The sequence below is a fragment of the Urtica dioica genome, chromosome 9, assembly GCF_054948205.1.
Source record: "Urtica dioica subsp. dioica isolate 48M chromosome 9, U.dioica_male_clone48M_v1_H2, whole genome shotgun sequence".
Lineage (NCBI taxonomy): Eukaryota > Viridiplantae > Streptophyta > Magnoliopsida > Rosales > Urticaceae > Urtica > Urtica dioica.
The window spans coordinates 406,957-474,484 of NC_142764.1; the positions used below are offsets into that span (position 1 = coordinate 406,957).

Below are 67,528 nucleotides of genomic sequence, written 5' to 3' on the forward strand. Positions count from 1 at the left end.
GCCAAAAGAAAAAGAGGAAACAAATTTCCCACACAAGCATGGGGAATTTCGGCCAAGTAGAGTCAAGGCAAGGCAAGGAACAAAAAAGGAAACAAATCCAAGCCTTCTAGAAGGCTGCCTTGGCCGTGTGACTTAAGTGGGAAAGAGGCAATATTTGCTCATGAATATGTGATATTCTATAGAAGAGGAAACTACCTTATTGAAGGTAAAGCCTCTCCTATAAATAGGAGCCTCATTTCCTCACAATTCATTCATCCAAGTTTAAGAGATTTGAGAGACTCTCTCTCTAGAACTTGGCCGAAGTCCTCTTCTCTCTCTCTCTAGTTTATTTTCGGTTTTCTCTTGTCTTGGCACCTAGGTCCTCACTCGACCTAGTCTTTAGCTCTGCGACTTCGAGACTCGTTCTCAAGTCGTAGTGTTTAAAAGTGCCCACTCACTGATTCCTTCTTTTCGAGTGATTTAGTGATAGAAACTTTCGTGGTTGCTCGAGGTGCCGAGGAAAGAAAGAGAGACGTGCTGCGAGGGGAGACGAGCGTTGCAACTTTCCAAAAGCTTCTACAAGGTTCAAGCTTCAAGAAAGGTTAGTAACTTCCATAGCTCATATTAGTTTTTATTTACATGCATATGCTCTTGTCTAGGTTAGTAAAAACTAGTTTTACTTAAAAAGAAAATTTTTAAAATTCCGCCGCTTAACGAAGCGTTAAACTTTTTCTTAAACCCTAGATCGATTCCAACATGTTAGTGCATAAAGGCACAAGGTACATACTCGATCTTTTCCTATTTTCTATTTCGGGAAAGTGCGTGAGGGAAGTGTGAACTTCAACTCACTCGAACACTTGAAAGTTTGAGATTACACATTTTTTATTTTCGGCTTGTCTACAAGGAGACCTCCCACTCAAATTTTCAAGAGCATATAGATTTTGAACATATGTGATATAGATATAGTTTTGAAAATATTTTGAAAATTTATTTGATTTGGATGACAAAATATTTTTCAAGTTTGAAAGTTAAAACGATTTTTCAAAATTCAAACTAGTTTTGTAAAAAATCAATTTCAATTAAACTTTCAAAAATCAAAACATTTTAATCTTACACATCATGTTTATAATCTTATGAAAAGCATTTTTTCTCAAGAAATTTTTCTCATTAGAGTTCTATAACTCATGGTAGTGGGGCTGAAAATCCGGAATTCTAACAAACTGGAGTTTCGGAACAGCCGCGCACCTCGGAGTAAAATCGCCATAACTGGCGGCTCCGATGTCCTTTTGACTTGAAACTGGTGGCATTGGACAGAGGACAGACAGAGCTTTAATTTGATTTAAGACTCATTAAATTTAGATTTCTGAGCAGAGAGTTATGCCACTTTTACTGCGGGTTTACTCCAGTTCGGAGAAAAAGAAATAATTGAAGCTTGGTCCTTTTTAGGTGCGAAAAAGAATCGAGTGTAACGGAAGGTTTTAGGATGTTGTTAAAGCTTTTATTGGTGTTTTATTAGCAAGGTAATAACATGGTATAAAAGAAATAACAACATGCATAAAACGATTCAAGTAAATAAAAGAAACTAGCAAGACAATATAACTAGTCACAAAATTTACTCGAAAATTCTCAAACCTTTAAAACACGTTTTTCAATATAAAAAATTAAAAAAATTTAGAACTGATTCTAATGTGTTTTAATAACATCCCAAACTCATAGAAAATCAACATGATTTTTAATTTAAAGGCAAGAGCAATAACTTAAAAAAAAATCTAAGATAACAATTCTAACTTGTCACAAAATTAGTAAACTTTCGAAAACGATTTTCAAGCTCATATTTTTACATACATGTGCATGCTAATCTTTGACCATAGCTTTGATACCATTTGTTGGAATTGATCTAGGGTTTAATAAAAAGTTTAACGCTTCGTTAAGCGGCGGAATTTTAAAAATTTTCTTTTCAAGTAAAAACGGTTTTTACTAACCTAGACAAAGAGCAAGTACATATAAATAAAAACTATTATGAGCTAAGAAGTTTACTAACCTTTCTTGAAGCTTGAACTTTGAGAAGCTTTAGGAAAGTTTCCAACGCTCGTCTCCTCGCAGCACGTCTCTCTTTCTTTCCTCGGTAACTCGAGCAACCACGATAGTTTCTATCACTAAATCACTCGAAATAAAAGGAATCAGTGAGTGGGCACTTTTAAACACTACGACTTAAGAACGAGTCTTGAAGATGCAGAGCTAAACTCTAGGTCAAATGAGGACCTAGCCAAAACAATAAAACGAAATTGAAGAGAGAGGGAGAGAGAGGATCGGCCAAGTCTAGAGAGAGAAGCTCTCAATCTCTAAAACTTGGGATGAGAAAAATGAGAAGAATGAGGCTCCTATTTATAGGAGAGGTCTCACCTTCAATAAGGTAGTTTCCTCTTCTATAGAATATCACATATTCATGAGCCAATTTCCTTTTCTTCTCCTTCATTTGGGCGGCCAAGACTTGTCAAGCAAGTCCTTGGATTTGTTTCCTCTTTTATTTGGCTTCCCTTTTTCTCTACTTGGCCGAAATTTCCCATGCCTTGTATAGGAAATTTGTTTCCTCTTTTTCTTTTGGCAAGTATCTTGATACATTTATGCACAAAATATTCTCTCTTTCCTTGGATATGTTGGGCGCCCATATTGTCTCTAGAAGGAGCTTCTAGAAGCTTCTTCATTTGTTCATGAGAACATGAAAAAGGCCCATTAAGAATTTTCAATAAAACTCTTATGAAATGAAATTAATTCACAAGGCCCAATTAATCTTATTATGGCCGAGTGTTACGTGTCATCAAATGACCATGTCAAAAAATTTATTGACATTCATTTCATCCTATGTCTCAAAAGACAAAAATACCTTTTTGACAATTTTCGTTCTTGTTTTGACTTAGCTTCCAGTTTAACTATTCCTACTCGATGTGATTCGTGACAGTGACCTCATGGATCCAAATGAACAAAGCTTGAGCTAATATACTTGGACTCAAAAGTTCACAAACATTTTCCAAGTTTAGCTTAATGTCAACTGACTCCACTAAAGAGTTGACACTGAAAATCTCTCGGTTCAAATGAATTTATTTTCTACTCAAGAATTAAACCTAATTGTAATGAGCAGATCCACAGAATATTATCAGTGTTTACCCTTCATGAATATCATCAGCTAGTCGGGATTTAAAAAATTACCATTTTACCCTTCTAGCTGTTATTTCATCAACTCCTTTGTCGCTTGTGAATAAGTTAGAAACAATGTATTGACGAGGAGCTAACAAGTCACATTGTTTCATCCAAAAGAGTCAAGACTCAATTTGGACACTGGCCAGTTCATTTATTCACACTCCAAGGAACAAAGCATGAGGTGATATACATTGCATTTCAGCAATCTTGTACATGAATTCCATATCTATGAGAACTTCACAAAGTTACTCATGACATTCTCACGACTTAGTACTTCACCAATAGGCCTTGTTCGGAATCACATAGAGAGTCCGAACTCTGACTATCTCAAATGAGAATACTAAGGTGTGAAATGACATGTCTCATTTCAGGATTAAGGTAAGCACGATGCAATTCATACGTAGTGACTTCGAGACATAAGAGGTTAAATGGTTTGTTCTTTTCTTGTCTCTAGAAGTGCACTGGTCAATTCAGTACCTTCGGAAGATACCTAGAAGAACTATAGAGTCTCCAACTCTCAATGCCTCATAACCAGACATCATAGATTCGTCTAACAATCATACTGAGGTCAATAGTCCTTTGACCCTTAGATTGCGAATATATCGTTTTAAGCAAACTACGAAGAGTTTGTTCATGCAAATCTACATTTGTCTCTTCGTAAGTTGTTTAGTTTGTTTATGGACTAAAGACTACGGTTTTATCCTAAAGCTTCAAACAAGGAAGATTGAATGAATGTTTCAACTTTTTATTAATGAATAAGCAATTACAAGCAAGAGTCTTCATGAGACTTTAATACATCAAATGTAGAATATAAAGATTACAACTCTTCCTGTGGGCACCATTGACAACACGGACCGGGCCGGCTGGGCGGCATGGCACGTGCGAGGCATGACGCCGGCGGACCAGCGCGCGCGTGGCCGGCGCACGGGCCGGGCCCATCATGTGTGCGCAAGGGGGGGGGGGGGGGGAGGAGCAGGGTTTGCTCCTTCCTCTCCTATAAATAGGAGGGTCCCTCTCCTCTTTTCCTCACACTGGCAGCCTTTGGAGATTGGAAAATTCCTTTTGAGTTCGAAATTTCCTTTGGGCTTGCCGATTTTTACCCTTTAAATGGGGAGTGAGCTTTTTTTCCAAATTGATGGTCCCGAGGTTGACCTTTTCTGCCCTTCTCAAGATCTTGGGAGGGCGGCCAAGGGTCCCTTCGAAGAACTCGACGGGATTCCCATCTATGTTGAGGAAGACTCTCGCGTGGTCGATCAGTGGCTCGTGGAGTTGGAGACTGACGCCGCGGCGGTAGCCGAGCCGGCGGAGCCCGGGAGCGGCCCACCCACTAGGTTTGGCCCCAAAGGGGAGGACGAAGGGTCTAAAGACTCGCGTTCTTCATGCCTGGTGATAAATCTGGTCTCCCGCGAGGCGTCCTTTGACGCCCCCTCGTTCAAACAGCGGGACGAGGTGATCGAGTGCCCAGGGCTTCCCCGGGCATCTGACGTAGAGGCCTCGGGTGCCGAACTTGCGATAGTACCATCCAAATCGTTCTTGGATGAGATCTACTCTGACAACCCTCTAGGGTCGGGCTCAGAGGGCCCGGAGGCTTCCCCTGTGATGGGGAAGGTGGAGCGTAGCGGGAAAGTGCTGGAGATGGCCAGGGCGGCCTTTGTATCAGTGGAGTCTTCGGGCTACACTTACGCGAAGTCTTTGGAGAGGACTCGCCTGTACGGAAGTAGACGACTCTATTGCCCCCGAGTACTTAGACTGCAAGGGGGTCGATGCTGCGAGCACGCTTACCACCCGAGTCTTTAGCGCGCTCCGGGAGACGTACGACATCCCTTCCTCGGTGGGGTTGCTTAGGCCTGCCCTCGAGGACCGGCCATCCCACCCGAGGAACGGGTTTGTGGTCGTGACGGTTAGGAGCCTTATGTGCGGGCTACGCCTCCCGATTCTGCCGATTGTTCAACGGATTCTGACTCGATTAGGGGTCCATGCCTTCCAAATGAGCCCGATGTTCAATCGCTTATCGGCTATGTGTTTCATGGAGTTGCACTACCAGAAGCAGCGTGCCATGACCGTGGACGATTTTCGCAACCTGGTTGCTGTATTCTCGGCGCCGGGGCAGCCGGGCTTTCACATGGCCCGTGCTCGGGGCAACATGAGGCTAGTTGACGACAACAACCCACCTAGTCGTAGGTCATGTGTGTGGGTCTCGACAGACGCCCTCGGTGAAGCGCCTCTTTGCTTCGGTCGTCTGGCAAACTTCTCGACAGACGAGGGGGCGGCAGAGCTTCCCTACGTGAAGGAGATATCGGGGATGTCGGAGGCCCGCAAGGTGGGTGAGCGGTTCCGTTCTCCCGAGCTGATGACACTCACTGGGTGGTTACCGCCCTTTTCTCCTGGCACCGAGGAGGCGCACCGGGCGGGCAGGCCGCCAAGCCTCAAGGCTCAGCCAGTCGTCCCTGCTTCTCGAGGTAATTCTGAGATCTAAAATCCCTTTGTTAACGGAAATTTGACCTTTGTTGTTTTAGTTGGTGCAGCTGCTAAGAGGCGAGCTCGGAGGCTGGCTTCTCCTTCGTGGAACCCCGAGAGGATGGCGGAGATTCGCTCCAGGGTTACTGACCGCAGGGCGAGAGAAGATCGTGTTGAGACTACCTGCCTTGCTGAGCAAGAGCCTCGCGCCTCGTTTAAGAGGGCTTCGGCCTCAGTGCCTTCCGATGAGCGCTCCGAGCCCAAGAGGGAGAACTCAGCGGTGGAACTGGAGGCGATGGAGTCCCGAGGCGACTGTTTTCGACATCTCGAGGAGTCCCCCCTGTCTTGGTGGAAAGGCATGCTGTCAAAGAGTGACATCGCCTTCTTCCAGGCAGGGGTTACCGACGCTCAAAGGATTAGTATTTTTATTCATTATTTTATAAGCATAGGTCTATTTTTAACCCTTGCTTTTTGACGTTGCAGGCGTATGCGAGAGCCGTGCGGAATGACATGATTCTGCAAAAACTTCATCCGACGCCTGGGGGTCGCCCAAGAAGAGCTTGCTCGAGCGAAGTCTAGGCTGGCTCAGGTCGAGCGAGGTTCACACCCGGGGGCGGAACTTGAGACACTTCGAGACCAACTTCGCGAGGCAATGGTGGGATCAGTGCAATGGAGCCCAGATGTCGGTGGCCAAGATGGCGGGGGATTTGACCGAAGAACGTCGGGCTTGCGAGGTGGCATCACGATCGGCAGAGATTTTTCGTACCGAAGTTGCCGACCTTCGACGGCAGCTGGACGCTCGGTCTGATGCCTTGGAAACATCCCATCATCAGCTTACTTCAAGCAAACCAGCGCGAGCGCGACTCTCTAGCGGAGGAGAATGCTCGCCTCTCTTCCCAGCTTGCCGAGGCGGAACAACGGGCGTCCGACTTGGAAGATGACTACGACATAGGGACTGAGGAGGCCCGTCGAGCCGGAGCGATGGAGTGTCGGGAGGCGACCACGGCCGAGAACGAGGCCCGGGGGGTCACCTTTGACTTCTTCCACACCTTGTTTCCCTTACTTGACGAGGGTGCTTTGTGAGCCATGTGGCTCTTCTTTATTTATATAGCGCGTATGTTTAGCACTTTGCTTTTTTCTTTTTCAGGATTTTAGCGCATTTGCATTTAGCGCATGTGTTATTGGATTTAGAGCAGTGGCTCCTTATTCATGAGATATTTTGTTGCCTTCAAGTCGAATGCTATATCGTTTTGAGCGATTTCGCTCGCATATGCATTCTTTGTGTGCTACCGTGGCTCGAAGGACATGTGCCCTTGCCAATAGTTTTGGCAAGTTTGTGTCCCTAGTTGGGATTCAACCTCCGCTCGTTTAGCATTTGAGGCGGGAGGTGCTCGTGCCAGGCCAGGCGTTCTTCAGCGTTTGTTGATTGCATTTGTTGACCGACCTGTATTGAACGACGATATCGGTATGTCGGGTTAGGCCGACGGTTTAGCGTACCGAGAGTTGGCTGTGGCCCAACGACTTTGCTTCGTGCCATTTGTCGACCGAAGAAGTCGCGTCGGGTATGCCCCGGGGGCTCTGTGTTCGTGCCATAGGCGACTGAACGTATATGTTGCGCCGGGTTAGGCCGGCGACTTTGAGTTCATGCCATAGGCGATCGAACGTATGTGTTGCGTCTGGTTAGGCCGGTGACTTTGGGTTCGTGCCATAGGTGACCGAACGTATGTGTTGCGCCGGGTTAGGCCAGCGAATTTAGGTTCGTGCCATATGCGACCGAACGTATGTGTTGCACCGGGTTAGGCCGGCGGCTTTGAGTTCGTGCCATGGGCGACCGAACGTATATGTTGAAACCGGGTTAGGCCGGCGACTTTGAGTTCGTGCCATGGGCGACCGAACGTATATGGGTGGCGGAGGGAGTAGCCCTGCCGCCTTTACCTGCGCCTTTACGCGACTTATGGCACGCCGAGTTAGGCCGACGATTTTACTCAAACCCCGTGTGTTTCGTGCCATTGACGACCAAATGTGTATTGCTCAAATTTGGCCGTTTTTAGGGTTTGAGGAAGCCCCTTTACGCGACTTACATGCGTCTGGGGTGACGACTTTCACCTGCGCCTTTACGCGACTTACGGTATAATAAAATAAAATTTTGGCTATATTTTTAAAAAGGACGATGCTGCTAACTAGCAATTTTAAAGTATGGACTTGGCAAAATAGCCAATCTTTCAAAAGTTGAGGCAAAATTGCCAAATTTTAAAAAATCTCAAAAATACCCTTATACCCAAATAGTAAGACATCAAACCAGAATACCCAAACTATTGAATCGTCAAAATACCCTAAAAAATCGTGCCCAAAGATCGATCGAATAGCTTCGGAGACACCGGACCTTCGAAACTCGTTGAATAGGAAGTTGTAAATCTTCAGACGAGGAAGTGAAAGCACCGGCGTCGGAAAACCGCCAGCGAATCGGTTGTTGGAGAGATCGAGCTCTCTCGAAGGATTTTCAGACTCCACGAGAAGCTTCCGATCTCAGAGAATGCTTCTTGTTTGAAGCTTTTTTAGGGTTTCGACTCAACTAGGAGGCGTCCAAGGATAGTCGAGCCTCTTCCGGAGATTTGTCGACGCTGCTCGAATCTTCCGGCGAGAGCGACGGTCGGTGGTGGTGGTGGTGGTTCAATGATGGATTGACTTAGGGTTTGATTAAGATCGGATTTGATCAACAAATATGAGGACGAGAAGAGTGACTTGAAAGGCTTCGACTGACAATCGGAAAGTGGTTTCACTGTCGATCATCATCACCACCATCTTCTTCTTCTTCTTCTTCTTCTTCTTCTTCTTCTTCTTGGTTTATCGAACAATGGATTAAATATTTTGAAACCGGGAAAATGTTTTAACATGTTCTCGTTTTCTTCTTTTGGTTTATCGAACAGTGGTTTAAATTTTTTGAAAGCAGGATTAAATTTTTTGACATCATTTTTGTCTTTTTTTCTCTTCTTCTGATTTATCGAAGAGAGAGGGTTAAATTTTTTAAAAGAGGGATTAAAGTTTTTGACATCTTCTTCTTTTTCTTCTTATAGTTTATCGAAGAGTGGATTAATACTAAAGTGCACTAGATTAAAATTTTGAAAGCTTAGATTAATTATATATAAATAATTAAGGGTATATTAGTATTTGTACATTATAAGTGGTTAAAATGCATCAACTTGTGAAACCTTTGTCATTTTGCTAAACACTAAGTTTGAAATTGCTAGTTCATACAAAAAATCCTTTTAAAAAAGGAGGGTGGACTACAGACCTAATTACCTCTTTAAATTCTCACGTCTTAAGTGGTTGAGTTGCAGCAATTTCTCTTTATTAAATGACTAAGGAGTAGTCGCTTTTCTTTTTCTTTTTTTGCTAAGTAGATAAAAGGTTCAAATTTCAATTGGCTTAGCTATGAATTATCTACATGTCTGCTCTAAAATTATTTGACATTCTTCGAGAATTTCAAATCCATCACTCCCGCTTATAGTAGCCCACATTTATTTGCGACGCACCAATCTATTTTATTTTTATTTCACTTTTAATTTATTTTCCCACAGCAACAGGTATCCCAGTCAATGACCCGAACAATATTCTCAATATGCTTTTGGCTAAGCCTCCTAAAGTTTTTTGCCTGAAAAACAAATCGTTCGTCTTCATATTTAAAGCACAACTTGCTATCGTGATTTTCAAGCACAAGTTGTTTAAACGACTATAAGAAAGTGAAGCTCCTAGAATTTTAGCATATGTCACGCAAGATTTGATATCGAATTTCAGTCAGTGTGAAATCATGTCATGGTTAGATTGTGTGCGTGTGTGACTGTGATGAAATAGTGTAAGAAAATCCAAATCTCCGTAGACCAGGACCAATCACAATTCACGCAAGAAAATCAAGACAAACTAATACTTTGCTTTCCATTTACGTTATGAATGTCAACCCATGCACGGAAAACACACGTAAATTTGGGAGAAAGCTTGGACTGTGATTAATCTTCAAGCAATTTATCATTGGAAGTTAGCCACATTAGTTAGCAATATGCGGAAATAAAAAGAAAAATTGAAATAATTTTATTCAAATAAATATAACCGGTAAAACTAATCAAAAAAGCATGTAGACATGAAATGTTAATTATAATATAAATAAAATTAAAAATAACTTGATCAAACAAAAAATAAATATACGAAAGAGAATGAGAAACGTCGAAGCTCGTTTAATGATTTCCTTAAAGCGTTATTGCTATCACCAAGAGCTGAAAAATTATAAGCAATTGCCTCCAATGATACAACGGCGTACAAGACGAACAATGCACAATAGTGTTAAACGCTAACAAACGAGGACATGTACCAGAACAGTTAAAATAAGAACCACCTTCAGGCTTTTATAGACTCACCACGAACAGTTAAAATGTTCAACGTCAATGCTCGACAACGCCATAAGTGTGTGTTGAATTATGATGGCTATAAACTTTTGAAACATTCCATCAGGGGCACGGTTATGACTATTCATAATTTAATGGGAAAATTGTCTAAAAAAATGCACAAAATTTTTTAAGACATTACCACCACCTCTCCTAGCTCTTAGCTTCGCCCGCCCAACCAACCAAATAGATAGCCGCGGCGTGCACGCATGTGATTGTCGAGATGGGCGTTTGTTTGTTCTTTCTAGCCCCTCTACAAAACTTGGCCACTTTGAGCGGGTCAAACCCTTGTGCAAGACAAGTTTATATTTGCACTACAAAAATCTACATATTTCTTCTATCTGAGACTTGCATATTCATTCACATTCACAACACATCTATTTTATTTCAAATTTTTTATTATTATTTTAAATACACTTTGAACATCAATTTCTCATTTACCTTAGGGATTAGGAAAATAATAATCGAGCATATACCTCTCGCAACGACGAATAAGAATATGTTAAAACTTTTCAGTTTTGACATATCGTTCCCACTCAAATACTTTTCACAAAAACCGACATGAATGAAATTAAGAAGATCTACAAGCAGATAAGACTTGACTATGCTTCTACAGTTAATACTTGTATAGAATAGGTAGAGACAACATTTGAGCCTTCTCTTATTAAAATATGTAATGTTTACTAACTATTCAATAGACTCGATTTCGTTGAATTGTTAATCGTTATGTATAAATGATAAACATTATCTTCCTAACACATGTTATGTTCTCATGGATAGTTATGTTCATTTCATCCTTGAAGATTTTTCTGATTCTGCAAGAGTTACTAGAGAATTATGCTTGGTTATCGAAGCGGTCACACTTATCTCTCACAGATGTGATTCTTTACCAAAAGTAATTATGCATTACTTATTCTGAATCTAAATGATCTGATATCACTAAAACCTCAATGCTTAACCTCGCACAGGTTGTTGTCAATGGTGCGCACAAGAAGAGTAGTAGTGTCTATTTATGTACATTTGATGCCATATAGTCTTACGAAGACTCTTGCTCGTAACTACGCAATAATTAATAAAAGTTGAAACGTTCATTCATTATTCCTTGTCTATTTGAAGCTTTATGATAATCTATAGTCTTTAGTCCTTAAACAAACCTAACAATATATGAAGTGACAAATGTAGATTTGCATGAACAAACTCTTCATGGTTTGCTTAAAAAAATATATTCGCAATCTAAGGATCAAAGGACTATTGATCTCAGTACGATTGTTAGGAGAATCTATAATGTCTGGTTATGGGACATTGAGAGTTGGAGACTCTCTAGTTCTTCTTGGTATCTTCTGAAGGTACTGGATTGACCAATGCACTTCTAGAGACAGAATAAGAACAAACTATTTAACCTATTATGTCTCGAAGTCACTACGTATGAATTGCATCATGCTTACGTCAATCCTGAAATGAGACATGTCACTTCATAGCTTACGTATTCTCATTTGAGAAAGTCAAAGTTCGGACTCACTATGTTATTCTTAACAGGACCTATTGGTGAAGTACTAAGTTATGAAGATGTCATGAGTAACTTTGTGAAGATTTCGTAGATATGGAATTCATGTACAAGATTGCTGAAATGCAATGTATATTACATTATGCTTTGTTCTTTGGAATGTGAATAAATGAACTAGCTAGTGTCCAAATTGAGTCATAACTCTTTTGGATGAATCAATGTGACTTGTTAGCTCCTCGTCAATACATTGTTTCTAACTTATTCACAAGCGACAAAGGAGTTGAGGAAATAACAGCTAGAAGGTTAAATGGTAATTTTGTAAATCCCGACTAGCTGATGATATTCATGAAGGGTAAACATAGATAATATTCAGTGGATCCACTCATCACAATTAAGTTGAATTCTTGAGTAGAAAATAAATTCATTTGAACCGACAAAGGATCAAACTTTCTGATTCCTCCGATCTAACAAACTCAACATATCTCTGGCACTTAAGACTTGGTCATATTAGTCTAGACAGGATTAAGAGACTTGTGAGGGACGGTTCTCTACAAGCCTCTGCAATAGGTTCACTATCTACTTGTGAATCTTGCATAGAAGGAAAAATGACTAAGCGACCTTTCTTCGATTAGGGTCGAAGAGCCACTTGTTGTCAATGGTGTCCACAAGAAGAGTTGTAGTCTTTATTTTGAACATTTGATGTAATAAAGTCTCATGAAGACTCTTGCTTGTAATTGCCTATTCATTCATTAATAAAGTTGAAACGTTCATTCAATCTTCCTTGTCTGAAGCTTTATGATAAAACCATAGTCTTTTAGTCCATAAACAAACTTAACAACTTACGAAGAGACAAATGTAGATTTGCATGAACAAACTCTTCGTAGTTTGCTTAAAACGATATATTCGCAATCTTAGGGTCAAAGGACTATTGACCTCAGTATGATTGTTAGAAGAATCTATGATGTCTGGTTATGAGGCATTGAGAGTTTGGGACTCTATAGTTCTTCTAGGTATCTTCCGAAGATACTGAATTGACCAGTGCACTTCTAGAGACAAGAAAAGAACAAACCATTTAACCTCTTATGTCTCGAAGTCACTATGTATGAATTGCATCATGCTTACCTTAATCCTGAAATGAGACATGCCATTTCACACCTTAGTATTCTCATTTGAGAAAGTCAAAGTTCGGACTCACTATGTGATTCCGAACAAGGCCTATTGGTGAAGTACTAAGTTGTGAGTCTGTCATGAGTAACTTTGTGAAGTTCTCATAGATATGGAATTCATGTACAAGATTGCTGAAATGCAATGTATGTCACCTCATGCTTTGTTCCTTGGAGTGTGAATAAATGAACTGGCCAGTGTCCAAATTGAGTCCTGACTCTTTTGGATGAAACAATGTGACTTGTTAGCTCCTCGTCAATACGTTGTTTCTAACTTATTCACAAGCGACAAAGGAGTTGAGGAAATAACAGCTAGAAGGGTAAAATGGTAATTTAGTAAATCCCGACTAGCTGATGACATTCATGAAGGGTAGCATAGATAATATTCAGTGGATCCGCTCATCATAATTAGGTCGAATTCTTGAGTAGAAAATAAATTCATTTGAACCGAGAGATTTTCAGTGTCAGCTCTTTAGTGGAGTCAGTTGGCATTAAGCTAAACTTGGAAAAGGTTTGTGACCTTTTGAGTCCAAGTGTTTAGCTAAAGCTTTGTTCATTTGGGTCCATGAGGTCACTGTCACGAATCACATCGATAGGAATAGTTAAACTGGAAGCTAAGTCAAAACAAGAACGAAAATAGTGAAAAGGGTATTTTTGTCTTTTGAGACAAACGATGAAATGAATGTCAATAAATTTTTGACAAGGTCATTTTATGACATGTTTCACTCGGCCATGACTTGATCATTGGGCCTTGTGAATTAATTTCATTTCATAAGAATTTTATTGAAAACTCTTATTGGGCCTTTTTCATGTTGTCATGAACAAATGGAAAAGCTTCTAGAAGCCCATTCTAGAAGGACATAGGCGCTCAACATACCCAACCAAGAGAGAATATTTTGTGCATAAATGTATCAAGATACTTGCCAAAAGAAAAAGAGGAAACAAATTTGCATGAGGATGCTATATGGAATTCGGCCAAGAGAGAGACAAGGCAAGGCATGGAACAAAATAGGAAACTATTCCAAGACTTAATGAAGTCTATTTTGGCCGAGCTCCTCAAGGAAAAGAAAGAGGAAATTGGCTCATTTTATAGAAGAGGAAACTACCTTATTGAAGGTGAGACCTCTCCTATAAATAGGAGCCTCATTCTTCTCATTTTCAATTCATCCAAGTTTAAGAGATTTGAGAGACTCTCTCTCTAGAACTTTGGCCGAAAATCCTCTCTCTCTCTCTCTAGTTTATTTTCGATTATTTCTTGTCTTGGCACCTAGGTCCTCACTCGACCTAGTGTTTAGCTCTGCGACTTCGAGACTCGTTCTCAAGTCGAAGTGTTTAAAAGTGCCCACTCACTGATTCCTTCTTTTCGAGTGATTTAGTGATAGAAACTTTCGTGGTTGCTCGAGGTGCCGAGGAAAGAAAGAGAGACGTGCTGCGAGGGGAGACGAGCGTTGCGACTTTCCAAAAGCTTCTACAAGGTTCAAGCTTCAAGAAAGGTTAGTAACTTTAATAGCTCATATTAGTTTTTATTTACATGTACATGCTCTTGTCTAGGTTAGTAAAAACTAGTTTTACTTAAAAAGAAAATTTTTAAAATTCCGCCGCTTAACGAAGCGTTAAACTTTTTCTTAAACCCTAGATCGATTCCAACAAATGGTATCAGAGCTATGGTCAAAGGAATGCATGTGCATGTTTTTAAATTATGAGCTTGAAAATCGTTTTCGAAAGTTTACTAATTTTGTGACAAGTTAGAATTGTAATCTTAGATTTTTTTTTAATTTATTGCTCATGCCTTTAAATTAAAAACCATGTTGATTTTCTATGAGTTTGGGATGATGTTAAAACACATTAGAATCAGTTCTAAAAGTTTTTAATTTTTTATATTGAAAAACGTGTTTTAAAGGTTTGAGAATTTTCGAGTAAAATTTTGTGACTAGTTTTGTTATCTTGCTAGTTTCTTATTTTTACTTGAATCGTTTTATGCATGTTGTTATTTCTTTTATCCTATGTTATTACCCTGCTAATAAAACACAAATAAAAGCTTTAAACAACATCTTAAAACGTTCCGTTACACTTAATTCTTTTTCGCACCTAAGTAGGACCAAGCTTTAATTTATTTCTTTTTCTTCGAGCTGGAGTAAACCCGCATTAAAAGTGGCATAACTCTCTGCTCAGAAATCTAAATTTAATGATTCTTGAATCAAATTAAATCTCTGTCTGTCCTCTGTCCAATGCCACCGGTTTCGGCTCAAAAGGACATCGGAGCCGCCAGATATGGCGATTTTACTCCGAGGTGCGCGGCTGTCTGAAAGTCCAGTTTTTTAGAAATCCGGATTTTCAAACCCCACTACCATGAGTTATAGAACTCTAATGAAAAAATTTTCTTGAGCAAAAATGTTTTTCATATGATTATAAACATGATGTGTAAAGATTAAAAGTTTTGATTTTTGAAAGATTAATTGAAATTGAATTTTTACAAAACTAGTTTGAATTTTGAAAAACCGTTTTCACTTTCAAACTTGAAAATATTTTGTCATCCAAATCAAATAAGTTTTCAAAATGTTTTCAAAACTATATCTATATCACATATGTTCAAAATCTATATGCTCTTGAAAATTTGAGTGGGAGGTCTCCTTGTAGACAAGCCGAAAAATAAAAAGATGTGTAATCTCAAACTTTCAAGTGTTCGAGTGAGTTGAAGTTCACACTTCCCTCACGCACTTTCCCGAAATAGAAAATAGGAAAAGATCGAGTATGTACCTTGTGCCTTTATGCACTAATACTGCTCTGAACATGTCGATCTAGGATTCTCTTCTAGTTGTCCGCTCTGTCGCTCTCTAACTAGGAAATTTGTTTCGAACTTATAAGAGTCGATGAACCAACTCCAAAAACTAAGTGGGAGGGTTATATTCGTTGTTTGTAACCCGCGATCCCCAACACTAGTGAAAGATGCAATAACGTGGGACTAAGAGCCGCTCTTGCGACCCTCACTTAAATGTGAGTACTCCAAGGCGTTATTGCTTCGATCATTGCTCAATGAACTACGTCTGAGAGTGATGCAATGATGGCAAGGCCTCCCCTTGGGGGATTGTTTTTCAAAGCTGATCTTTTGGACTAAGTGGTTGGTTGCACACTTAGGCTCAATCCCTAGTATCCTCCCTTGAGACTCTGCGAAAGGATGTGAGTGATCAAACCAATTTACAAGGTGGCTAGTCAAAATGATGTACTGACATCTTGGCTTAGCATTAATGATGTGTCATTTACTTATAAATGGAGATTTTTTGCGGCCTTCTCTTGAGGGAGTAAATTATCGTTTAGTTTATAACACCTTTGGATTTTACAAAAGTCTTAATGAAACTTAAATCCTAAACCAAAGACTAATCATAAACTTGTTTCAACTTTTATAGGCAATATGTCTCTCAACCCTCTCTCTACAATTCTTTCCTCGAATAAACTCGAAGGCGACAATTACGTCGACTGGAAACGTAACCTCGACATAGTCCTTACTGTCGACAAGCACAAATGGGTTCTCACCACCCCCTGTCCTCAAACGAATGATGATTCGACGCAAGAGGAGAAAGACGTTCTGGCGGCCTGGCTTCGATCCGATGAGATTGCGAGATGCTACATTTTGGCATCGATGAACAATGTGTTGCAACAACAACATCGTGATTATGAAACTGCCACCGATATGCTCTACAATCTCCATGAGATGTTTGGAGGGCAAGGACGTCAAGCTAGGCAACAAGCGGTCCGACAATTCATGAACTGTCGTATGAAGGCTGGAACTCCCGTTAGAGATCATATGATGCTGATCATTAGCTATCTCAACGAGATGGAGATTCTTGGATCTGAGATTGATGGGGAGACTAAAATAGATATGATCTTGGAAACTCTCCCCGAAACCTTTGATACCTTCAAATTGAATTATTCCATGAACAAGCTAGAGTACACTGTTACCGAGCTCATGAAGGAACTCCAAACCGCTGAGGTACTCACTAAGAAAAAGAGGGCTCAAGGAGAAGTACATGCTACTGCCTCCACCTCTGGATCTAAGAAGAGACCTCGCAACGCCGAGAAGAAGAACCAACCTAAGGTTCAAACGAAGAAGAAGGCGCCAAAGGCTCCGAAGGTGGACAAGTCTAAAGACAAGTGCCACCACTGCAATGAGCCTGGTCACTGGCGTAGGAACTGTCCCGCCTACCTCAAAACCAAAGCAAAAGTTATTGTACTTGTTACTGAAGCCTGTTTAGTAGCTGATAATGTATCATCGTGGATTATTGACTCCGCTGCTACTAACCATATTTGCTGCTCCTTGACTGGTTTTAGGAAAAGCAAAAGCTTAGAGGATGGCGACTTCTGCTTCAAGTGGGGTGATGGGAGCGAGGTGTCTGCGAAGGCTGTGGGATCCGTGACGCTATCTTTTGAAGATCGCACTTTAAATTTGAATAATGTTTATTATGTTCCTTCCTTTGGGAAAAACTTAATATCTGTTGCTCAACTTTTAGAGCAAGATTATTATTTAAAGTTTATAAAGAATAGAATTCGTATTTCTTTTTCTAATTCTTTTGTCACTGATGCATGTATGAAGAATGGTCTTTTTTACATTTATCCCACTCAACCTTCCATTTTAGACACCGAAATAGGTAATGATCTAATTAGGGAGCCAAAGAGGATCAAACTTTCTGAATCCTCCGATCTAACAAAATCAACACACCTATGGCACTTAAGACTTGGTCATATCAGTCTAGATAGGATTAAGAGACTTGTGAGGGACGGTCCACTCCAAGCCTCTGCACTAGGTACACTACCTACTTGTGAATCCTGCATAGAAGGAAAAATGACTAAGCGACCTTTCTCCGATAAGGGTCAAAGAGCCACTGAGTTGCTGGAACTAATACATTCTGATGTATGTGGTCCGCTCAGCCAACAGGCACGTGGAGGATACGAATACTTCGTTACCTTCACCGATGATTACTCGCGATATGGATTTGTCTATTTGCTTAAACACAAATCCGAGACCTTTAACGTATTTAAGGTCTTTAGGGCTTTAATGGAAAAGCAAACTGGCAAAGTGATCAAAACCCTTCGATCTGATCGAGGTGGTGAGTATATGTCTGGAGAGTTCGATGACTTTCTTAAAGAAGAAGGTATCGCTTCTCAGCTTACCGCACCTGGCACACCTCAACAAAACGGAGTGTCAGAGAGAAGAAACCGAACTCTTATGGAGATGGTTAGATCAATGATGAGTTACTCATCACTCCCGCTTTCCTTTTGGGGATATGCCCTCGAAACAGCCGCCTACATTCTGAACCAAGTTCCGTCCAAAACGGTTCCTGGTACTCCTTATGAACGATGGACTGGCCGTAAAGTGAATCTTGGCCGCATCCGAATTTGGGGTTGCCCTGCACACGTGCTGAGGCAAAAGACTAGCAAGTTGGCTAGTAGGTCAGAATTGTGTCTGTTTGTAGGATATCCGAAGGAAACCAAAGGTTTTACTTTCTATAGTCCCGAGGACGATAAGACTTTCGTTAGCACGAATGCTCGTTTCCTTGAGGAGGACTTTATGAAGGATGCGAAACCTAGAAGCAAAATTGTGCTTGAAGAAAAGTTGGGTGAGGAAGCTTCTACCTCATCTGTAAGAACTGTTCTTACCCCAACTGAAACACAACCTAACTCATCAGAATCTCGTCAAGTAATACTTAGACGTAGTGGGAGGGCTACTCAAAAGCCTGACAGGTACATGTCTTATGGAGACTCTCTTGTAGCCGTCTCCGACATGGATGACCCTGTTTCCTATAGCCAAGCGATGGCTTGTTCTGAATCAAACCTTTGGCTTGACGCCATGAAAGTTGAAATGCACTCGATGTATGTCAACAAAGTCTGGAAACTTGTAGACCTTCCTGAAGGGATTAAACCCGTAGGGTGTAAGTGGATATACAAGAAGAAAAGGGGTCCTGATGGGAACGTCGAGACGTTCAAAGCACGACTTGTGGCAAAGGGTTATACCCAACAAGAAGGGATTGACTACGAAGAAACCTTCTCGCCAGTCGCGATGCTTAAATCCATCCGCATACTCCTATCCATAGTTGCAGCTCTCGACTATGAGATCTGGCAAATGGATGTCAAGACAGCCTTTCTGAATGGCAATCTTGACGAGCGCATTTACATGGCTCAACCAGACGGTTTCGTGGATAAAGGTCAAGAGACCAAGGTTTGTGAGTTGCTTAAATCCATTTATGGACTAAAGCAAGCATCTAGGTCATGGAATATTAGATTCGATGAAACTGTAAAGAGCTTCGGCTTTGAACAGTCAATAGATGAGCCTTGTGTTTACAAGTTAATACACGAAGGCAAAGTTGTGTTTCTGGTACTATATGTCGATGATATACTACTCATTGGTAATGACGTGGGTAAGTTATCTGAGGTTAAGGTCTGGCTAGCAAAGCAATTCGATATGAAGGATCTAGGAGAAGCCGCGTACATTCTGGGGATCCAAATCTTTCGAGATAGGAAAAACCGGACCCTGTCGCTCTCTCAAGCATCTTATATTGATAAGGTGATGGATCGTTTCTCGATGCAAGACTGCAAGAGGGGTCAAACACCCTTTAGGCATGGAGTTTCACTCTCTAAGGACCAGTCTCCCAAGACTGCACAAGAGATTGAAGACATGAGGAAAATTCCTTACGCCTCTGCCGTAGGAAGCCTTATGTATGCTATGCTTTGCACTAGACCTGACATCTGTTTCGCCGTTGGCGTAGTTAGCCGTTTCCAATCCAACCCTGGACCCGAGCACTGGATTGCTGTTAAGCATGTTCTTAAGTATCTTCGAAGAACTAGGAACTTGATGCTTACATACTCAGGTACTGACCTGACTATGACGGGATATACCGACTCCGATTTTCAAGCGGATAAGGATTCCAGGAAATCCACTTCGGGATCTGTGTTCATCCTTAATGGTGGAGCTGTTGTGTGGAGAAGTATTAAGCAATCTTGCATTGCTGACTCCACAATGGAAGCAGAATATGTGGCTGCTTGTGAAGCATCCAAAGAGGCTGTATGGCTTAGAAAGTTCCTTAAGTATTTGGAAATTGTTCCAAACGTCGACGAGCCCATGACCCTTTATTGTGATAATAGTGGGGCCGTCGCTAACTCAAAGGAACCAAGAAGCCATAAGCGCTCTAAGCATATTGAGAGGAAATACCATTTGATTCGAGAGATCGTGCAGCGCGGAGACGTGGAAGTGAAGAAGATCTCAACGGTGGACAACCTCGCAGATCCATTCACCAAGGCCCTAGCGAACAAGGTCTTCGACCAACATCGTGAGGGATTAGGCATGAAGGACTACACACACCTTCTTTGAGTCAAGTGGGAGTGTGTTGTCAATGGTGCCCACAAGAAGAGTTGTAGTCTTTATTTTGAACATTTGATGTAATAAAGTCTCATGAAGACTCTTGCTTGTAATTGCCTATTCATTCATTAATAAAGTTGAAACGTTCATTCAATCTTCCTTGTCTGAAGCTTTATGATAAAACCATAGTCTTTTAGTCCATAAACAAACTTAACAACTTACGAAGAGACAAATGTAGATTTGCATGAACAAACTCTTCGTAGTTTGCTTAAAACGATATATTCGCAATCTTAGGGTCAAAGGACTATTGACCTCAGTATGATTGTTAGAAGAATCTATGATGTCTGGTTATGAGGCATTGAGAGTTTGGGACTCTATAGTTCTTCTAGGTATCTTCCGAAGATACTGAATTGACCAGTGCACTTCTAGAGACAATATAAGAACAAACCATTTAACCTCTTATGTCTCGAAGTCACTATGTATGAATTGCATCATGCTTACCTTAATCCTGAAATGAGACATGCCATTTCACACCTTAGTATTCTCATTTGAGAAAGTCAAAGTTCGGACTCACTATGTGATTCCGAACAAGGCCTATTGGTGAAGTACTAAGTTGTGAGTCTGTCATGAGTAACTTTGTGAAGTTCTCATAGATATGGAATTCATGTACAAGATTGCTGAAATGCAATGTATGTCACCTCATGCTTTGTTCCTTGGAGTGTGAATAAATGAACTGGCCAGTGTCCAAATTGAGTCCTGACTCTTTTGGATGAAACAATGTGACTTGTTAGCTCCTCGTCAATACATTGTTTCTAACTTATTCACAAGCGACAAAGGAGTTGAGGAAATAACAGCTAGAAGGGTAAAATGGTAATTTAGTAAATCCCGACTAGCTGATGACATTCATGAAGGGTAGCATAGATAATATTCAGTGGATCCGCTCATCATAATTAGGTCGAATTCTTGAGTAGAAAATAAATTCATTTGAACCGAGAGATTTTCAGTGTCAGCTCTTTAGTGGAGTCAGTTGGCATTAAGCTAAACTTGGAAAAGGCTTGTGAAATTTTGAGTCCAAGTGTTTAGCTAAAGCTTTGTTCATTTGGGTCCATGAGGTCACTGTCACGAATCACATCGATAGGAATAGTTAAACTGGAAGCTAAGTCAAAACAAGAACGAAAATAGTGAAAAGGGTATTTTTGTCTTTTGAGACAAACGATGAAATGAATGTCAATAAATTTTTGACAAGGTCATTTTATGACATGTTTCACTCGGCCATGACTTGATCATTGGGCCTTGTGAATTAATTTCATTTCATAAGAATTTTATTGAAAACTCTTATTGGGCCTTTTTCATGTTGTCATGAACAAATGGAAAAGCTTCTAGAAGCCCATTCTAGAAGGACATAGGCGCCCAACATACCCAACCAAGAGAGAATATTTTGTGCATAAATGTATCAAGATACTTGCCAAAAGAAAAAGAGGAAACAAATTTGCATGAGGATGCTATATGGAATTCGGCCAAGAGAGAGACAAGGCAAGGCATGGAACAAAATAGGAAACTATTCCAAGACTTAATGAAGTCTATTTTGGCCGAGCTCCTCAAGGAAAAGAAAGAGGAAATTGGCTCATTTTATAGAAGAGGAAACTACCTTATTGAAGGTGAGACCTCTCCTATAAATAGGAGCCTCATTCTTCTCATTTTCAATTCATCCAAGTTTAAGAGATTTGAGAGACTCTCTCTCTAGAACTTTGGCCGAAAATCCTCTCTCTCTCTCTCTAGTTTATTTTCGATTATTTCTTGTCTTGGCACCTAGGTCCTCACTCGACCTAGTGTTTAGCTCTGCGACTTCGAGACTCGTTCTCAAGTCGAAGTGTTTAAAAGTGCCCACTCACTGATTCCTTCTTTTCGAGTGATTTAGTGATAGAAACTTTCGTGGTTGCTCGAGGTGCCGAGGAAAGAAAGAGAGACGTGCTGCGAGGGGAGACGAGCGTTGCGACTTTCCAAAAGCTTCTACAAGGTTCAAGCTTCAAGAAAGGTTAGTAACTTTAATAGCTCATATTAGTTTTTATTTACATGTACATGCTCTTGTCTAGGTTAGTAAAAACTAGTTTTACTTAAAAAGAAAATTTTTAAAATTCCGCCGCTTAACGAAGCGTTAAACTTTTTCTTAAACCCTAGATCGATTCCAACACCACTAAGTTGCTGGAACTAGTACATTCTGATGTATGTGGTCTGCTCAGTACACAGGCACGGGGAGGATACGATCTAGGATTCCTTTCTAGAAGTCCACTCTATCGCTCTATAACTAGGAAATTTGTTTCCGAACTTACAAGAGACGATGTGCCAACTCTAAAAATTAAGTAGGAGGGTTATACTTGTTGTTTGCAACCCACGATCTCCAACACTAATGAAAGAAGCAATTAAACGTTAGACTAAGAGTCACTCTTGTGGCCCTCTCTTCAATGAGAGTACTCTATTGTAATATACAAACTTTTGTAACGCTCAACTTATGAATTTGAATAAAATAAACGAGTTTTATTTTGAATCAAATTCTTGTTACACATGAGACGTCCTTAAATTTAAATATCTTGAAAAAAAAATAATAATAAATATACTTAAGGTTGACGAAATTTCGGAATAAGGATATTCGAGTAAACTCGATATTATTTTCCGAATAAAATTATTCGGAACATACTCGGAGATTGGAAATCTCAAGAGTGAAAATAAATTCCGAAATCCCTTAAATATATTTAAAATAACGGGAATTAATAAGAATTTCTCGGTTATTTTTCAAGATTATTTTTTTTTATTCATTAAGGACAAGTTTGAGAGGATTTATTTGGAAAGGACTTAAGTGCAACAAAGTGAGGGACGAGAGTGAAAGAAAAAGATTTAAGAGGGGTTGTTTCAAGAGGCATGTGGCCCAATGGAGTGTCGCCACGTGGAGATCTTATCTCTTTTTCTCTCCACTCTCATTCGGCCACCTCACCCCATTTTCTCTTTCTTTTTTCCTTCTTCTTCGATCTTCTTTCTTCTTCCCCATCTCCACGCGCGATTTTCTGCAAAGAGTAACAAAGAAAAAAAAATATATAATCTCCTCCAAGCTAGGTCTCTCGGACATCATCATCATCATCTCTCTTCGCCATCTTCTTCTTCCTCGCCTTCGTCTCCTTGTCTCCCACGCGTCTCACAGTGACCGCGCGCGCGCTCCGGCGAGGAGAACGGCAGCCGCGAGCTCACCCAGGGCCACCGACCGAGGAAGGACACCGAGAATCCAGAGTGAGTGTGCCGAGGAGTAGCAAGCGGGGTGAGAAATTTTCTCCTCTGAAATCAATTTCAAAGTTAGGGTTTTTGATAAATTGATTTGGGGGTTTTGGTTCCGGGTTGGAATCGGTGGATTTGGCTGTGTTTAAATGATGTTGGAGTTCGATTATTGATGGTTATGACTTGAATTTGTCCTTTGATTTCAGATTTCTTGGCTGGGTTAAATTTTTGGACGATTTGGTTGATTTTGGTCACTTGGCCGTGAGCTTGGTTTACTTGTATTGGCCATGAGTTTTTCTGGGTGTTTGTTAGGATATGTAAGCTGTTTGTGTGAAGCTTGGATGTTGAAATGGTTTGGTTTGAAATTTGTTTCGGCCGTGTGTTGAGTTGATATGGAATTGGGTTTGATTTGTGACGTGATTCTGAAATTGTTTGATGAATTTGTTTCTGAAAGTGTACTTTGGCCGTGTGATTTTGGTGCTGGCTGAATATGATTTTGTTCATTGAATTTGAGATTTGGTGTGGTTTGATTTGGAAGATGTTGTGGCCGTGTGACTCACTTGGTCGTGTGTTACTTGGTCGTGAGACTTGTTTTGGGTATGTGATTCATTTTGATTATCGTGTGGAATGATTTTGAGCCTCGAGTTGAAATTTGTGATTTGTTGAGGTTGTGATTTGGATTTGAAATTAAATTTGGAAATGGATTTGAATTGGTCCGGATTTTGAATCGAGTATGTTTCCGGGCTCGTTGAATTGTCTCGAGAAATTTGGTATTGATTTGATAAAATGGATTCGAATTGAATGATTCAAGAGTTGAATTTTGAAATCGATGAGTAATGTTTGAGATTGATTGTTCGTTCGGGCTCGGGTTTTTTGAAATTTGAATTTTATGACGAGTCTAAAATTTTTAAGACAAGTCTAGAAAAATTTTATGACAAGTCTAAAGTTTTTATGACAAGTCTAGAAATTTTTATGACAAGTCTAAAGATTTTGTGACAAGTTGGTTGGATTCGTGTTTGGTTGTGTGACTTGTTTGGGTTCGGGTTTTTGAGTCGAGATGTCGGATTTGAAATTTTGGAAATTGATAAGAGTTTGGATTTAAGGAATTAACTCGATGTCGGATTTCTGCGGTTTGATGACAGATTTGGACAGACGAGCGGGAACCGGACGAGTCAAAGGCGACGAAGCCAGATTTTGAAGTTTTCAAAGAAAAAGAGTTATCGAAATTAAATCTCAACTAACTCGTGAGTTTTTTTTAATCGCTTATTGTGTTTAAATACTCTTAGTTGGTTATTTCCATGTATTTCATTTATTTAAATAAATAATTTATGATTATTTATTTAATAACGTTCGAGAATTTAATTTAATTATTCATTTTAGAATTCTCGGTTATTTTAATTTCGGATTAATTAACTTATTTAAGACTCATAATTATTATTGAATTTTATTTCGTATCATTCTCGATACAAAAGTATACGAGTCTTGAATAAGTTTAACTTCCGAAAAATCGGAGAATAATAAATTAAATTCTCGAATACCGAACTGACTCGATCCTAATCTCGACAACGAACCCTATCTTTTTCAAGTAATCTCGAATCCAATAACTAACGGACTTCCAACCTCGGATGTTAGTTCTTTTGACGTTTCTACAAGTGTCAAGTGTCACGGAGAGCGTGAAATCAAGACATCGCCGGAAGTCGTCGAACTTTCTGTCGAGCTATCCAGGTAAGTGTGGAGATATAAGTCAACTACTTACCAAGGGAATAATCATGTTTACGTGCATTTACGTGTTAATAATAAAATAGAGTAGGAAAAGCCTTAAAAGACACAAACACCAAAGATTAAGGCTTCGGCCACACTTTTTGGAAAATTTAGTTGGGTTTATACCCATAGGTTCAAATGCTAACTTGAACCAGCCGCATTGCTACTTTGTTGTAGTTAGATCCCTCTGCTAACCGTAGAGTTTAGCTAGATCTGAGGTGACAGGAGAGCATGTTGGACTCTCGAATTCGAGCCGAGGGTAGAAGGACCGGGAGTCATATCCCGAGTCTTCAACTTAAAACACTAACGAGCATAAAAGGGAAATGATAATTCTTTCGGGATTTAACTCGAGTCGCTCTCCTGTAAGTAGCATAAGTGTGTACTCTGAGTGCTGTAGAGTACCCGAACCCTAAAGAATTGATGTGTCGATGGTACCAAAAGGAAATGAACCCTGACGGGCTATGAGGGCCTGGGGGATGGCGCTGAGTACTCATCTCGGGGAGTCGACCAAGAGTCGTACCCGACTTTGTTGCCAGGCTATGAAGGCCTGAAGAATGCACCATGACGGGCTATGAGGGCCTGGGGGTGGCGCCGACGTCGAATGAAGTTGGTACCATTAGTGGATCCCAGACAGACGTTAAAACTCTTAGGCCGCCGGACGACTGCTGCTCGAAGTCTAAGGCTGGTCTCTTGTCGTTCTGAAGGTTATAGCAGGGGATGTGTGTAACCTTAAAGACAAAAAGTACTAGTTAGAGTGTGTACACACGAGTCATGCTCAAGAACTTGTTAGATTTGCATCCTTGCATTCTTATGTGCATGTTTGCATGTCACATGTTATCACATGGCATTAGTCGCTTTATTTTCTAAGTTAGACTCCCACTTACTGAGTCAATCGACTCATAGTTTTATGACCCTTGGTAATGTAGAGAAGGGCAAGGCGCCGATGTGAACAAGGAAGTCGAGGATGAAAACCGGACGTGTATCTCTTGACCTTTGGGCTAATGGGAACTCACTCGGGTTCAAACTCTTCTATAATAATATCTATATTTTGTTGAACCCCTTCTGTAAACTATGATCCCCAAACTATCCCTTGCATATATACCTAAAATTCGGGAGCTTGTGTATAAATAAGAGTCGCTATAAGGCTCTAATTCCTAAACTTTATACGCGAAAAATTTACCCAGCTTTTCGTATAAACACTTATAACACTTATATATCATCATAATATGTTTAATATTAGTGCTATGAGTATTATGGTTATTTATTTCTGATTCTACTGATATGAGATATATTGTTATATATATTGATGTTGTGATCTGTGACGTAACCCACCGTCTCGGCCCATGAACCGCCGACGAGAGGTCGCGGGTCGTGACACGTATGCCGTTTTTGCTTCGATCATTGCTCAATGAGCTACGTCCGAGAGTGAGACGATGAAGACAAGGCCTCATCTTGGGGGGGGTTGTTTTTTCAAAGTTGACCTTTTGGACTAAGTGGTAGGTTGCACACTTAGACTCAATCCCTAGTAATCCTCTCTTGAGGCTCTGCGAAAGGATGTGAGTGATCAAACCAATTTAAAAGGTGGCTAGTCAAAATTGGTGTATTAACATCTTGGCTAAGCATTAATGATGTGTCATTTACTTATAAAAGGAGATTTTTTGCGGCCTTCTCTTGAGGGAGTAGATTGTTATTTCGTTTATAACACCTTTGGATTTTATCAAATCTTAAAAACTTAAATCCTAAACCAAAGACTAATCATAAACTTGTTTCAACTCTTATAGGAAAAATGTCTCTCAACCCTCTCTCAACCATCATTTCCTCGAATAAACTCGAAGGGGAAAATTACGTCGACTGGAAACGTAACCTCGACATCGTCCTTCTCGTGGACAAGCACAAATGAGTTCTCACCACCCCCCGTCCTCCTCAAACGAATGAAGATTCAACACAAGAGGAGAAAGACGCCTTGGCGGCATGGCTTCGATCCGACGAGATTACGAGGTGCTATATTTTGGCATCTATGAACAATGTGTTGCAACAACAACATCATGATATCGAGACTGCGCCGACATGCTCGACAATCTCCATGAGATGTTTGGAGGGCAAGGACGTCAAGCAAGGCAACAAGCGGTCCGACAGTTTATGAACTGTCGTATGAAGAATGGAACTCCCGTTAGAGATCATATTATGCTGATCATTAGTTATCTAAACGAAATGGAGATCCTTGGATCTGAGATTGATGGAGACCAAAATAGATATGATCTTGAAAACTCTCCCCGAGTCTTTTGATACCTTCAAGATGAACTACTCCATGAACAAGCTAGAGTACATTGTTACCGAGCTTATGAAGGAGCTTCACACCGCTGAGGGACTCACCAAGAAAAAGAGGACTCAAGGAGAGGTACATGCTACCGCCTCCACCTCTGGATCTAAGAAGAGACCTCGCAAGGACGAGAAGAAGAACCAACCTAAGGTTCAAAAGAACACTACTACATATATAGTTTTCCGATGCGGATGACTTTTGGGTGCGACTTTTTGCACCTAAAAGTCGCACCCAAAAAGACTTTCGGGTGCGAAAAGTCGGACCCAAAACTCAAACAAGCGCTGGAAAATTTTCACGATTTTTTTTAAAGTTGGGTGCGACAAGTCGATTCAGGAAAAGCAACGATCACTACAAAGATAAGCACGAGAAACGAAATAAACCCGAGAAGTTGACTTCGCAAGACATACTCGCTCAGTTGGCTGGTGTTTCTTGCACGACTACTGGCAAACACCCTGCCTCTGTAGGCAAAAAACGAAAGCTAGCTGAGTGCGAACTGAATTGGACCAAGAAAAGCATCTTTTACGAGTTGCCGTACTGGTCTGAGTCGCAGTTGAAACACAACATGGACGTGATGCATGTAGAGAAGAACGTGTGTGAGAATCTTCTCGGGACGATGCTCGGCTTGGAAAAGAAGAACTATGACACCGAGAAGGCGAGGCTTGATTTGACGGACTTGGGCATCAAGACCGCTTTGCACTTGGAACCAAATGGAGGTGGGTATTACAAACCGCGAGCGTCGTACGTTTTGACCCTTGAGCAGAGACAGCAATTTACAGATGTTGATGTTGATGTTGATGATCATGAGGAACGCATCGTTTTTTAGGGAGAAGATGTTGATGTTGATGTTGATGTTGATATAGGCAGTGATGACGGTTTTCCTCCGCCATATGTGAGGTCTTTTAATAAAAAAAATATGTGGTGTCACCCACATTTTTGTATGATGTTGTTCCCTTTTGTTTTGTGATGTATGTTCACAAATGTTGTTTTATTTTATACGATGTCAATTTACAAATGTTGTTTTCATTTTATAGGATGTCGACCGCTTCAAGTTCTGGTGGAGATTCGCCACAGAGACCGGGTTCTCAAGGTCCGTCATAGGAATCTGATTCCCAAGGTCCTAAGAAATCAAGGGGACCAACAACCGGCTCGACGTCGGCGCGAGCAACACATGGTGTACCTGGTGCGAAGGTGGTCAAGTGGGACCCAATAAACCAAACCTTCTATCAAGAGATAAGGAAAGAAAATAAAAAGGTTGACAACCGCCTCGGTGCTTTGGTGAAAGCACATATCCCGCCTACGACTCGTGATTGGAGTGAAGTGACGCCCCAGACGTTGGCTGCTATTTTGAGCGCACTTCATTCTGAGTTCAGATTTGTGTACACGGATCCTGACACCGGCGATGATCTGCCTGCGGATTGCTTTCAGAATACGATTGATCAGGCTATCATTCGAAATTCCAAGATCTGGCGACTCAATCAGAAGTCCAAGCTATCAGAGAAGTTCAGGTTAGAGTGTTGCGGGAGCAAAGAAAACGCTAAGGCGGAAACACCACCGGGATATAAGAAAGAGGATTGGGAGGCGGTGGTAGACGAGTTCGCAACTGACGATTGGAAGGTACGTAATATATGATTGTAATAAATCACAATATCTTTATCAGATTGAATAATGACAAAATTAATTATTTGCAGAAAAAGTCTAATCGCAACAAGGAGAATTCGAAGAAGAAGAAGAAGACGAGGTCGACGCAAGGATCTCTTTCTTTCTTGGCTCATTGTCATTTGAACGTAAGTTATTCTAATTTTGAAATACTTAATTTGAAATAAATTCAATACTTATATTCTCATAACAATTGCAGAGTAAGGATGATGGGACTTTGGGCTCCGCGTTAGAGACATGGGAGCAAAAGCACCATAATAGAAAAGGTGAATGGACGACAGATTTGGCGAGACGAGCACATGTAAGTCATATGTGATAATTATGATTACGTTACTTACATAATAATTAATTTTTGATAATTTTTTTTTATGTGTAAAGGCGCGGATAGTTACTCTACTGGCGGATCTTCGGCGACAAGCAGAAGAGCAAGGCGTAGTATTTAACCAGGACGACGCAGAGGAGCACGCGATGCTAGAAATTCTCGGGAACCGTCAAGATTGGTATGTTGGAATAGGTTCAGCGGTCCCGAGATCATCTTGGGCAATTGCTCAGGCTCAGGACGAAAGCTCGTCGTCAGGCTCAAGCTCGTCGCGGCGCGTTCGAGATCCAATGGTTGGCGAGCTCCAGGCTCAGTTGGCGGCACAACAAGTCGCTATGGAGGAGATGAGGCGAGCCTCGCAAAGATGGAGGAGATACAGCGACAACTGTTCGTGTTTACGCAGAAGTTTTCACCCTTGCCTCAGATGTCGCCCGGCACGATGCCACAGATGCCTCAGATGTCACCCGGCATGTTGCCAAGGATGCCTCAGACGACGTCGTCACCTCAAATGCACCCGTCGCCTCCGATGCACCCTATGCACCAGACAACGCCGCCATCAGTTTCAATGGTAGATGCTCAGACGACGCCGCCAGCTTCAGCAGAGTTCTAGCGAGCGCGTACGAGCGGCAGTGCACGAGGAGGTAGCAGCAGTTCCGGAGGAAGATTTGGCGGAAGAGGGAGTAAAACATTCAAGGAGTGGTTTACAAACCGAGGAAAGGGAAAGGGAAAAGATTGAACATTTTTTTAATTATTTGTCGTACATTATAATTATTATTGTAATCAAAGAACAAATGGTTAGTTTTTATTATTATTCTGAATATTAATTAATGAATTTTCTAATTAATAAACTATTTAGTACATACTATTTGATTACAATCATAGAATTTATAAGCATAACAAACCAAAAAAAAAATTTAAAAATACTATCGGGTGCGACTATCCGCACCCGAAAATGAAGCGGGTAGACCTTTGGGTGTGAATCGTCGCACCCAAAGGTCAATATTCCCCGCCAAATTATGACGGGAAGGCCATTGGGTGCGACTTGTCGCACCCAATAGTTTGGCAGGTAGACCATTGGGTGCGACAAGTCGCACCCAATAGGTTGGCGGGTAACTTATGGGTGCGAATTTGGGTGCGAAAAACCGCACCTAAAAGTCATGATCATCAGGTGCGACTTTTCACACCTACGACCTTTAGGCGCGGATTTTCTGGTGCGGAAAAGTCGCACCTAAAGTCGCACCTAAAGGTATCATTGTTGTCAAGGGTGCCCACAAGAAGAGTTGTAGTCTTTATATTGTACATTTGATGTAATAAAGTCTCATGAAGACTCTTGCTTGTAATTGCTTATTCATTAATAAAAGTTGAAACGTTCATTCATTCGTCCTTGTGTGTGTGAAGCTTTATGATAAAACCTTAGTCTTTAGTCCATAAACAAACTTAACAACTTACGAAGAGACAAATGTAGATTTGCATGAATAAACTCTTCATGGTTTGCTTAAAACGATATATTCGCAATCTAAGGGTCAAAGGACTATTGACCTCAGTATGATTGTTAGGAGAATCTATGATGTCTGGTTACGAGGCATTGAGAGTTAGAGACTCTATAGTTCTTCTAGGTATCTTTTGAAGATACTGAATTGACCAGTGCACTTCTAGAGACAAGATAAGAACAAACCATTTAACCTCTTATGTCTCGAAGTCACTACGTATGAATTGCATCGTGCTTACCTTAATCCTGAAATGAGACATGCCTTTTCACAGCTTACGTATTCTCATTTGAGAAAGTTAGAGTTCGGACTCACTATGTGATTCCGAACAGGGCCTACTAATGAAGTACTAAGTTGTGAGAATGTCATGAGTAACTTTGTGAAGTTTTCATAGATATGGAATTCATGTACAAGATTGCTGAAATGCAATGTATATCACCTCATGCTTTGTTCCTTGGAATGTGAATAAATGAACTGGCCAGTGTCCAAATTGAGTCTTGACTCTTTTGGATGAAACAATGTGACTTGTTAGCTCCTCGTCAATACATTGTTTCTAACTTATTCACAAGCTACACTGGAGTTGAGGAAATAACAGCTAGAAGGGTAAAATGGTAATTTTGTAAATCCCGACTAGCTGATGATATTCATGAAGGGTAAACACTGATAATATTCTGTGGATCCACTCATTACAATTAGGTTGAATTCTTGAGTAGAAAATAAATTCATTTGAACCGAGAGATTTTCAGTGTCAACTATTTAGTGGAGTCAGTTGACATTAAGCTAAACTTGGAAAAGATTTGTGAACTTTTGAGTCCAAGTGTTTAGCTCAAGCTTTTTAAATTTGGATCCATGAGGTCACTGTCACGAATCACATCGAATACGAATAGTTAAACTTGAAGCTAAGTCAAAACAAAAATGAGACAAGTTTTTTCGAAAATTGTCAAAAGGGTATTTTTGTCTTTCGAGACATAGGATGAAATGAATGTCAATAAATTTTTTGACATGGTCATTTAATGACAAGTATCACTCGGCCAAAATTAGATTTATTGGGCCTTGTGGATTAATTTCATTTCATAAGAATTATATTGAAAATTCTTAATGGGCATTTTTCATGTTGTCATGAACAAATGGAAAAGCTTCTAGAAGGCCTTTCTAGAATTGAAATAGGCGCCCAACATACCCAAAGAAAGAGAGAATATTTTGTGCATGAATGTGTGAAGATATTTGTCAAAAGAAAAAGAGGAAACAAATTTCCCCTAAGAGGAAATCAAGGTGGGCGCCCAAATGGTTCAAGGGAGAAGCAAATAAAAGTGGAAACAAATCCAAGGACTTGCTTGGCAAGTCTTGGCCGCCCAAATGAAAGAGGAATAAGGCAATATTGCTCATGAATATGTGATATTCTATAGAAGAGGAAACTACCTTATTGAAGGTGAGACCTCTCCTATAAATAGGAGCCTCATTCTACACATTTCATTCATCCTAAAGTTTTATAGATTGAGAGCTTCTCTCTCTAGACTTGGCCGCCCCTCTTCTCTCTCTCGCTATTCAATTTCGTTTTTATTGTTTTGGAACCTAGGTCCTCATTTGACCTAGTGTTTAGCTCTTCGATTTCAAGACTCGTTCTTAAGTCGTAGTGTTTAAAAGTGCCCACACACTAATTCCTTTTTATCTTGAGTGATTTAGTGATATAAACTTTCGTGGTTGCTCGAGTTGCCGAGGAAAGGAAGAGAGACGTGCTGCGAGGGAGACAAACGTTGCAACTTTCCAAAAGCTTCTCAACGTTCAAGCTTCTAAAGAGGTTAGAAAATTTATTATGCTCATATTAGATTTATTTACATGTGCTTGCTCTTTGTCTAGGTTAGTAAAAACTGTTTTACTTGTAAAAGAAATTTTTTAAAATTCAGCCGCTTACCGAAGCGTTAAACTTTTTCTTAAACCCTAGATCAATTCCAACAAATGGTATCAGAGCTATGGTCAAAAATATGCATGTACATGTATTTAAAAATATGAGCTTGAAAATCGTTTTCGAAAGTTTACTAATTTTGTGACAAGTTAGAATTGTTTTCTTAGATTTTTTTATTTATTGCTCTTGCCTTTAAATTAAAAATCATGTTGATTTTCTATGAGTTTGAGATGTTATTAAAACACATTAGAATCAGTTCTAAAAGCTTTTTATTTTTTATATTGAAAAACGTGTTTTAAGTTTGAGAAAATTTCGAGTAAATTTTGTGACTAGTTATATTGTCTTGCTAGTTTCTTTTATTTACTTGAATCGTTTTATGCTTGTTGTTTTTTCTTGTATAACATGCTATTACCTTGCTAATAAAACACAAATAAAAGCTTTAACAACATCCTAAAACGTTCCGTTACACTCGATTCTTTTTCACACCTAAAAAGGACCAAGCTTTAATTATTTCTTTTTTCTTCGAGCTGGAGTAAAACCCGCAGTAAAAGTGGCATAACTCTCTGCTCCGAAATCAAAATTTAATGATTCTTGAATCAAATTAAAGCTCTGTCTGTCCTCTGTGCAATTCCACCGGTTTCAGATCAAAAGGACATTGGAGCCGCCAGTTATGGTGATTTTACTCCGAGGTGCGCGGCTGTTACGAAAGTCCAGTTTTTTAGAAATCCGGATTTTCAGCCCCACTACCATGAGTTATAGAACTCTAATGAGAAAATTTTCTTGAGAAAAATTGTTTTTCATAAGATTATAAACATGATGTGAAAGATTAAAATGTTTATTTTTTGAAAGTTTAATTGAAATTGATTTTTGCAAAAACTAGTTTGAATCTTGAAAAACCGTTTTCGTTTTCAAACTTGAAAATATTTTGTCATCCAAATCAAATAAGTTTTCAAAATATTTTCAAAACTATATCTATATCACATATGTTCAAAATCTATATGCTCTTGAAAATTTGAGTGGGAGGTCTCCTTGTAGACAAGCCGAAAAATAAAAAGATATGTAATCTCAAACTTTCAAGTGTTCGAGTGAGTTGAAGTTCACACTTCCCTCATGCACTTTCCCAAAATAGAAAATAGGAAAAGATCCGAGTATGTCTCTTGTGCCTTTATGCACTAACACTGCTCTGAACATGAAGATCTAGGGTTCTCTTCTAGTTGTCCTCTCTGTCGCTCTCTAACTAGGAAATCCGTTTCCGAACTTATAAGAGTTGATGTACCAACTCCAAAAACTAAGTGGGAGGGTTATATTTGTTGTTTGTAACGCACGATCCCCAACACTAATGAAAGAAGCAATTAACGTGGGACTAAGAGCCGCTCTTGTGGCCCTCTCTTAAATGAGAGTACTCTAAGGCATTTTTGCTTCGATCATTGCTCAATGAGCTACGTCCGAGAGTGATACGATGAAGGCAAGGCCTCCCCTTGGGGGATTGTTTTTCAAAGTTGACCTTTTGGACTAAGTGGTTAGACACACTTAGGCTCAATCCCTAGTAATCATCCCTTGAGGCTCTGCAAAAGGATGTGAGTGATCAAACCAATTTAAAAGGTGGCTAGTCAAAATTGGTGTATTGACATCTTGGCTAAGCATTAATGATGTGTCATTTACTTATAAATGGAGATTTTTTGTGGCCTTCTCTTGAGGGAGTAAATTATCGTTTGGTTTATAATACCTTTGGATTTTATCAAATGTTTAAAAACTTAAATCCTAAACCAAAGACTAATCATAAACTTGTTTAAACTTTTATATGCAAAATGTCTCTCAACCCTCTCTCCCATTATTTCCTCAAACAAACTCGAAGGCGACAATTATGTCGACTGGAAACGTAACCTCGACATAGTCCTTACTGTCGACAAGCACAAATGGGTTCTCACCACCCCCTGTCCTCAAGCGAATGAAGATTCGACTCAAGAGGAAAAAGACGCCCTGGCGGCCTGGCTCCGATCCGATGAGATTGCGAGGTGCTATATTTTAGCATCTATGAACAATGTGTTGCAACAACAACATCGGGACATCGAGACTGCCGCCGACATACTCTACAATCTCCACGAGATGTTTGGAGGGCAAGGACGTCAAGCAAGGCAACAAGCAGTCCGACAGTTTATGAACTGTCATATGCAGGCTAGGACTCCTGTTGGAGACTTTATGATACTGATCATTAGTTTTCTGAATAAAATGAAAATCCTAGGATCTGAGATTGATGGGAAGAATGTCATAGATATGATCTTAGAAACTCTCCCCGCATCTCTTGATACCTCCAAGATGAACTACTCCATAAACAAACTAGAGTACACTATTACCAAGCTTATGAAGGAGCTTCACACTGTTGAAGGTCTCACTAAGAGAAAGAGGAATCAAGGAGAGGTACATGCTACTGAGAAAAAAGCCTCCGCCTCTGGAACTAAAAAGAGACCTCACAAGGCCGATAAAAAGAACTGTCCTACCTATCTCAAAGCAAAGGAACATAGTATTGTACTAGTTACCGAAGCATGCTTAGTAGCTGATAATGTATCAACGTGGATTCTTGAATCCGCTGCTACTAACCATATTTGTTGTTCCTTGAATGGTTTCAAGAAAACCAAAAGATTAGAGGAAGGCGAGTTCTGTTTCAAATGGGGTGATGGGAGCCTGGTGTCTGCAAAGGCTGTGGGATCCATGACGCTGTTTTTTGAAAACCGCACTTTAAACTTGAATAATGTTCCTTGAATCAAGGAGAGGTACATGCTACTGAGAAAAAAGCCTCCGCCTCTGGAACTAAAAAGAGACCTCACAAGGCCGATAAAAAGAACTGTCCTACCTATCTCAAAGCAAAGAAACATAGTATTGTACTAGTTACCGAAGCATGCTTAGTAGCTGATAATGTATCAACGTGGATTCTTGAATCCGCTGCTACTAACCATATTTGTTGTTCCTTGAATGGTTTCAAGAAAACCAAAAGCTTAGAGGAAGGCGAGTTCTGTTTCAAATGGGGTGATGGGAGCCTGGTGTCTGTAAAGGCGGTGGGATCCGTGACGCTGTTTTTTGAAAACCGCACTTTAAACTTGAATAATGTTTATTTTGTTCCTACCTTTAGGAAGAACTTAATATCCGTTGCTCGTCTATTTGAGCAAGATTATTGTTTAAATTTCATTAAGAATGGAATTTGTATTTCGTTTCCTGATAATTCTTTTGTCACTGATGCATGTATGAAGAATGCTCTTTTTTACATTTATCCCACTCAACCTTCACTTTTAGACACCGAAATAGATAATGATCTAATTAGGGAGCCAAAGAGGATCAAACTTTCTGAATCCTCTGATCTAACAAAATCAACAAAACGGAGTGTCAGAGAGAAGAAACCGAACTCTTATGGAGATGGTTAGATCAATGATGAGTTACTCATCACTCCATCTTTCCTTTTGGGGATATGCCCTCGAAACTGCCGCTTATATTCTTAACCACGTTCCGTCCAAAACGGTTCCTGGTACTCCTTATGAACGATGGACTGGTCGTAAAGTAAATCTTGGCCGCATCAAAATTTGGGGTTGCCCCGCACACGTGCTAAGGCAAAAGACTAGCAAGTTGGCTAGTAGGTCAGAATTGTGTCTGTTCATTGGATATCCGAAGGAAACCAAAGGTTTTACCTTCTATAGTCCCGAGGACGATAAGACTTTCGTTAGCACGAATGCTCGTTTCCTTGAGGAGGACTTTATGAAGGATGCAAAACCTACAAGCAAAATTGTGCTTGAAAAAAAGTTGGGTGAGGAAGCTTCTACTTCCTCTGTAAGAAAAGTTCTTACCCCAACTGAAACACAACCTAACTCATCAGAATCTCGTCAAGTAGTACTTTGACATAGTGGGAGGGCTACTCAAAAGCCTAACAGGTACATGTCTTATGGAGACTCTCTCGTAGCCGTCTCTAACATGGATGATCCTATTTCCTATAGCCAAGCGATGGCTTGTTCTGAATCAAACATTTGGCTTGACGCCATGAAAGTTGAGATGCACTCGATGTATGTCAATAAAGTCTGGAAACTTGTAGACCTTCCCAAAGGAATTAAACCAGTAGGGTGTAAGTGGATATACATGAAGAAAAGGGGTCTGGATGGGAACGTCGAGACGTTCAAAGCACGACTTGTGGCGAAGGGTTATACCCAACAAGAAGGGATTGACTATGAAGAAACCTTCTCGCCAGTCGCGATGCTTAAATCCATCCGCATACTCTTATCCATAACTGCAGCTCTCGACTATGAGATCTGGCAAATGGATTTCAAGACAGCCTTCCTAAATGGCAATCTTGACGAGCGCATTTACATGGCTCAACTAGACGGTTTCGTTGAAGAAGGTCGAGAGACCAAGGTTTGTGAGTTGCTTAAGTCCATTTATGGATTAAAGCAAGCATCTAGGTCATGGAATATTAGATTCGATGAAACTGTGAAGAGCTTTGGCTTTGAACAGTCAATAGATGAGCCGTGCGTTTACAATTTAATGCATGAAGGTAAAATTGTGTTTCTGGTATTGTATGTCGATGATATATTACTCATAGGTAATGATGTGGGTAAGTTATCTGAGGTTAAGGTCTGGCTGGCAAAGCAATTCGATATGAAGGATCTAGGAGAAGTCGCGTACATTCTGGGGATCCAAATCTTTCGAGATAGGAATAGCCGGACTTTGTCGCTATCTCAAGCATCTTATATTGATAAGGTAATGGATCGCTTCTCGATGCAAGACTCCAAGAAGGGCCAAACACCCTTTAGGCATGGAGTTTCACTCTCTAAGGACCAGTCTCCCAAGACTGCACAAGAGATTGAAGATATGAGGAAAATTCCTTACGCTTCTGCCGTAGGAAGCCTCATGTATGCTATGCTTTGCACTAGACCTGACATATGTTTCGCCGTTGGCGTATTTAGCCGTTTCCAATCTAACCCTGGACCTGAGCACTGGATTGCTGTTAAGCATGTTCTTAAGTATCTTCGAAGAACTAGGAACTTGATGCTTACATACTCAGGTACTGACCTGACTATGACGGGATATACCGACTCCGATTTTCAAGCGGATAAGGATTCCAGGAAATCCACTCCGGGATCTGTGTTCATCCTTAATGGTGGAGCTGTTGTGTGAAGAAGTATTAAGCAATCTTGCATTGCTGACTCCACAATGGAAGCAGAATATGTGGCAGCTTGTGAAGCATCCAAAGAGGCTGTATGGCTTAAAAAATTCCTTAAGTATTTGGAAGTTGTTCCAAACTTCGACGAGCCCATGACCCTTTATTGTGATAATAGTGGGGCTGTCGCTAACTCAAAAGAACCTCGAAGCCATAAGCGCTCTAAACATATTGAGAGGAAATACCATTTGATTCGAGAGATCGTGCAGCGCGGAGACGTTGAAGTGAAGAAGATCTCAACTATGGACAACCTAGCAGATCCATTCACCAAGGCCCTAGCAAACAAGGTCTTCGACAACCATCGAGCGGGATTAGGCATGAAGGACTCCACACATCTTCTTTGAGTCAAGTGGGAGTTTGTTGTCAATGGTGCCCACAAGAAGCGTTGTAGTCTTTATATTGTACATTTGATGTAATAAAGTCTCATGAAGACTCTTGCTTGTGATTGCTTATTCATTAATAACTTCCTCGTGTGTTTGAAACTTTATGATAAAACCTTAGTCTTTAGTCCATAAACAAACTTAACAACTTACGAAGAGACAAATGTAGATTTGCATGAACAAACTCTTCGTAGTTTGCTTAAAACGATATATTCGCAATCTAAGGGTCAAAGGACTATTGACCTTAGTATGATTGTTAGGAGAATCTATGATGTCTGGTTATGAGGCATTGAAAGTTCTCATAGATATGGAATTCATGTACAAGATTGCTGAAATGCAATGTATATCACCTCATGCTTTGTTCCTTGGAATGTGAATAAATGAACTGGCCAGTGTCCAAATTGAGTCTTGACTCTTTTGGATGAAACAATGTGACTTGTTAGCTCCTCTTCAATACATTGTTTCTAACTTATTCACAAGCTACAAAGGAGTTGAGGAAATAACAGCTAGAAGGGTAAAATGGCAATTTTGTAAATCCTGACTAGCTTATGATATTCATGAAGGGTAAACACTGATAATATTCTGTGGATCCACTCATTACAATTAGGTTGAATTCTTGAGTAGAAAATAAATTCATTTGAACCGAGAGATTTTCAGTGTTAACTCTTTAGTGGAGTCAGTTGACATTAAGCTAAACTTGGAAAAGGTTTGTGAACTTTTGAGTCCAAGTGTTTAGCTCAAGCTTTGTTCATTTGGATCCATGAGGTCACTGTCACGAATCACATCGAGTAGGAATAGTTAAACTGGAAGCTAAGTCAAAACAAAAACGAGACAAGTTTTTTCGAAAATTGTCAAAAGGGTATTTTTGTCTTTTGAGACATATGATGAAATGAATGTCAATAAATTTTTTGACATGGTCATTTAATGACAAGTATCACTCGGCCAAAATTAGATTTATTGGGCCTTGTGGATTAATTTCATTTCATAAGAATTATATTGAAAGTTTTAGAGATTGACAGCTTCTCTCTCTAGACTTGGCCGCCCCTCTTCTCTCTCTCTCTATTCAATTTCGTTTTTATTGTTTTGGCACCTAGGTCCTCATTTGACCTAGTGTTTAGCTCTTCGACTTCAAGACTCGTTCTTATGTCGCAGTGTTTAAAAGTGCCCACACACTAATTCCTTTTTATCTTGAGTGATTTAGTGATAGAAACTTTCGTGGTTGCTCGAGTTGCCGAGGAAAGGAAGAGAGACGTGTTGCGAGGGAGACAAACGTTGCAACTTTCCAAAAGCTTCTCAACGTTCAAGCTTCTAAAGAGGTTAGTAAATTTATTATGCTCATATTAGATTTATTTACATGTGATTGCTCTTTGTCTAGGTTAGTAAAAACTGTTTTACTTGTAAAAGAATTTTTTAAAAATTCCGCCGCTTACCGAAGTGTTAAACTTTTTCTTAAACCCTAGATCCATTCCAACAATCATTGGGTGCGACTTTTAGGTGCGAAAAAACTCGCACCCAATGCTGTATTTTGTAGTGGAAGAAGAAGACGCCAAAGGTTCCTAAGGTGGACAAGTCTAACGACAAGTGCCACACTGTAATGAGCCTGGTCGCTGGCGTAGGAACTGTCCTACCTACCTCAAAACTAAGGAAAAAGGTATTGTACTTGTTACCGAAGCTTGCTTAGTAGTTGATAATGTATTATCGTGGATTATTGACTCCACTGCTACTAACCATATTTGCTGCTCCTTGACTGGTTTTAGGAAAAGCAAAAGCTTAGAGAAAGGCGACTTGTGCTTCAAGTGGGGTGATGGGAGCTTAGTATCTGTGAAGGCTGTGGGATCCGTGACGCTATCTTTTGAAGACCGCGCTTTAAATTTGAATAATGTTTATTATGTTCCTTCGTTTGGGAAAAACCTAATATCTGTTGCTCGAGTTTTTGAGCAAAATTATTGTTTAAAATTTATTAAGAATTTTAGAGTATAGTATGTATTTATATTATGTGGATCTGAATGATTCTTCATAATACAATTGAAATCCCAAGTTCTACAATGCTTAGCCATAAGCGTTGTAGAAACACTCTGTTTCTACAACGCTTATGTTAAGCGTTGTAGAATCCCTAGTTTTTACAACGCTTATTTTAAGCGTTGTAGAAAATGGGTTGTAGAATCCAACATTTGTAGTAGTGAATAACTTTGAGATACCTTATAGAGTGTAGACCATAATCATTAATGAACCGCATAAACCTGCTAAGTACTCTCACGATTGCTTTCCATTTTTCAGATCCTTGATTGCTCATCTATCTAGCCAATCTACTCACATTGTAAGCTAAGTCGGGTATTGTAATTTAAGTACATGAGACTGCCTATCACTCTCATATATTAAATTTGAGAGATGCTTTCTCCTTTTTTTTCTTAGGCAAGTGTTGGCTATGTCTGTAGGAGTTTTAAAAAGTCCATAATCGTCATTTCCAAACTTGTCTAAAATTTTACCAACAATGTGTGGTTAAATTAAGACAATTCCATGTTCGTTCTTATATTTTTAATCCCCAAGATTACATCGACGTGGAAAAATGTTTGACACGTGATGATGGGAGCCTGCCTCTTCACCCTCATTCATATTTAGTATTGTTGGATGTGGTAAAGCTTGTCATTTTTTTCCTTTGTAAAGTCATTTACAAATTATTTTGCCAAAAAAGATAACGGTGAACCCTCCCTCATGCATTGGGCCTCCGAGGTCAAGGTTTGTACCGCTCTTAAACTAAGCATTTTGTCCAATAGTTCATGGAACATGGTCATCATGTCAGCGTTGTTCGCGGAATTGATCGCGACAGCAAGTTGCGTTGTGCAACCTCTTTTTTCACATGCTTGGTCAATGAGAGAGATATGTTGAGGAGATGGGTCAGTGATAATAGGCTCCATCGTCAATTGGGGGTTCACAACCTCATGAGGGAGGAAATTTTATGGAACCTCTTTATGGGCATTGAATTTTTGTCTCCAAGTCCCCGTTTTTGTGAGACCTCGGTCTAAGGTCATTAACGCGCCTTGGTTGAAAAATATGCGTGTTTCGTCACTCTATGTGGTAACCTCTATGTGGCTTTGGAAAGTGAAGGTGGACATGAGGGAGCATTGTGTTCTCCCCTCGGAGAAGAAACAAAATATTTGTGAGTTGGCGGGCAGTTTTGTGGCCTAGGTGGTCAATTGGGTTGACCACCACTTGACGGGTCCTATGGGTCTTGCACAGCCGGCTCAAGGAATTTGCGGGCCTTGGGCGAGAGAGAGGAAAAAAATGGCCCTTTATAATTATATTGAAATTAATTTAGAAAAATAGCATATTATAAATTTACCATTAAAGAAAATATTAATTATGAAATTACAATACAACTTAATTTAATAAAAAAAAATCATATTACACAACATAAATCAAGAAAAATTATACAAAATCATCTAATGTATTTCCTTTTTGTTATTTAATAAAGCTTTCTAATCTCCTTTTTGTTATTTAATAAAGCTTTCTAATCTCCTTTTTGTAATTTAGCAGACCTTTTTTTCATACCTTAGATGGAAAATTTACATTTGACATACCTAACACTAAATACTAATATGTATTGAGAAAATTTTGAAGGAAAAAAAGCAACCAAAAACTATCTATCACTAATTACTAATATGTTGACAAAAAAACAAAACAAAAACAAAAACAAAAAACAAAAAACAAAAACAAAAAAACACATTTTTTAATGTCTCTTTAACTTTAAGTAAGTGACTATGTATCTCGTCGAAAGGATACCTTAAAAATGGAAATTTTATCATTAGTAGATCAGGTTTCCTCGTGATGGTGAGTGGATTTTCCGAAAGAGAACTTGTAGCGTGTTTATTTTATATGAGATAGTGGGCCTCATCTCGTCTATAAAGATAGAGTGGAGAAGATAGTTTTAGTGGTAGAAAGTTATGTGAGAGAGAGTGAGGCGAGAAAATACAAAGTTTCTCCAAGTTGAAGGGATATTTATAAGTAAGCTTGAGAAACTTGAGAAGCTTGATGGACCTTAGAGGTAATTGGGCCAAGGAGGCAAAGAAGAGGGTCGATGGCAAGACGACTTGGTTGCGGACTTGAGGACGAATGTTGTGGCACTTGAGGACGTTAACCCGAAATTATGGATATGAGGACATGAACCTGAGAACTTATGGTCGTGGACTTTAAACGCAAAGTTGTGGACTTGCCCCTCTTCTTGTGGGCATTTGTCTCGGTTTAGAACTTGCCTCTGGCCGAGAACTCTCGGCTAGAAATCACAATTGAGGGTTTTGCAATCTTGACACTGATTCTTAGTCCTAATGCCCTTTTTGAGGAATTTTGACTAACTGTTGAGATGAGACTTTGTCTTTAGGCACTTGATTTGTAGACTATTGATGATCAAGAAAAACGACACAATAACATTATTGTGATTGAGTATCATGCGAACCTAAATATACTTTGATCATTTTTTACGTATGAGTGAAATATTTAATTGCTACACATAGTAACTATATTAGATGCGAATTTGATGGCATGATGATGGTCTTTAATTATGTTGTTATAAGGTTGGAATCTTACATATTACCGAAACACATGTTTTGACAAAAAATATCCCCAACATTTCATTTCGACATTTTTATACTAAATACTGATATTCAAAATTACTAGTGTGACTAAAAAAGTAACAAATTTTTCGGACTTTAGGTCATGAGGGTGATTGACATTTTATACTAAATACTGTTATTCAAAATTACAAATGACTAAAATAGTCTTACAAATAATTCAGACTTTAGGTTCGCCAGGGCTTTTGTGATTTCATTGACAAGTTGCATGAGTTTTGGCAAAAGAACAAATATACTGTTATTGACAATCTAAACTGAGTTGATAAATAAATAAATTATCAATGAAATACTTTGTTGATGAACATAGTAGGTAGATTTTTAGAGTTGCCAACATCTTCTCAACCCTAAAAATCCCTCTGAAAAGGGTCATAAATCCTTCGCCTTCTCATCAGATTCCGGCCACAGAAATCCCAGGGGGCCGGCAGAGACGAGAACTGGAGAGCTCTTCTGATGGCGGAGGAAGCCATGGGTCTTTTATTTAAATTTATTTAATTTTTTTTTTTAACTCAAAACAGACTTGTATTAAATCCTAGCCTCGGCTAGCAAGGTGTTCTGAACAAGGGTGGAGACTTCCCTTACATTAAGAAAAAACGAAAACACTCCTTGCCCTATTGACTGATGAGCTGCTTCACTTCCCAATCTCGAACCCAAAGCAACGATCAATCCATCATCTTCTATTTAAAAAATAAAAATAAAAACGAAGTCAACAATGCTATATAAAACTTATGATTCAAGTCTGTCCCCATTATGTCAAAACCTCTTTATTACGGAACTCCGTTGAGATAAAGCATCTATGTTATTTCCCATCCAACTTCTATAAAAATATTGTGGTTTCTTTACAGATCGTATTGATTATATATAGAATCTTCAAAATGCTTTTTTTACAGTGAATCAGTGAGATTTCTATTTAATCCTATACAAAAATATGAAAGAACAAAATTAATATAGAAGCAATATCCATAACTGAGAATTTCCGTTTCAGCATACGTAGACTTTTTTCAGCTTCACTTAAAATAATAAAGAAGCAAGGTCTGCCCCAATCCCTTCGATTAGAACAAGCTTATCTGATTCATTATCAATTAAACTTCATTAGTTTAAATTTTGATGATACCATGAACGTATTGTCAGCTCTGAACCTGACATCGAAACACGAATACTAACCCTTGTTAAGGAAGAAATTTTATGATGACACTCGTCCGCAAAGAATTCCTATGAAAATAATAGCGCCAAACCACTTGTTGGACACAAATCTGTAAATAAGATGGGAAAATAAGTAGAGAGTTAATGCATTTTGATGAATCAATTCCTTCAAACCCCTCCGATGAAATGTTCGCTCAAATGTTCAAAGAATATCACAATGTTATTATGCAAAACTACTCAGCTGTAGCTTTAGTTCCGAAAATTAAATATGTAACATACTTTGACGTGCATAAGTAGTTTCAGATGTTCAAAAGTTGACTTACTTTTTGTTGCAATCAGTTCTGGAAGAAAGGTCAACGCCCCGAATCTGCCAAGCCAATTGTCCAGACGCGGCTGCTAACGATGCATAATATGGCCAACCTGCTCAAAAAATCACGAAGTCAACCCAATTCCATATTGCAAGAGGCACTCTGAACACTAAATAGAACCTCTGCTTTCTGCAAATTCTATTATAAAAAATAAATAAAATAAAGACCAACCGAATATGGCTTATGAGGAGGGAATAATAATTATACCGATTTCTGCATTAAATCCACTAAGGGCAAGACTACTAATGCACGCGATTCCGAATCCCGAAATCCAAATCTTTGTCGAATCACCAAACCTCAAAGCTGTTGATTTAACACCGACTTTCAGGTCGTCTGCTTTATCCTGAGTGGGATGGTTTAAAAAAAAACATAAAAAAGCTAGTTTCATCGAGATTTGTTATATAGGGGATGAGAAAATGGCACCTGATGGGCATAAATTGTGTCATAAACAAGTGTCCAACACACTCCAGAGGAGTACAATGGAAGCACTACAGACGGGTCGATACTCCCTTTAATGGCAGCCCAACCCAAGAGCGCTCCCCAATTGAAGGTCAGCCCAAGATAGGCTTGAGGCTGAACAACACAATCAAAATGAAAATGCTTGTCGCAGATGGAATATATATATGTGTATGTACATAATGTATTACCCAAAATGTGAACCTCTTCATAAGCGGATATGAGAAGACTAGCAGCAACGAGGAAGCCCCCAAGACACGGCTGGTGGAGAAGGAACAAAACGTTAAAGTTGTGAAACCAATGATTCAAAACAGAGGAGAAAATGGTTTTTTTTTTCCTTTTCTTTTCTAAAAACGAGGAGAAACCTGTAATTGTTTAATTGAAGAAGAATAGAGAGTCCCAAAAGCAATTGGAATGCGAGGAAAGAAACGCCCTGAAGAGGCGTGAGAACCCCGCTGGCAACCGGCCTCGACTTAGTCCGCTCCACCTTTAAAATCAAGTAAGAGAAGATGATCGATGGCAGTAGAAATACAAGACAATTCAGTAAATAGAAAGGCCAAGGAGAGTGAGTACCAAGGAATCGATGTCTCGGTCGAGAAGATCGTTGACGGTACAGCCAGCGCCGCGGAGGAGTAGAGAGCCACATCCGAACAAGCACAGCATTTTCATATCCGGAAGCTCACCCGGGCTCGCCGCCAGTGTAATCGACCTGCCAATCCGAGTCAAGATCATGGAGGAGAGAGAGAGAGAAAAGAGAGAGAAAGGGGTACCAGAAGCAAGGCGAGGCGAGGAGCCAGGTGCCGATGGGCTTGTCGAGGCGGGCCAGCCTGGCGTATGGCCGGAGTTGGGGCGGGAGATACGAGTCGACCCACGAAGACGATGAGGTTGAAATATGGTTGAAATGCCCATTGTAGAAGCAATGCTTGGGGTTTGGCGTCGGATTGTATGGCCGACAAGAGGAGGCTCGCCTCAAGAGAACCCTGCTGCGCCCGGCGCGTGACACCCAACTCATCTTCACTCAAACCAATTTACAAACTTAAACCGGAGCGAGCTTAGATTAGAACCACGCCCCACGCGATGCTCTCATCAACCCTGTAGGCCATCTTTTCATTTTTAAACCTAATTTTACTTTAAAGTTTTTTTTTTTTATTACTCTTTACATATTACTCATCAATTTACTACCCTATTTTAAGTCTTTGTCCTCACTTTTTCCGGAAAAAAAAATAATAAAAAAAAACACCTTAATGTTTGGTCCTAGTCCTCTCAGTCTCTGCGGGTTCGTAGTGGTGCCAAAACAACATTTCAGCATTAAAATCGCCAAGCAAGTGACGCGATGCTCGTTGCGAGGAACACGATTTCCAGCGAAAGGATCGTTTTCTCCACAAGTTTGGTGACTCCGCAACCCAACGCCTATAGAGACGCGAACCTTGGAATAATGAAGATGCCACAAACAATGGTGAAAGATCGTTTGATAAGTCGGGGATTGAATGACGCCACGATCGGATGCGAAAGACCGATTGATAAGTCAGTTTGAACGCCACAAGACTCGTCTTGATAAGTTCGATAAAAGTTCATATAGAACTCAAGAGAAGACTCTCATTTTTTTTATCAAAATCTGGATCCTTTCTCATTAAAATGAAGATGAATTTATAGACATGAAACAACCCTTCATGTTAGGAAAACCAAAAGCCTCATTTAAACCCTAATACACAATGAAAAACGAAATTATAACCCCCTAAGTAATCAGACCACATAATGACACCTCTTAAACCCAATAAATACAACATTTTGAATTCAGCCTACTAATAAAACGAAAATAAACAATTACCATTTGTTACAGCCAACTAAAAGATACCGATTTAAGGTGAAACTACATAAGAATCCCAAAACTCATGCCCATTTATAATCTGATGAAGAATAAAACGTTTTTGGCTTCTTAACCATCTCTTCAATTGCTTGGATGATGAATTAACCATTTTGCTTCTGAAAGCATAGATCAGCCCATGCCAAGATTTATACTTTTTCCATTCGTCTTGGCTTAAACCATGAAAGTCTTCATTGAAGTCTTGAACTCTTGTATTTTGAATTGGCTCGTTGACATGTCTTGGTTTAGACGCTGCCCTTATAATATCAGCAAGTTACAATCATGCAAACAGTTTGCAGATGGTAGTGTTTTTTCTTCGAGAAACTGTTGGTTGTAGTGTTGTGCCTTTATGATAAAAGAGTTTTTATAGGCCATGTCTTACTTCGCTGATCCCCCTTTTAGTCTTCGACTTTGTATAGTTATTATCAGTTATTACACTACTTCTAATTTATTTTTTTTCGCTACTTCTATGATTCAATCAAGCACATGACAAAAACAAAATTGCAAGTCTGTGACGCAACTACTAACGGTCGGACAGAGAGAAAAGTAGTGTTTCTGGAAAAAGAACAAGGCTCAAAGTTTCAACTATACATTTTCTTTCACCACGACATTAGTGAATGTGAGCAACGAAAACTGCCGAATCGATACATTAAATCTTCCAATCGATAACTTGTTCACCAATGAATTGGGGAATTTCACCTGTAATCATTTAACTAGTAAGAATTCTAAAATCATGGAGAAGAATATGAGAAGGATCCAATCGAAATCATTTACCTCGGAATAACGAGCTGGAAAATCATCTAAGATGAATCAACTTCAAATTCTCTTCAAGACCGTTAGACATGCCTGCTCATGAATCTGCCTATCACATCCGAAAGCGCTTCTATCAAGGACTTTGGCTCAAATACAACTCCAACTTTTGGGTCTCGTATACAATCGACTGATATCTGCAAAAGCAAGTTTCTTTTCTCACTTCCCTTGATTCTCGGTTGCATAAACATTTGAACCATATCAAGGAAATGGAGAGCTCAAAGATCGATATTGCTTAAGATATAAATCCCAAAAACAGAATTAAGTCAGAATATTAAGAATTTAAATTTGAAAGCTAATTCTCATCAAGTAAAATGCTCAACATTTTTAAAAACTTCGAGGATATAAACTAGAAAACCCTCGCCCATCAGGACTAATGTAGAAGATATCAGCCTTATAAATGAGTTGTTTTTGTTTTTTTTAGTCGTCAACGATTCCTTTCTAATTTTGAACAATTTAAGTTAACCATGCAAAATGCAACTCCAATGTTTTACCCAGAGACATAAAAACTAGAGAGAATGTTCTGCAAAAATATACAAATAAAAGGAACTCAAACGCTTTACTAAGAAAAATTGACGCGCATACCACATCAAAGATTCCTTGGGAAGCCAATTGTTCAATGTCTACAGGAATTTCACCCTCTTTTGGGACTAAAAGAGTATTTATGTAGTCACTGTACTGCAAAAAAATGTAATGTAATTGGAATCTACATACATGAACCATGTCTGCTTCATAATGAAGATAATATACGGTAACATGTATCAACACATATTACTGTTTTGCAGTACCTCTACAAAGTGGATATATATATCCACTTTGTAAAGGTACTGCAAAACAGTAACCGTAATCTCACTTACAATGTTTGTCAGGCAATTATTACGATCTCCATGTGTTCGATTCAACGCGTCTGTAATAGCAGTTACAAAGCAAGAAGCTGTGAAGCCACTTGTTTCTCGGTCATCGGTACCGTTCAAAAGAAGAACCTATATTAGGGACATAAAGAAGAAGAAAACATAACTTGATCATGCATAGGTAAAAAGTAACCCGGAAAAGGTAGAAGATCAAATTTAACGAGGAAAAGATAGGAAGTATAAAATTTCCAATCAATAAAGATATCAGAAAACTGCTATAAAAAACCTAATGTAAAATTTGATGCGCAAAAATGGAACCTTGGGACAGGACCTCGAAGATATACTCTCTCCCACGCCAATCAATACCTGTAAAGGAGTGGACGGATAATATGCACCACATTATAATCAATTACATCATCATAAATAATATTATTGACTCAAGATTCAGAGAAACAGAGAGGCATTTCCTAGGCAGGAAATTCAAACCAAAGTTTATTAAGACATAAAATTATTACAAAAATGCATAACAAGTAAATGATTACCAGGGATGGACAAATGGATGTGAAAAGCGAGCCCATTGCATAAACAATGCAATTCACTGACCTCAGTTGCTCAAGAACAGCTGGGTTTGCTGCGGGAAACACCTAGGGGATAAGACTTACAGTTAGAAAATTTTGTGAATTTTATCAAAGATACACATTGACGTTGCCAGCGCTGACCAATATAAAGGGTTTCCATTGTTTTAGATGCTAAAGAGTAATCTAAAAGTTATTAAATAGCTCCAAAACACGCTCTTTCATTTCATCGTTCATAATACTTTTATATAATTTCACGTAAGAGCAAAGGCATGTTCAAAATTACCTCGTGCAACAAGTTTTTTCCCTCACTTGACATGTAAAAGACCCTTTTTATTGTCGAGGTAAGTCTTGGAACTGAAGATCTTACCTAACGACAATAAACCAGCACTATAAACAAAGAATGAGGATTCAAGTAATCTGACTGTGCAACTATCAGCATAATTCAATAACATAACAAACACACTAAAGATCTGTATCCGTTAACTATTATCAATAAGGGAATTAAACCAATACTGGAAAGCCACAACTGGAATCAGAGTTCCCAAAAATCATCATTTTGCTAAAGACCATACTAGATTCACAACATCGTACAAGCACAAGAATTTGAAGCAAATATACCTTGTTAATAGGTTCCATAAACCCATTAGTCGGATGAGAAATTTCATTCTGACCTCGTATGATGGTGCCATCCTGTGGAAACAAAATAACCGATAGAAAATAACTAGAGTTGATATTTGTATTTATAAAAGATCTGCAAAGATAAAAGTTGGTTTATATCACTGAAGTCGCTTAAAATACTTTCTTGAATCTCTGGCCTGGAAAAAATTGGTTAAATGAGAATAATCAGATGGATACTATGCCAAGGTAATGTGTATTGGGAGAGGCAAAAAAAGCGTATTACTCATATAACCGTTTTCAGTTGAAACTCTCATTCCAAATTCATAAGTTGCCTTTAGACTTTATAATGGGATGGCGTCATATCAATCAACCTTTGAGAAAGAGAAGTACGAAACACATTCATAGTGAGCCAAAAAACAAGGTAAGGAAACAAGTTTGTGAATACCAGGGCAATAAAAAAAAATCTCATCCACATAATTGAAAGCCAAAGACCAGATTGAAAAATTTGATCTCAAACGTCCTATAAGGCTTTTTTTTTCTTCTTCTTATGCTTATCAAAATCAATGTCTGCACAATGGTATAGTGAAAGCTTCTTCTGATGGCACCAACATGATCGGTAGCAGTCAAGATTTTAACTTAAATTCTTTGTTTGACACGCTATCTAGTCTAGTTAACTTCCTGGGGGCTACAGATAAAGAGCACAGTAATTATACCGATAATTCGCATCCTAATGTGAGCCTGTCATTGGTCAAGATAACCGGCAGAACTAAGCTTTCAGAGGGAATATCTGAAACACGTGAAAACAAAAATATCGCCGCATCCAAAGACTGGAAAAATATGCGCGCCCCTGCAAAAAAGAAGTTTCCGATGCTGCAAAAATTCAAGCCGAGTCAGCTCGGTTCAATTAGAGCTATGAAAAACACAACCAAAGACTCAATCAAGAATAGCACCTGCCGTTACTGAAACAAAATGAATCGTCAGCGCGCTGGAGTATCTGTAGTACAGAAATTATTTAAAAAAAAAAAAATTAATATCAAATCTAATTGCGATATGTAGAGGTAAGCATAATGTTTCAATATAGGAACTTTGAGATATTCAACCTGATTCTGGAAATAAACCAGAAAAGAGCGAATCGTTTCCCTGTACGGCCTCGAAACACCGCTCCACAGAGAATGTTCACCTTCCACGATCTCGTACCTGTTGAATCGATCGGCTAACAATATCGGATGTTTACCGCACGAGATTTCGAGAATGTGGAGATAGTGGAGCAGCGTTACCATTCGGATTTCGCGTGGCCCGGATCGCGAGGCAAGCGGTGGCCGAGGAGGCGCCGGACGGCAAGCGCCTCGGAAGTGCTCTGATCGGAGAGGCGGAGACACCGCGACCGAATGTCTCCCACGGCAGGGCCGCCTGAAATTTCACCGGCGACATTCAGACTCAGAAGAAGAAGATGAAGGAAGGAGATAGAGAGAGAATCGTACCGAGGACGCGGACGATCTCGGCGGTGCTTCCTCCGTCGTCGGAGACGGGGAGGACGTGAGCGACGCGGGTGGTGAGGTTCTTGAGGTCCTCGACCACGCCGTTGAATGCGGTGCCGCCGGAGAAGACAAGGAGAGACGGCTGAGAAGGTCCTGCGTCGGGGGAAGCCATTATTACCGACGAAGACGAAGAGCAAGATTTCAGAGAGAGAGGAGGAAGTCTGTGGTGGTGGTGGAGGGGAAGAGGAGGAACGAGGAATATAGCTGTTGTTGTGGGTCCCACCACCGTCATCGTCTTTTTCCCGCCTTGACTTTCCTCCTCTTTCTCGGTTCACCTCTCTCTCTCTCTCTCTCTTTTCTTTTCTTTTTTCTTTTTTTTTTGTCGAAGGTTCACCTCTCTCTCCCTCACTCGTTCTCGTTCTCGTTCCTTCTTTTTACTTTCTTTTTTATCCATTAAAAAATAAAAGAAATGATTGAAATACCGTTACCGATATCGTATCAGGACTCAAATTTTGCTGATTTACCAGGAGATGTCAATGATTTACCGAGGTATCCAGTGAAAATAAGGATAAACAGTACCGATAAAATTGCCGTCACCGACATGATTTACCAAAAAATACCTGATTTATCGAGGGGTATCTAGTGAACACATCATTATATAATTTTAACAAAAGATAAAAATGTAAATAATCTACAATATTTTCGGGGCGTGCTTGAATATTAGAATTGAGAAGGATCTCAAATTCAGGGGAGTCACTGATTTGGTAATCACTTGTAGTAATAGTTTCTAGGGCATTGATATCTTTATTATTCATAGAAGTCCTTGTTTGTACTATTGACTACTTGATAATGAAATCAATTCAACTGGCTGTAAGCCCCCAGACGTAGGTGACGTTGCATCGAATTGGGTAACCATATTGTGTGTCTTAACTTTTACGCATTATTTATTTATTATCCATTATTTTCATCTGTGCAAATTGTCGAACACATTGTCTCTACATTGTGTGCAACATCTTTCCTTTCTCGTTAAACAAAATTTCAAAACCAATAAACCACAAATCACCATAAACTTTTTTTTTAAATTAACAATTACTATTGAGTTTGATCCGTTCGGGTTAAGGAGAGACCTCGACGTGGTAGTTATCAATGGATTCCTCCCACAGCCCGTCCCGTGACGGCTTGACGTTGCGCCAAGACTCTCAAACCGCACTGTTGCACTTGAATCCACTCTCGAACTCAATCTACCAAACCCGATTCCTTTTCCTCATACTTTCCTTGCCTCGGTATAGGCAAGCTCGTACGAGATCGACCTCGATGATGTGTTCCCAAAGTGGCGCATCGTCATCCTTGAGGTCTCGATATGGAGCGGCGAAAGCTGGAGGTTCTTCTCAAGCTTGTCGATGACAGCCTGCTCGCCCGTGTGGATGCAAAACGGCTCGAACGTGAGCTTGAAGTCGACAACGTAAGGCGTAGCTTGCGATCTCATTCCGAGAATCTTGAGAGCGTGCATGGCAAATAAAAGAAGTTGTTTGCTGATGAGAAGCACGAGTGGCCCGAGGTGGTGATGTTGGTCTTGAAAGCTCCTCCGGTGATGCCCTTTGGAGAGGGAAAAGCCAATTTTGCCCTCATTTTCTTATTCTTGGTAGACGCAGCGGAAGGCTTTATTGTGACGCCTTTACGGGCCCTCACCACGTGGACCAGGCTTTCTAAGGAAGAATAAATAAATCATAGTTTGGTTTGGTAAGTGCATAACTCTCCCAAAACTCTCCGACTCAAAGTACAATGGTACTCCTTTGCTTCAAAGTTCAAACATAATATCCGGTGAAAGTGAATCCCCGACAACAATCTCATCCACACAAAATCAAGCAAAGCATGGGTAGCATTCCAATTGGAATAGAGAAACCAAAACAAATAAATAGAAACAAAATCATTATACCCTATCGTAAATTTTGCAAATTAGACTTCCAGAAAAGAAAAAGAAAAGATAAAATCACGAAAAGAGATGATGAAAAGAAGCAATCATAACGTTATTGGAGCGCTTTGCGAGATTGCTCAAAGAAGCTCCGAACTTGCTTCAATGAAATCAACAGCGAGCTCTTGTTGATTTTAGCCCAACTCTTCGAACGCTCAAAGCCCTCATGACTCGAAGAAGAAGCGTCGGCCAAAAATGAGGTCGTCGGACAGCAACAATTTGGCACCGGGCCGCCCAATACGCATGCCAAATTGTTGGATCTTTTGGCAAAGATTGGATAGGCATCGCCGCTTCCGATGTCTCTGCCGCCGCCGCGGAAGAGGGAGTTCGAAGCGAGAAGAATAAAAAATAAAGGCTCTGGTTTTTAGAAACCCTATCTTGGAAATAACAGCTCTGACATCGACCGTGACTGAGCGCGAATAACGTCGCCACCGCGTTCTATAGGGTGAACTGATCACGCCCAAATTGTGCAATCGCTAAGCGGTCGTTGGTAGCACAAAGAAAGCGGAGTCGTATCCACGAGGAGGCTAAAACTGAAAATGAAAACTAAAACCAAACGTCAAGTGGTAAATGAAATATAAAAATGAAAAAGATTGTTGTAGAGATTAAAAGGTTTATAAAATCAATGCGAGGAAAACACAAGGCGTCGGGTTACTCAATTGCTCCGTTTACCAATTACCAATACGGTTCCACACTTATAACTCAATTACAAGTTTCACATCCCAAACAAGTAATTGAAAAATCAACGTTAAGATCAACCAAAAAAAACTCATGTATTAATTTAAGAACAAACTCTTTCAATCAAAATCGTGAATAAAATCTCGTTGACTAAACCAAAACGACGATATATCCAAGTGATTATAACGCAGTAAAGAATTAGTCTAACACAATAATATTCTTTTCACATATTTCATAAGTAATCCCTAAACTTACAATATATCGAATCGACAGAATTGTAATAAACGAAAAGCAACAAAATAAGTGTTATAAGAAATTGATACTCTTTAAAAATCACATAAATCAAGCATGACTAAATTCATATGAAAAATAAAAGAGTATAATTTTATGAAAGGAGAAAAGAGTTTGATTCATAAATAATTTAAACATTAAAGCACAACAAGTGGAATAATAATCGGTTAGGTAAACTTACACAATTGAGATCACCTTTAGCCTTGCTAAAAACTTAGCCAAGAACACAACTCATTCTTACAAAATTATAGAGAAAATATGAGTGAATAAAATGGTATTATTTAACTAATTTTCGGAATAAAATATATGGTGTCCAAAAACTAAGCCAAAAACTCTTATTTAGTGTTTTAGAGGTGGCAAAAATAAAGGAAAACTAAAATAAAATGGAAACTAAATATTACACGCATAAATGGTGATTCTCGGAATTAAAAGGGGATTATTTGAGCTGATGCACGAGAATCTACCGGCAGAGGGAAATTCTTTAGCTTTGTAGTCATCTCCGCCATGTGTCGTGCATTCATTTGTTGATGAAGAAGAGAATTGACGAGTGGCATAAGCTGATTGGGTGATGAAATACATACTTTCATGAGGGAGAGATAGTGTTCACACCAAAATGATTTGTTTTTGGCAAGTGGGCGTGCACAATTCTAGCTAGAGAAATTTCCCATTTTCTTCATGACTTTCTTTGCCACTTGTCCCAATATGATTTGTTCTTGACAAACAATGGACACATGTCGATCTTCCCTTTAATGAGAGGATGCTGATGATGTTGACTAAAGGATCTCCAGTTATCCACGTTGATTGAAGAAGAATTTGGCAGATCTCCCTCCCATATTTAGCTTTTAATCCACTGCTAATCCTACAAGACAAAATATATCAAATAAAATATTTGTAAGTTTAAATTTCTCCAAACCAAATATTCTCTAATAAAATTATAATCGATGAAAATCAAGAAAATATTTGGATTATTTTTAATAAATATTAACAATGTAGCACGAAAATAGTACACTTTCATGCACTAATCATGAACTCCAACCCCAAATACGCCCTCCTCCGGACCATATGATTGAGACTTTGTTGGACTTAATGGGAACCATAATCAGAGACGGAGAAAGAGAAAGGGAAATGGAAGAAAGAAAAAAAAATAAGAGAGGGTAAAAACGTATTTGCACACTGATCCACTATAAAATTGACCAAATTATCATTGTAATTGATCATAAAAAATGGATTTTTAAATGATAATAGATCCGTCCACTTTTCTAAATTATCGGATTATTTTTTGGTAGATTTTGTAAATACGATTCCTATGCAATTTGGGTCGGGCCGCAAATCAGAAGACCATGCCAAGACGTATTTACACACTGGTCTACTAATAAAATTGATCAAATTATCATTGTAATTAATCATGAAAATGGATTTTTAAATGATAATAGATCCGTCCATTTTTCTAAATTGTCGGATTATTTTTTTGGTAGATTTTGTAAATACGATTTGTATGCCATTGGGTCGGGCCACGAATCAGAAGTCCAGCCCACGACGGACAGAGCCAATAAATCCTCCCAATCCCTAGTTTGGGTTCCCATCTTATTTTTTCTATCACATATCTTGGGATTCCTTTGTGGTTAGGGTTTATGTACTCTCCAAAATCATAGTTGTTGTTCGTTTGGAATGGATTTCAGCAAGAAGCGCAAAGCCGACGAGAACGGCACCGCCGCGTCGGCGCTGACGGCGGAGGACTCCCGGAAGCTCCTCCAACTCCTGACGCAGGAACAGCTGATGGACGTCCTCCACCCCGCCCTCCTCCGCCACTCCGACGTCCTCGATTCCGTCCGCGCCGTTGCCAACCGCGACACCGCCCACCGGAAGCTCTTCGTCCGCGGCCTCGCCGGCGACACCACCTCCGACTCCCTCCGCTCCGTCTTCTCCGCCTTCGGCGAGCTCGAAGAGGCCATCGTCATCTTCGACAAGGTCACCTTCAAGTCCAAGGGCTACGGCTTCGTCACCTTCAGGAACGCCGATTCCGCTCTCCTCGCGCTTCGCCACCCCAGCAAGAAGATAGACGGCCGTATCACCGTTACTCAGCTCGCCGCCGCCGGAAACTCCGCTTCCAATTCCAACTCCTCCGCCGCCGCGCCTTCCGACATGGCTTCCCGGAAGATCTACGTTGGAAACGTGCCGTTCGAGATATCCTCGGAGCGCCTCCTGAGCCATTTCATGATGTACGGCGAGATCGAGGAAGGTCCGCTAGGGTTCGACAAGTCCACCGGAAAGTCGAGAGGCTTCGCGTTCTTCGTCTACCGCACGGAGGAAGCCACACGCGCCGCCTTAGTGGACCCTCTCAAAAGCATCGACGGTCATCAGATTGCCTGTAAGCTCGCCGTGGACAACAAGAAGACGAAAGCCGCCTCCCAAACCCCCAACCCCGCCGCCGAACCTGCCGTCGCCGTCACCGCTGCCGCTGCGACGCCCTACCAAGCAATCCCTTTCAGACCGCTGCCACAGCCGCAGGGACCTTCCGGAATGTTCTACCCGGGGCAAGTCGCGCCTAATTTTCCCATGATTTCCTCCGTTGGCAATATTGGTTTTCCAGGAGGCTACGTGGCCGGAAGGTTGCCGGCGAGCGGCGCAGGTTCTCAGTTCAGCTTAGGGCCACCGGTCACTGCCCCGATGCCCCAACAGCCGCCGATGCCGAGACTCCCGCCCGGTGGAGGAATGTACCATTATTACTGAGAGGTAAAAACCTTGACTTGTATTCTCTGCATTCTTAGTTTGTTTTATGATGACGAGAATTGTTAAGTCTTTGCTCTATGTGTGTATGAGTGAGTGTCTCTTCCTCCTTTCACTGTCAACCTCTGTGTGTGTTTCTGTGTTCCTGTTTTTGCTTGTTTCAGACTTGAATATAAATGGTTTTGATTCAGGTGTTTGAGAAGCTTCTTGGCCTTGCTTGTGGTGATTGCAGACAATGAAATTCTTGGATATGTTGTTATGTGGACTAGCTGAAAATTTTGTTGCTGCTTCACTCAATCTGCCTCTTTGAGTAGTTCTTTTTTCTTTTTCGGTTATTATAATTAGCTTGTAGTACTTATTCATTAGCAATATAGCATACCTTGTAATACTTGCTCGAAGGTCTTCTTTTTTTTTTCTTTTCCTGGGATGTTATCTTGCTTTTACTTGATATATGTTTTCAGGAGGAACGCTCTTTGTTTACTTGCTTCTGCTCTGTTATCGTCTTTGCTAATATTCTCTGTAATTTTTCTGCTGAAACAAGCCAAGACATGCTTGAATATTCTATTTACATGGTTTTTTTTTTTTTTTTTTTTTTCTTGTGTGTGTGTGTGTGGATGAAGATAAATGCATACTTTTTTGTCCTCAAATTCTATGGTGGTGGTTGGTGCACACAGTAAGTAAGTTTATGTTGGAAAGTTCTCCATTGCCAGCTTTTGTGTAATTTTGTAAATGTCTTGATCTGTATCTTTTCAAGGACTTGAGTTTGTAGAGTTTGTTTTACTGATATAAACATTTCTAGTTCTGGGAAGTGAGACGTGAGGCATACAACGCAGAACCATTCTTTGCTTAATTTGCCTTCAATGTGTATATTGTTGCTTCAATAGTTGTATTGTAATTTCTATCTTTTATTTGTATAATTATTGTCTCCTTTTGGAATTGTCTCGTCAGGTCTAGATAATTGCATTGCATTTTATTATCATGGTACACTTCTACTCATTGTTTGCTCATAACTCAAAACTTTTTCTAGATTTTGAGATTATTTTTCCTATCTGAATGACTTGTGAATGTACACATACACGAAGACATTATATTCCATTATTTTTGGAATCACATCATATTCGAGCATAATAAAGACCAAGTTTGAGTGGTTTGCTTTTCATTTCTTTGCAAGGACTACGTGTAACTGACGCCGTCGATCATTTTTCAATGTCTATTAATAATTTGTGGTGTTGCTAAATTACCTTAATATCCTTGTAGTTTTGGGTTTTGTGTAGTTCCTATATTCAAGAACAAAAAATCCCCCAAAAATTCTACTTTAGGTAACCGTTTCACAATTATTTTTTTGATAGATTGACTTTCAGTTACTGTTAGCTCGTTAAATTTTAAAATAATTGAATAAGTTGATACAACATTGATAGTTGATTAGTTAAATAGTTTGTTAAATCGATATGGATGGGAGGGTCAAAATTTAGTACTCTGGTTTTTTTTTTTTATTGGATTTATCAGTCGATTACAACTGAGTGTTTTTGTTTGAAACGTGGTGGCGAGCCTATGTCTTTGAGTCTTGTTGAAAACATAGAGCAGGAAATAATGGATAAAAAGGGAGTGTTTCATGGCAGCGACACATCTTCAGGGCAATGACTTGTATAGTTGGACCGAAATGGCCACTTTTAGAGTGGATTAATGCTTTAAATTGGACACGTCTTTCCTTGGACGGGATTCTTGTTTCTTCTCCGACTCAAATGAAAGTGCTCCACGAGATATATTCAGTGATTACTTTTTATTTTCTTTATTTTTGTAGTGCCCTATAAATATTATATTATAACCGAAGATGACTGTTGTAAACTTGTAGTACGACCTTAAGTCACTATTCATTTATGCAATGTCTTTTAACTTTATCAAACCTAATGTAAGATTAAGCTGTAGTAAGATTGATGATGAAAGAGAGAAATTACTACGTGCGTATAAAATTGAGCAATTGGTAGTATATAATGAGGTAAGAATAAAATCTCCAAACTCAAACAAAGGGCATTAATGTCCTTAGATTTGTGATGGGTAAAAGTAGTTGGAAATGAGAGTTTGTAGTCGTATGGGACTATTTGTGTCGCACCCTCTCTCACAATTGCGTCAACGGCCGTTGATATAAATAATTTTTGTTCTTTATACCAAAGTATAATATCTCCGCAAACAAAATATAATGTCTTGTATAATATATTGAAATTACTATATCTATAAATTCTAGGGACATTTCCTTAACTAGGACTAAATTAAGGGACATTTCCATTTTCCTATTTTTTTCAAAAATTTACCAAACTAGGACTAATAAAAAAAAAAAAAAGTCGTTTTTTCGATGTGATGAGCGGGAAAATAGAAAGAGTTAGAAAAAATAAGAGATTTTATTGGGAAATATTGTAGGTTGGTAATTAGTATGATGGTATAATAGGAAGATTTTTGTGTATCTCTCATTTGACTTTTGTTTGACCGGTCCTAGTTTGGTAAATTTTTGAAAAAAATAGGAAAATGGAATTTTGCCTTAATTTAGTCCTACTTTTGGCAATTTTCCTAAATTAATTCTACCACAAAAATTTGTTAAATTAAGAAAACTTGCACATCATCTCAGTTTTGGTATTTTTTTTATTTTTGGTAAATTAATTCTATCATATACAATTAAAGGTCGAATTGATGCGTAGTCATATAAAATATGAATGGTTTGCTATTTAGCCAAATTTTAGTAAATATTTAAATAGCCATAAGACAATATTTACCAAATATTGACTAAAAGTTATTTATGAAATTAGAAGAGCAAACCTGATAACCATAAATTATGCATGTGTTGCCACGTAATCATATGTGTTTATTTATCAAATATTTACTAAATGTTGGCTATTTAGCAATCTAAAAGTGTAAATATGACTAGTTTGCTAATTATTTGTAAAATTAAAAATATGCTTTATAGAGGAGTTGGAATTTACGACTAAATAGAAAAATCACATCGAAAAAGGACGGGTCGGCTTTAACATGTTGAAAGTCGATTTTGGGTACATAGTATAAGCCCTTTGGCCCGGGGTATCCAGAACTAGTCCTAGTCCGAACCCCTTAAAAGTCCAAATTTGTCCTGATCGAACCACTTTAAGTAAAAAAAAAAATGGTGGCAATAATACTCAATGTTTGGTCAAAATACTACTTATATACTCAACATTATTTTCCTTTGGCATAAATACCACATGTTACGTTATAGTATTTCCGTTACTATTCAGACTGTTAAGTTCAAACAGAAATTTTAATGGTAAAATATTTACGTATAACTAAATTTGAAATTTTGAGTATTTTTGCCAAAAAAATAAAAGAGTGAGTATATAAATAGTGTTTTGTCTAAACATTAAGTATTTTAGCCATAATTTTCCCTTTTAATGTTAAAATGTTAAAATGAGTATATACTATTCGTTTTTATAGAATATTATTATATGATATAGTCAAATAGATATTCTTCTATATTAAAATTAGCTAACTATTCAAATATTAAAAATATAGTCCAAAGCTCAAGTCTCTCATAGTATTGAACACGAATCTTGTCTTACTTTGAGCATTCGTATTATATGTGTAATAGTGAGTCTTAATGTTTTCTTTAATGAAAAAAAGCAAGATGCCTAATGACACCAACTGATAAAATATGATATAAGCCAACACAGAACAACACCCAACAATGTATAAGGGAAATTGACCCGATTACCCCAATTTCTTTAGATGTAGGCATCTATATCCCATTTCATGTTTTTATCTTAATCAATGCTCTTTTTAGTGTGTTAAATGTAAGGTATTCTTAAGAAAAAAAAAATGAAAGAGGTATAGAAGCCTAACAATCTCAAAATATGGACTATAAATGTCATTCTCTCTAACACAACATAAAACGACTAGTAGTGATGATACCGACCAAAATAATACAACATTTTTTTTTAACAATTTGGTAAGAAAAGAGATAGAAGTCTATTTAAAGTGACACGTATAGTTCTCATCTAAAATGGAAACGGTCTAATTATGTAACTATTGAGTTGATGAGTGTATTTTAATTTTTGGTATACTATCCATCCCGAGCGAGCTTTCCCCTCGAAGGCACCTCGGAAATTGGGCCACTCACACTCTCAACCCATATGCCTATAATTATGGGTTCATTCTCCACAATCTGTAAGTCATTCACAACCCATATGTCTATATCAATTAAAAACTACAATTCATAAGAATTATAACACAGGAAAGGGTCCGAGAATCATCACGACCAGATTTATTATTCCTCAAAATTAATAAGCAAAAAAATACATGCATTTCGTGCAAAAAGCATAAGGGAACGTTAAGATGACTTACTAAAAAAGAATGAGTGCGAAGACGCCTGAAAATCGGAGGTCTCACCGAAAATATTGCCTGAAAAGTCCTATAGAAAAAAGCAAAGGAATTCAGAGAAGAAATTTGAAAATGAGAGTTTAAAATCCAAGAAAGAGCCTTATATACTCGAAATGGGCGGTCAGAATGAAGCGTATCAAAGAAGCTTCTTAAATCCAATGGTAGAGACGAAAGGTCACGATGTTTCAAGCGAAACAAAAGCAAAACGACAATGTATAATTACCTCGACCTAGAAGGCTCTGAGAATATTCCTTCTCGGTCGTATAGCCGAAACAAAATAGAAAAAGTGTTCGAGGTATAATTAAATTGATGATCATACCATATAGTTCTTTACCATTTTTACTAAAATACTAAGAAACTTGAAGACTTTTGTTACTCATATGATTTACACACTCCGAGAAGCTACTCGAATGGTCCGAGAACAGGAGGAATCTAGCACTAAATCCGAGTCAAATAGGCCCGATGTCTATCGAAGGTTAAAGAACAATCCGTTTATAAGCCAAATACGAACTTTATCAAGTAGAACTTCAAAGAAAAGAGAAGAGGTATGTCAAAAACAAGTCGAAACAAAGCAAACACGTGTAAAATCAAAAGCAAAACGCTCACCTCAACGGTTGAGCCAAACTTACGAAGAATAACCGCCTACTGCACATGTAGTAGGAGCAGTCATGCAATAGCCATCCGGAACATGGGATTGATCACCCTTCATCTTGAATCTTAACATGACTATAAATAAAGGAGAAGAACGCTAAAGGGAGGTCACTTCACTTTTTCATACACAAAGCACAAACCCAAAACTTCATGTATCATCCAACATCCTCATTTACTTACTTTATTTTAGTAGATTAATATGTATTTAGAGAAAATCTTGTCTAGATACTCGAAGTTTTCGAGACTATGTATCCGGAACCAAATGTGTTTTATGAAACATTTGTTGTGCTCATTTATTTTTGTCAACCATTGAGATTTTGTTAAGAACCAAAGTGAACCAAACAGAACCGATCCGGACCCCTTGGGCAATCCCTTTCCCAAGAAATAAAATAAAAAAAATCGGATTTCGCATTCTTAGCCCATAAAATAAAATAAAATAGAAAAATCGGATTTCGTTCCAATTGCTTTCAGCTTCTACAGGGTAATTATTTATCAGCTTTACCGAATTCGAATTCGTGAATTATAAATGATCCAGTTGATTTAGGGTTTTTGTGATAAAAGCATGGAAGGGGATAATAGGAGCAGCGAGGTTGTGAGTAGTCCTCCAGGGGTGATATACCGATGCAAGAAGTGCCGGAGGATTGTGGCGGCGGAGGAGAGCGTGGTAAGGCACGCGCCGGGCGAAGGGGAATCGTGCTTCAAGTGGAAGAAGCGCAGCGGAGACCTGGAGAAGGCGGCGGAGTGTGCGTCCATCTTCGTGGAGCCCATGAAGTGGATGGAATCAGGTACTTTAGCCCATCATCATTCATTCATTGTAACCAACGGATGATGATTGAAAATATGGATGCAGTTCAAGAGGGTCACGTGCAACAGAAGATACAGTGCTTCGGCTGCAAGGCTCGGCTTGGATTCTTCAACTGGGCTGGAATGCAGTGCAACTGCGGCGCTTGGGTCAACCCTGCTTTCCAGCTTCACAAGAGCCGTTTGGACGAGTGTCGCTTGTGATCCCCGATGCCATACAAACTCACCTTTTTCGATTTTTTGTTTAAATTGGCTTGAAAATATCCATAGTGCCAATTCAAGTACTTTCTACTATATATATCATCATATCAAGTGTTTCTCGTTTACAAACTCTGCCTACTTTCTTCTCAATGCTTCATTGTTTCTTTTACTTTGTTGGGTGCTCCAAACTCTGCCTCTTTGTAGAGAAACACAGTTGATTTTCCTACAAATATCTCTAGTCCCTGGCACTTGGATTAATCGTCCATATTGGAAACATCAATTTTATTCTAATTTGAAATTTATCACAACAATCCCTTGAATGAGGGAGAAAAAAAATAACTGAAAATAATCAAGAGATGTCGGAATGAAGAGAGGCCGGTCAAAGTCTTGGAGATCCCGACGAGGCTCTAGAAGTGAATCTTTGCGTCCAAAGTGCTTATCCCGAGGCCACAACTGACTTGGATCTCCCTATTGCACTAAGAAAGCCAACTCGTGCATGTGGCCCTTACCGTATTCAAGACTTCGTCTACTATGGAAACCTCTCCACTAGTTACAGGGCATTTGTGACTCAAGTGGATCAGGTTACTATCCCAACCACAATTCAAGAGGCCATGAAGACTCCGGAATGGAGACAAGCAACGAGAGATGAGATATTGACACTTGAAAAGAACAAGACTTGGAGCATCACTGCACTGCCTGAAGGGAAGAAGACAGTTGGTTGTAGATGGCTATTTACAGTTAAGTACAAGTCTGACGGATCAATCGAGAGGTACAAAGCGAGACTCGTCACCAAAGGGTATACACAAGCTTATGGGATAGATTACCAAGAGACCTTTGCACCAGTGGCCAAGCTGAATACAATCCGAGTATTGATGTCAATCGCTTCTAGTTTGGACTGGCCATTGTTCCAACTAGATGTGAAAAATGCCTTTCTCAATGGTACGCTCGAGGAAGAAGTGTATATGGACTTGCCCCCGGGGTTTGAAGATGAGAAAGCAAAGGCCAAAGACCAAGTATGTCATCTCCACAAGTCCCTCTACAGACTCAAACAAAGCCCAAGAGCCTGGTTTGGTCGCTTCACTCGAGTACTCAAAAGTTGCCACTACACGCAAAGCCATGCAGATCACACCTTGTTCACCAAGCATTCAGCTCAGGGAAAATGTACCATCCTCAGTGTCTATGTGGATGATATAATCCTCACAGGTGATGATGAAGAAGAGATCATGAAGCTCAAAGCAGTATTAGCAGTCGAGTTCGAGGCTAAAGATCTTGGGGAGCTCAGATACTTCTTAGGAATGGAAGTGGCAAGGTCGAAGATAGGGATCACTGTATCTCAAAGAAAGTATACCCTAGACCTGCTCAAGGAGACAGGTATGCTTGGCAGTAAACCCTCAGATATACCCATGGATCCAACAGTAAAGATGGACAAGAGGAGTACTGAGAAGGGAGTCGACAAAGGTCAATACCAGAGGCTAGTTGGAAAGCTTATTTATATGACTCACACTAGGCCAGATATAAGTTTTTCAGTCAGCATGGCAAGTCGATTTATGAATGATCCATCTGAGGTCCACTTAGAAGCTGTAATGAAGATCCTCAGATACCTCAAGTCTTCGCCGGGAAAGGGTTTGTTGTTTAAGAAACAAAGCTGCCGTGATGTGCAAGTCTTCACTGACGCAAACTGGGCTGGATCCAAGACAGACTCAAGATCAACCTCAGGAATGTGTTCGTTTGTCTGGGGAAACTTAGTCACATGGCGCAGTAAGAAGCAATCTGTGGTCTCAAGGAGCAGTGCCGAGTCAGAGCTAAGGTCACTAGCTCATGGAGTGCTCGAAGATTTGAAGGTGCAAGTTGATGGTCCAGTGAAGATGCAATGCGATAACAAGTCAGCAATAAGTATCTCAAAAGATCATGTTCAACATGACAGGACAAAGCATGTAGAGATTGACATGCATTTCTTGAGCGAGAAGATTGAAGAAAATGTCATCTCCATGAATTATGTCACTTCTCAAAACCAAGCTGCAGATATCCTCACCAAGCCACTACCAAGACAACCCTTCAGTGAGAACTGTTCCAAGCTTGCCTTGATCGACATCTATCACCAAGCTTGAGGGGGGGAGTATAGAACTGTACGGGCTGAAGCGAGCTGGAGCGAGCTGGAGCGAGCTGAGGAGTTGAGCGAGCTGAAGCGAGTTGTCGAGTTGAGCGAGCTGAAGCGAGCTGTCGAGTTGAGCGAGCTGAAGCGAGCTGTCGCTTAATATGCAAGTTATTTGTTTAGTCTGTAAACGATGTCGTTTCTTTTATTCTAACTAACTCACATTAGGTTAAGTCCTAGTCCCTAGGGTTTGTTATCAGAGCTGGCATGTTAGTTACGTTAAGCTTATCTGTTTCCTACGTAATAGCTTAAGTTGTTATTAGATCTTATCTCTTCATGTACGTGTATAAAAGATGATCACAATGATCGAATAAGATATCGAGAATTCTCTCAATCATTTCCCAGAATTCTACACCTTCCAGAGGCAACATGCCTAACGCAAGCCCAAACTCTACCAATACCGATATGGCGAGCTTTGAGCCCTCCTCGTGGCCCGTCTTCACGATCGTTCCTTCCTTTTTCCATTGACATGACTGATATCTTCTCCTTGTTTTCTTTTTTAATCTTTTCATTGGACTTAGATTTGGAGCTATTTGTAAGGACATCATAGTGTGCATGAGACAAGTCAGGTGGAGAATCCCAAGTGACCGAGCCTCCAAGATTCAGAATTTGCCTAAAGTGTCTCAATTGTCCTTGTTTTGGCGAGGACAGGATGTTGTAGCTCCTTTCTTACCATTTGATGAAATTCACAAGGGAAATCCCTCAAAACTCTTATAAGTTTTGTTCATTGAGGCTTTTATACATAGCTGTGAGCCTGTGACAACGAGATAATGTCACAGGACTCGAGTCCAAACGCCTAGGTATCTGACTAGTTTTTGCACCTGAGATAATGTCATTGTTACTTTTGTTGATGCTGTTATCACTGAGGGTGTTGTTTTGATATTGATATCCTCAAGGACTTTAGCCTCACATTCCTCTACGGTTTAGATCAGAGGAGAAGAAACGGCCATTGCCATCTCAACGTTACCTTGATCCTCTTTTTGGTTTTATTCAAGGCTATGTAATCACCCTTCTTCCCATATGGAACTGCTCCACTGGATATTGTCTTATGAAGAACATTAGGCTCCGAGCGCAATGCTGAGCACATAAAAGGTTTCAAGCAGGATTTTCTACAAGTATAGACAAATCTAGTAAAATAGAGACTGTAAATGAGAGTGTTGTGTGCTGGAGGCCACTCGGGCGAAGAGGGGGCGAGCGTGTGGCACACACGCATGCAGAGAGGAGACGTGCGCATGCGGGCTCGTGGAAGCGTGTGGCACACGCGTGGGAGAACTTCTGACAGGCTGGCGGGCTTGGGCCTGAGGAGCTAGCCGGATGCCCAATCTAGCGGGAAAGAATTTGAGCTAGGCAGGAAGGTCCAATTCGGACAGAACATTTATTTTGGTTTTTGCAAAATAATGTGCCTTTTCAGGATTCGATCTCGGATCTCTTCTGCGGGACATGCCGTGCGAACCACTAGACCATGCTTGGTCTTTTGTCTTTGGGAAAATTATGCTATAATTACTCTTATATATTAAGGACTAATATATATATAATTACTCTTATATATTAAGGACTAATATATATATAATTACTCTTATATATTAAGGACTAATATATATATATATATATATATATATATATATATATATATATATATATATATATATATATATGAGGTTTGAATATTTTCAAAATGGGATCCCGTTGACATAAATGACCTTTAACTCTCATTTTGAAATTTAATGATCCTCAAAATGAGAGTTTAAAGTAAAGCTGAAATTTCAGTTAAATATATAATTTTGATTTATTTTTTAACCGAAAATACTCGGTTAAAATTAACCAGACGGTTAAAATTAACCGAATTTTCGGTTAAAATTAACTGTACGGTTAATTTTAACCGGTTAAATTATAAGTTAACTTAGGTTAACCGAAATAAAAAAAACTTTAAAATATTTAAACACTTACAGCAGTGAGCACAGTTGCCGAATTTGACCACAATCCACAACTTTACTCTGCCACATGCTCAGACTTTGTGCAGACTTTGTACAAACAATTCCCTTTTCAATTTTTTTTACTGTAAAAGTCTTTGTTCTTTATTTTTTGTCAGCCACACATATAAATTTGTACAAACAAATACATAAATACGCATTTAACACTTACACGGTTAAATGCTCAGATTTTGTGCAGACTTTGTACAAACAATATTTAACTTTTACACGGTTAAACCAAATCAAACGGTAATATTATCGTTCAAAATATCAAACGGTCCAATTTTTTTTTTACAACACCACACAAACACACATCTATAAATAAACACATACACATATCCATTGTACACAAACTCACAAAGCCAAATATCATCAATTATTTTCTTCCTCTTTTACACAATACTAAATATGTCTTACCATTCTGATTCCGAAACTCAACCACCTGATGGCTATGATGTTGATAATTTTGACGTCAATGCTCCTATTTTCCAAGACCCTTTACAATTTATGAACACCGTTGATGATATCAA

The 67,528-nt window shown here is 39.5% G+C and overlaps 3 protein-coding genes and 2 pseudogenes across 11 annotated transcripts; 2 read left to right on the forward strand and 3 right to left on the reverse strand.

Annotated features, from left to right (window-relative positions):
• Positions 1 to 43,173: 43,173 nt before the first annotated feature.
• PPT1 (polyprenyltransferase 1) lies at positions 43,174 to 46,077 on the reverse strand. Its single transcript, XM_089624908.1, has 9 exons — positions 45,732 to 46,077; positions 45,535 to 45,670; positions 45,327 to 45,448; positions 45,153 to 45,222; positions 44,929 to 45,078; positions 44,713 to 44,848; positions 44,461 to 44,557; positions 44,159 to 44,247; positions 43,174 to 44,061 (listed from the first exon to the last, which is right to left on the reverse strand). The coding sequence occupies exons 1-8, from the start codon at positions 45,971 to 45,973 to the stop codon at positions 44,178 to 44,180; spliced, it is 1,023 nt and encodes a 340-aa protein (XP_089481034.1). The 5' UTR covers positions 45,974 to 46,077; the 3' UTR covers positions 43,174 to 44,061; positions 44,159 to 44,177.
• A 935-nt stretch (positions 46,078 to 47,012) lies between these two features.
• MEE18 (maternal effect embryo arrest 18) lies at positions 47,013 to 51,582 on the reverse strand. Of its 5 annotated transcripts, XM_089625166.1 has the most exons (13): positions 51,164 to 51,582; positions 50,960 to 51,092; positions 50,783 to 50,879; positions 50,633 to 50,676; positions 50,396 to 50,552; positions 49,683 to 49,754; positions 49,348 to 49,431; positions 49,029 to 49,130; positions 48,805 to 48,852; positions 48,493 to 48,618; positions 48,221 to 48,313; positions 47,600 to 47,772; positions 47,013 to 47,524 (listed from the first exon to the last, which is right to left on the reverse strand). In XM_089625166.1, the coding sequence occupies exons 1-12, from the start codon at positions 51,450 to 51,452 to the stop codon at positions 47,662 to 47,664; spliced, it is 1,356 nt and encodes a 451-aa protein (XP_089481292.1). In that variant the 5' UTR covers positions 51,453 to 51,582; the 3' UTR covers positions 47,013 to 47,524; positions 47,600 to 47,661. The 5 variants fall into 5 exon arrangements, with proteins under 5 accessions (XP_089481292.1, XP_089481293.1, XP_089481294.1 ...); XM_089625167.1 differs by lacking the exon at positions 49,348 to 49,431; XM_089625168.1 differs by lacking the exon at positions 47,013 to 47,524 and having other exon boundaries at positions 47,667 to 47,772; positions 48,221 to 48,308.
• A 693-nt stretch (positions 51,583 to 52,275) lies between these two features.
• Positions 52,276 to 55,684, reverse strand: LOC149384593 (3-ketoacyl-CoA synthase 4-like; annotated as a pseudogene).
• Position 55,685: 1 nt separating this feature from the next.
• On the forward strand, positions 55,686 to 58,784 carry LOC149384594 (UBP1-associated protein 2C pseudogene; annotated as a pseudogene). Of its 4 annotated transcripts, none has more exons than XR_016301208.1 (2): positions 55,686 to 56,834; positions 57,449 to 58,784. The product of XR_016301208.1 is annotated as a UBP1-associated protein 2C pseudogene, transcript variant X2 (transcript). The 4 variants fall into 4 exon arrangements; XR_016301209.1 differs by having other exon boundaries at positions 58,431 to 58,782; XR_016301210.1 differs by having other exon boundaries at positions 58,448 to 58,782.
• A 3,444-nt stretch (positions 58,785 to 62,228) lies between these two features.
• LOC149384595 (dual specificity protein phosphatase-like protein) lies at positions 62,229 to 63,121 on the forward strand. Its single transcript, XM_089626856.1, has 2 exons — positions 62,229 to 62,659; positions 62,725 to 63,121. Exons 1-2 carry the CDS (start codon positions 62,437 to 62,439, stop codon positions 62,877 to 62,879), a joined length of 378 nt encoding a protein of 125 aa, XP_089482982.1. The 5' UTR covers positions 62,229 to 62,436; the 3' UTR covers positions 62,880 to 63,121.
• Positions 63,122 to 67,528: the final 4,407 nt, after the last annotated feature.

What these genes read in the sequence shown, in the direction of transcription:
- PPT1 (XM_089624908.1), bottom strand. Translation starts at nt 45,973, where the DNA reads ATGAGTTGGGTGTCACGCGCCGGGCGCAGCAGGGTTCTCTTGAGGCGA. An exon ending in ACCGAGACATCGATTCCTTG is followed by an intron (nt 45,449 to 45,534) that starts GTACTCACTCTC and finishes TTGATTTTAAAG; the next exon opens with GTGGAGCGGACTAAGTCGAG. An exon ending in AGAACTGATTGCAACAAAAA is followed by an intron (nt 44,248 to 44,460) that starts GTAAGTCAACTT and finishes TCTTATTTACAG; the next exon opens with ATTTGTGTCCAACAAGTGGT.
- MEE18 (XM_089625166.1), bottom strand. Translation starts at nt 51,452, where the DNA reads ATGACGGTGGTGGGACCCACAACAACAGCTATATTCCTCGTTCCTCCT. An exon ending in TGGTTTATTTCCAGAATCAG is followed by an intron (nt 50,677 to 50,782) that starts GTTGAATATCTC and finishes TCTGTACTACAG; the next exon opens with ATACTCCAGCGCGCTGACGA. An exon ending in ATAATTGCCTGACAAACATT is followed by an intron (nt 48,314 to 48,492) that starts GTAAGTGAGATT and finishes ATTTTTTTGCAG; the next exon opens with TACAGTGACTACATAAATAC.
- LOC149384595 (XM_089626856.1), top strand. Translation starts at nt 62,437, where the DNA reads ATGGAAGGGGATAATAGGAGCAGCGAGGTTGTGAGTAGTCCTCCAGGG. An exon ending in CATGAAGTGGATGGAATCAG is followed by an intron (nt 62,660 to 62,724) that starts GTACTTTAGCCC and finishes ATATGGATGCAG; the next exon opens with TTCAAGAGGGTCACGTGCAA.